Below are 70,985 nucleotides of genomic sequence, written 5' to 3' on the forward strand. Positions count from 1 at the left end.
TGAATGGTGGCACAGTGGTTAGAATGCAATACTGCCGGCTACTTCTGCTGACTGCCAGCTGCCTGCAGTTTGGCAGATTGAATCTCACCAGGCTTAAGGTTAAGAGAGGAAAAATCTACCTCTGGGCCTCTGCTGGCTCAAGTGTCCAAAAAGATAAGAATGGAGTGCAACAGTGGAAGAATTTCTCCAAATATATTCTCTGTAATTGCACTGGAACAATTTGTCCTAAAATGCTTATTATTGTTAATCCCAGCAACACTCAAGATAGGAAATCATTTAAGAATTCAGTCTCTTTATTATCTTTAATCCTATGTTGAGCTTGCCAGGTGAGGCCTCTCCTCTGTAGCTCTTTCTGCTCCTTCTGCTGCTCCAACCAGCTGAGATGGAATTGACAAGGGCCACTACTCAAAAACTGCTCTAGGAGTTTATCATTACTGCACTGGCTGACACTCTTTCCACATTCCACGCATTTATGTGGTCTCTCCTTTGTGTGGGTCCTTTGATGGGAAGTCAGCTGAGTGCTTCACCTGAAACTCTTTCCACATTCTGTGCATTTATACGGGTTTCTCCCCCTTTATGGATCCTTTTATGGTAGGTAAGGTGAAAGTTTTGGATAAAGCTCTTTCCACACTCTTCGCATTTGTATGGTTTCTCCCCGTGCTAATCATTCTATGGGAATTAAGATAACACTTCTCGCTAAAGCTCTTTTCACAATCCATGCACTTATTTGGTTTCTCCCCCGTGTGGATTTTTTTATGGGAATTAAGATAGCTGCACTGGATAAAACTCTTGATATGATCTCTCTCCTGCATGGATCCTTTTATGGTATGCAAAGGAACCGCTCATGCTGAAGCATGTTATGATATATACAGAATAGCCCTTGAAGTAACAAGGATATGCACATGGAAACGTTTATGAGAGTAGTTATGAATAATTATTCAGCCACACACAGATACACTAAATTGAGTTAAAAGTTTACTTTAAGAAATAGCACAGTCCAATAAACAGTCCAGGTCATATACGTTTAACAGTCCAAAGAATATCCAATTACAAAGTCTTCTTACTGGTTGCCTTTGTCATTTACAGTAAACAAAGATATCAAAGTATAAGCACAGCATAAATACAATAGAGAACCTTAGATAGCAACAGAATGTCAGAGAGAGCAAGCTATGATCTCTAGCTCCCTCTTATGGTAATTTGCAATATAATCAATTGGAATATAGTATAAATCAATGCAGTGATTTTGTCTTAAAGCTACAAACACACATTGTTGGTTTATATATTGCCAACCCAACTAATTGGTGTACAGATTCCTAGCAAAGCTCTTTCCACACTCCATGCACTTATATGGTTTTTCCCGTGTGGATCCTTTGATGGGATGTAAACTGACTGCTTTTCCGGAAGCTCTTCCCACACTCCGTACATGGATATGGCCTTTCCCCTGTGTGGATCATTTTGTGGGAATGAAGAGTAACCTTTTGAGTAAAGCTCTTTCCACATTCCATGCACTGATATGGCTTCTCCTGTGTGTGGATTTTTTTATGCGAATTGAGATTACAGCGCTGGCTAAAGCACTTTCCACATTCCGTGCATTTATGCGGTCTCTCCTTTGTATGGGTCCTTTGATGGGAAGTCAGCTGAATGCTCCATCTGAAGTTCTTTCCACACTCCAAACACGAGTATGGTTTCGCCCCTGTGTGGATCCGTTTATGATAGGTAAGTTGAAAGTTCTGGATAAAGCTCTTTCCACATTCTTCACATGTATACGGTTTCTCCCCCGTATGAATCATTCTATGGTAATTAAGATTACACTTCTGATTAAAGCTCTTCCCACAATCTGTGCATTTATATGGTTTCTCCCCTGTGTGAATTTTTTTATGAGAATTAAGATAGCTGCACTGGCTGAAACTCTTTCCACATTCCATGCATTCATACATTCGGTCAACTGCATGGATCCTTTTATGATATGTACAGGAACTGCTCAAGCTGAAGCCCTTTCCACAGTCCGTGCACTTGTATGGTTTTTCCCCCGTGTGGATCCTTTGATGGGAAATAAGACGAGAGCTCTTCCGGAAGCTCCTTCCACACTCCATACATGTATATGGTTTCTCTCCGGTATGAATCATTTTATGGAAATCCAGAGTAACCTTTTGGGTAAAGCTCTTTCCACACTCCGTGCATTTATATGGTTTTTCGCCTCTGTGAATCTTTTGATGGGAAGTAAGCTGAGTGGTCTTTCTGAAGCTCTTACCACATTCCATACATTTATATGGTTTCTCTCCTGTGTGAATCATCAGATGGGAATTAAGAGTAACCTTCTGCGTAAAGCTCTTTCCACACTCCATACATTTATATGGTTTCTCTCCAGTGTGAATTTTTTTATGGGAAGTAAGATATCTGCGCTTGCTGAAACTCTTTCCACATTCCATACATTTATACGGTTTCTCTCCGAAATGGATTCTTTCACTGAAAGCAAAGGAGCTGCTTTCATTTAAATGCTTTCCATTCTCGGCACACTGATATGGTTCATTTCCCATGTTTGTTTCACCACATAAAGAAAGATTAGAAGTCCAATTGTAGCCATTTTCATCCTTTTGGTATACATTCTCTTTTTTAGTGCTAATTGTGTGATGTTTGCGTAAATCTGAACCCTCTTCAAATGTTTTCGTGCTTCCCACATTTATTTTTTCATTTTGATATTTTCTGGGAAGAAAGCCTTGAATTTCAGTGGATGGGAAAGTTGAGTTACTGTTACTCTCATTTTTTGACAGATTTATTTCATGTTCTTTGGGTTCCATTGAATTTGCAAACTCTTCCCTTCTCTTCTCGTGCCTAAACATTTGGAAGGCTTCCTTGTTCTCTTGAATGCAATTTCCTTAAGAGAAAAAGAATGAATGAAAAATTGAGGCAAGGTAGAGGAAGCAAAGTAAGAATGCATATAAATTTCCAAGTGAAATTCTGCAATATATTCTCCACTATTTTGAAAGGAGTTTGTTCCACTAACCAACAAATACTCTGATCTAAGCCTTACAAATTTGGAGTTTGAGTAACAAGTTATTATACATAATAATGTCCATATGTATAACACTGCACAGTATAGAAGTGGATCATTTCTATTCATGAGCTGCTTAAACCATCAAAAATGCATTTGTTTACATAAAACAGACATTTGCACTGTTACACCATTTCACTGAATAAATTAATTCTGCTTATGGTTTGTTATGAAATCTCCGAGTTCAGTTAAGGAAGTGAGAAATTGGGGGAAATGCTGGTAATATACATTCCAGAGGTGAACAAGTAGAACCATGTGAGCAAGGATTTATAATTACTAGATCTAATTTCTTGTCTGTCTTGAAATACCTGCTATTAACTGTGGTAAAAACAATAGTTATTAGAGAAACAAGGAGGGATTTGGGGAATACAACAGCACTTAATATTGTTAATGTCATTTATATTTACTGATAATCTTCAACTTACAACCACAATTTTGTCCAGGATTTCCACATTAAATTATGTTCACAAATCCAAACATGTGACCAGATCTGTTTTTACAACCATTTTTACAGTAGTCATTAAGTGAATCACAATGAGGGCTTGCAGTTTTCCTACAGTCATTTAAAGTTGTTAAATGAAACAACACATACTGTGCAGTACTGCTGGGGAAAGTGTTAATGTTCCCTCCCCCAATAGTTTAAATTAATACTGTACCTTAATAAAAATCAGATCTATAGACAGTAACAAAAAACCTGCAATTTTCTATATCAGGCGATAAAAACATAATATTTGTACACATTTAAAGATACTGTGATACAAATATTCCTCAACTTACGACCATCTGTTCAGCAACCACTTGAAATTACGATGGTGCTCAACAGAATTACAACCAGTGCTCAAAGTTATAACCATTGCAGTGCCCCCCAAGGTCACATAACCAAAATGGGGGTGCTTTGCAGCAAACCTACTCTTATTACCATAGAGGTGCTGCAACTTACACCCAGCTGCCTGTCTCACCCTGCCTAGGCTGCCCTCACTAGTAGCACTTGGCTCCAAACTGCACCAAGCTTGGACTTGAACTAGAGACCAGAGGTCTTCAGCAGTCTTAGCTACCTGCTACCATCCCGGCCTCAACTTCAGCCCTAGCATCACCACTGCCGCTCAGAAATGCTGCCTTGTGCCAATCTCCACGGCATGTGAGCCTTGGGAAATGGGATAAATACCTCCATGGCAAAGGGCTACATGCCACTTACCTTCAGGTGACTTTCTCCTTCTATTGAGAGGCCCCCATAGTGTATCTGAGGCAGCTCCAGGTTGCACAAGGCCTTCTTTCCTAAAAACAGCTGTGGAAGAGGTTCTCACATAGCCTCTGGAAGTCGCGTGAGAACAGTGTGCTGTTGCATGACCTCTGGGTCTTCTGGAAACTACAACAGGGCATGCTCTCACGCAACCTCCAGAACCTTCGGACACGCTCTCATGTGTCGTCTGTTCTCCAGAAAGTATATGAGAACAGATTATGTTCTCATACCAGCCTCTTGGGGTTCTGGAATCCATGCAAGAATGGAACATGCTCTCACACAACTTCCAGAATCCTCACAAGAATGGGGCATAGTCCTGCACAGCCTCCAGATGTTTCAAAGGCCACAGGAGGGCACTCCCTCTTATGTAGCTTCTAAAGGCTCCAAAGGCCACATGAGAACATTCTCTGGAGCTGCTTAAGGGATAAGGCCTCATAAGCCCTGGAACTGCCTCAAATAGGCTATGAGGATCTGTTAACAGGAGAAAGATGCTCCAAGATTAGAGGTGTGCTGCAGATTCTGAGGAGCACTGGGCAACTGCATCATTTCCCAAGGCTCACATACAGGACTAAAACAGGAGAACTGGTGTGGTGAAGGCAGCTGGCTGAGACTGCTGAAGACCTCGATCTTCAGCAATTCTAAGGCCTTAGAAGTGCTGGAAGTTCTGCTGTATAGGGGTGGGAAAGGCCTGGGAGGTACAGCACAAGCCATGAATGAGCTGAGGGAAGGGCAGTGTGTGCCTGGGCCTGAAATAGAGTGCAGACCAGAGGTGGTATTCAGCAGCTTCTGATCAGTTCGGGAGAACCGCTAGCGGAAATTTTTAGTAGTTCGGAGAACCGGCAAATACCACCTCTGACTGGCCCTGCCCCTATCTATTCTCTGCCTCCGAATTCCAGCTGATCAGCTGGGTCTTCTTGTGTTGCCCTGTACAGGAGAACTGAGCTGGAAAGCAGGTTAGCGAGGTAGGGAGGGAATGTGATTTTGCAGTAACCTTCCCCCAGGAGTCGGGAGGGAATGGAGATTTTACAGTATCCCTGCCACACCCACCAAGCTGTGCCCACCAAGCCACGCCACGCCCACAGAACCACTAGTAAAAAAATTTGAATCCCACCACTGATGCAAACCTAAACCACAGCCTCCCAAACACTAAATGTTCTGCTTTATGAAGTGTGGTTGATTAATAACTGCAAAAGGGAGAGCCAGGATTGGGGGTATTGAACAAAGCGGTCACATGGTACCCCATTTAGTGACTTCAAGGAATTATGACCAAAAATTCTGCGTTCAATTAAGGTTATAAGCTAAGCATTTGTCTCTACAGTACCATACTGCAAAACAAAGATTCCAACAAAAACCTTAAAACGTTTTAAATAATCGACCACTATTAATTGAAAATAATACTAGCCACAGAAACATTTCCAATTCACCTTGGTTCTTTAAGAAGATTAGGATTGTGCTATAATGTACAATATGAGATAAGAAGAAAAACTCAGAAATGTATCTGAAATTACTATTTGTAGTGTGTGTACTGTATGTGATTGAAAATGTAAGACAGGAAACAAATGATCTTAAAATCAAAACTATGCATTTTGTAAAAAGGTAGTGTTTCATTACTGTCCTATAAATTACTCCACTAAATTTACAATGTACTGTACTTATTCCAGTATTTATTTTACTGTATTTACTGTATAATATGTACAGTACAATACTGTATTGTATTTTAAATGGAAGTATCCTTCATTTTAGGCCTCTGAGTGGTTTTCCTGGAGAATTTCCAAACGTTGGTAGGACCAGAATTAAGAAATAGACATAGCCAGTTCCAAAACTGAATTTAATTCAATATAGTACATTGTGGATATTAAATTAAAATTTTAACTAATTGTATATTTAATTTTACAGTTTTGACACACTGATACAATTCGACAGCAAGTGGCAGAGGAAGACTGCATATGGTTCAAAAGTCTCAAGTTTCAAACCTCAATCAGCTCAGGGAATAAGGAACTGGCAAACCACTTCCCTAAAGTATTGCAAAGACAACGAAATAAACTTGTCTAGGTACTATAGGACTCAAGATTGACTTAAAGTTCATTTAGAAAGATAATTTTGAATTACAGTATCATCTGAAGCCACACACAAAAAATCCTCTATAAAGTATGCAAATAAGCCACAGGTAGAGATATGAGGACTTATAAAGGATAGCCACCCCTGACATTAGAATGTCTTATACTGCACTGTATACAAGTTAGCAGAAGTTTCTTTGGTGGTATAGAGAAGTTTCTTTTCCCTTGGTAGCCTTCTTCTACACAATGGGAGCAAGGGAAGTATATTTCATCATCAAAAATTGTCTTAAAATCTTTACTGTATGCAAGAATAACTACAATACTACTGAACTGTATGTGGCATGAGAACTTAAAATGCTAGCTGTAAGCCACCTTTAGATTAGAGTTGCTACTATTGGGCTAGTTTGAGTAGGCTATTACAGGGCATCATATTTAATTTTCCCAAACCCAAGAATTGGCCCTAACAATACAAGCTTCAGCACAGAACAGAACAGAGCAATGCAGAACCCTTTTCCCCCTTCAACCATCTTTCATTCAGTAATCGCTTTCTGTTATCTTTCAAAGAACTGAACTTTTTATAGCTTTACAGTAAAAACCTTTTAATAATAATTTATATGTAACAAAAGAAAATACAAGTATTATTATTATAGACATAATATTGTATTACTGTGCAAAAATAAAGGGCAAAATCAGATTTTACAACTGTCTACTCTATAAACATAAAGTTAATCTTTTCCTATGTCTTGAGTACCGATGACGTTAGATAGGTTGGCGTAGCTGATTGACGGCTGACAACCGACAGATTTCTGTTCTTGTACATGGAGAAGATGGTACAGGTGAGAAAGGAGTAACTTTCCTAAAGAATCCAGCAAGGGTGATTTATAATTTTTTTTTCCTGTTTTTAAACTCTACGGCACACAATCTCATCAATTCCCTGTGCATTTTTTCAACCCATTGTAAATTCGGATCTCTGCTTTCTGAAAATTATAAAGCTTGGTTCCTGCGACAAGAAAAAAAAAATCAGACAATGCTTTCGGAGGTAACTTTTGGGGCTGAATTACTACATTTTCTCTTTCCCTTTCAAAATCTTCTTCCCCGTCTTCCCCCCACCCTCAATCTGTTGTCCTTCCTATTCGTCTTGCAGTTCTTTTTAATCTTCATTTGAAAGCTCTGTCTCTCAGTCTGGGCTATCAAATGTTTCAGAGTCTCTAAACCGTGGGATTTTATGAGTGACAAAATGCCCTGATTGATGTCTTGCAAATCTTCATCAAAACTTTCCCAATTGTAAGTGAAAACAAAACTTTTCATACCGTTTTTCCAAATGCCTTGTGTACATTTTGCAGTGATATCTTGCCAGGCTGCTACAACATTCATGATGCAACGGAAGTAACTGTAGGTTTCCCAAAAATCACATAGTGTTACTCCTTCATTTTCCACTTGCACTGAACTTGTTGCTGAACGCTTTATATCCAGGTGTTGCTTTGGCCTTCTTTGTGTGTAGAGATCCACTCTGGGATTTTCTTCCAAAAGACCTGTTTCATTCAGTGGTGGGTTTCAAAGTAGTTTGCCACCGGTTCGGTGGGCATGGCTTGGCGGGCATACTTTACGTGCATGCACTTTGCGTGTGCACAGAGGCTTTCCTACTCACCTCCTGCAATTCTGCACTCTCCTTGTGTCTTCAACAGCTGACGCATGGCAACCTGCTGTGCTGCGCAAAGCAGTGCGCTTCAAAAGCAGGAAATAAAGGTCAGTATGGGAGCGTGGGTAGGTGGATTGGACCAACAGCAGATCATCGGAGCAAATTGGTTCTGTCTCCACTGATCTTCGGAGCTACCAGCTTGGCAGAACCAGGCCGAACTGGTAGAATCGCACCACTGGTTTCATTCATGCCGAATTTCTGTTCAAGCAAAGAGTTGTCTTTTGCTATGATGTCATCAAGTTCATCTGGAAAGCGTTGGGCAGCTTCTTTGGTGTTTGTGGCTTCATTTGTTGGGCGCATATTGTGATAATTGACTCAATGAAACCACGTAAATCAGCTACTGCTGGAAGTGAATATCGTGGTGCACTCCCCTCCAGTCTTTCCTTCGGCACTGGGAAAATGCTGTGTGCCTTAGCTTGAATGAGAAGACTAATCAGAATCCTTTTAGATTTGATCCTTAATCCAAACCAAAAAGAGTTTTCTATTTTGTGAATGGTTTCTTGCAAGAATGATATCCATTCTAATGCTCCTTTAATCACCTGATACTTTCTTTATCCTTCAGGATAGGGGAGATGATAGCAGAGACGGTGGAATGAGCCAGTCCTTCTCCTTGCACTATAATGTTCATTTTCTTTCCCTTGTCATGTGCTTTGATGATACTCCTCTTCAAATCCAGATTAATGTTTTTCCTTTGCTTCTTGCCTCCTTGCTTGGCTGAAGAGGAACTCAATTCTTTTTGATTTGAAGACACTGCCAGCCAAACCAAGAGATAATTGCAAAGTATTCTCCTGTGAACAGAGAAAGAGAGAGGGATTGGTTCAAAATAATTTATCTTCAGTGTTAGGGTTGGGGAAGTAGTATAAGAACATGTTTTTCTTATCTGGCAAAAATTTCTTTCCCTGGACAACAGAACATGAGTGATCGCTGCTAGGAGCAACATACTGTATTTTAAATTCATTTATTCATTGCATTCAATATTTGTTTGCATAATCCATCTTTTTTCTTAACTGGTTCCCCTTTCTACTCTTCTTGATCATTTTTTTTCCTTATAGTGTACAGCATGTGCAAGACTGAATCTGATTTTTGACAATTGAAAGGAGTCAAGTGTGAAGGCTAGACTCTACATCAGTGGCCCCCATTCTTTTGGGCCACCGCGGACTGGTTCTGTGGAGAAAGGTTTATCCACAGACCGGAGGTGGTGTGGTTTTGTGTGGTACCTATATTCTGCGCATGGGGCTTCGCTTGTTTGCGCAGCCCAGTTTCTGGCATGCCATGGACCGGTCTCTGTCCACAGATCGGGGGTTGGGGACCTCTGCTGTACATACATTTGTGAGGAAAAGCCAGGGTTCAGAGGAAGGGATAAGAACCTCATGAAAATAATTAGCAAAGTTGAAAATCAGTTTACAGTAGAAACAAGATAGACAATACACAGTATTGTCTCACTAGCATTTTATCCTATGATTGAGCCCATCAGCTGCAGACTCTCTCACAAGATCCAAGCAGCCACATTTGCAATGTGTGTACTGTAATACGCATTGTGTATTAAATAAACTTACAAATTTATTTAATTTATTTTCCAATACTTTGACCTTTCTTTAAAATATAAAGTAAATAAAAATACTGTAAAAGAGGAAGAGTAATGAGAGTCTTCCAGATAACAGATAATCTGAGTTGAAAGGTACCTTATAGGTCATCTAGTCCAACCCCCCCACCCTCCCACCCAAACAGGAGATCCTACACCATTTCTGACAAATGGCAGTCCAATCTCTTCTTGAACGTCTCAAGTGATGACGCTATTCCACACATTCCCACCTATTTTCTCTGTGTTTTCCAACAGCAGCAGAGGACTTAATGCAGGGCTACTGTATTTGGGGGGAGAAAACAGTTTTTGGCTCTCTGTTGCTGTTGGAAAATCCAGAGAAAGTGGATGGGAGTGTGTGAAGACTCCAAACATTATTTTTCACTGAAAAGTACTACTACGATATTTCCAAACTATTGGAAAAGAAAGTTAATACTTTAAAACAAATGCATACAGTAAAAAAGAAACTGCTAGGCATCCAGAAATTGTCCATGGTAATCAATCACTCCAAGACAAGTATAATCTCCAACTGATTTATTAGGAACAGCTCTGGTACGTCTATTGCTATTTCCAAACTTAAGTCATTTTCAGCAGGTTTCACAAAATCCACCTTCTCTCCTCCCACTTCTTACACTTCATTAATCACGAGGACCAATTAACTGCAGCTGGAATTTTTTAATGCGACATACGAAATAACCTTGAACTTTCCAACTCCTCCACCCGCCTTGCATTCTTTATAACAATCTGAGCTGAATCTCAGAGCTGACAGAAACATCCTAGATTAGGGATCCCCAACCTGTGGGCCATGGCTCACCACTGGGCTATGAGCTAAATTGCCACTGGGACACATGAATGGCCGGCCAGTGGATGCACCTCTAGGTGCACACAGCACCACTCATGCTTGTGTCGTCGTGGGTGCTCACAGCCCCACTCATGTTAGCATCATCGCGGGTTCTCATGACCTCTCACACGAGCATTCCCATGAATGTCACAACCACACGTGCACATGCACTTGCCCCTCCCAGAAAAATCATCCCCTCTTCCACCACCACCCCGGGCCGGACCGCCAACCCCAAAAAGTTGTGGAACTCTGTCCTAGATCAACAACAAAGACTAAAACACTATAGTAGCATGATGGCGAATCTAGGGCACACATGCCACAGGTGGCACACAGAGCCATTTGTGCCGGCACGTGAGCCACAGGCAAACTTACCTCACTGTGCCTTTTTCAGCCTCCCAGAGGCTTGAGGAAAGCCTCTGCAGGTTGAAAAATGGACCCGTTTCATCACTTCCTGTATTTCTGGAAATACCAGAAGTGACGAAAGGGGCCTATTTTTCAGCCTGCAAAGGCCTTCCTCAAGCCTCTGGGAGGCTGAAAAAAGCCTCAAAGGGGCCAAAAATCAGCTGTGAGGTGCAGTGCAGGTAAGGGAAAAGCAGGGGAGATTGTGCATGCATGCACAGGGGCAGAGGGGTGCGTTCATTGCCTTCTGGGTGCTGTCACATAAGCATGTGCAAGCGCAAGCACAATTTTTGGCACGGGAGCCCAAAAAGGTTATCCATCACTGCTATAGTAGATAAAATGCTTACCATACACCAGTAATATAGTGATGATGATGTTGATATGAAGTGTTCGATCATGTCCAACTCTTAGCGATTCTGTGGGCCAAGTCTTTCCACATCGTGACATCTTCTAACTGGTTGAGTTTTTCTATGCTCTGGCGGGTGTCAGCTTTGATGATAAATAATACAGAAGCATGTGGTTGACCTGGCTGCTTTCTGCTTCTAAAGGAAGGAAAATATTGGAATTTTTTAAAAATTAAAAAGAGTAAAACCGTATAACAGTGCTATTAAATATGATTGAAAATTAGACGGGAAGAGGATGCGACATGCACGCTGCCGTACAAATCTCTAGGAAAACTGGGGGGAAAGTGAAAGCCAAACATAAGTCAATATGGAAAAAGTACTTACCTTTCTTGTAACACTTTGCTTCGCTGGTTCTGCATGCAACAGCAATGGGGGTGGAGGTGCACCTGTCTTGGATGTCGATCCCTCATGTGACCTTGGCAAGTAAAGGCATGCCAGCTGCAACGTCCGTGGATGTCACATGCTCACGTCAAGTGCGGTGGGAGAGAACCACAGACTTGCTGTTCAGTCCCTGGCTGTTTACAATCACATGAGCCTCATTATAAAAAAATCGTAAGCATGGGTGGCTTCTGGGGTACCGAAGGGCAATCACATGACTCCAGACACTTGGTGAGGGCCCCAAATAGTCACCGCTTCACTTCCAAAGTGGCTGAATCTTAGTGATACAATCATAAAGGTCTGCGCGGCTGATAATTTTAGGCATGTCATAGTTCTATTTCTGGGGCACTGTTATTAATTCAAACACGTATTAGGCAACCTGTCGTAAGTTGAGGACTACCTGTAATGCCATTTAATCAATCTCTCAACAATAAGATGATAGATCCCCTCCTTTCCCTAGCCAGGTGAGATTGTTTGGAGATTTTTTTAAAAAGAAAACTGCGTCTATCTGACCATAAAGTATTTCTTCTAAACATCTAATGACAAAGCAGGGAGCCTTACCTAAAAAGGCCACAATTCTGGTGTTTTCCAGCATAACCTCTCTGTATAGGGCTTTCTGATCAGGATTTAACCAAGACCATTCCTCCTCGGAAAAATACACAGCCACCTCCTCAAACAACACAAGAACCTACAAAAAGCAGAGAATTTTTATTTAGAAATTCTTTCATTTTCTTTCAAGAATTCACAAAGCAGAGATTTGTAGTGGGTTACAGGCAGAGGTGGCATTCAGCAGGTTCTGACCAGTTCTGGAAAACCGGTAGCAGAAATTTTGAGTAGTTCAGAGAACCGGCAAATACCATCTCTGACTGGCCCTGCCCCCATCTATTCTGCGTCTCCCAAATCCCAGCTGATTGGGTGGATCTTTTTTTGTTGTCCTGCACAGGAGAACGGAGCTGGAAAGCAGGTTAGTGGGGTGGGAAGGGAATGGGCTTTTGCAATAACTTTCCCACAGGAGTGGGAAGGGAATGGGGATTTTGCAGTATCCTTCCCCTGCCACACCCACCAAGCCATGCCCACAGAACCGGTAGAATTTTTTTTTAATCCCACCTCTGGTTATAGGGACATCTTCTTTGGGGTTAGTGTCTCCCACCCTGTTGGCATTCTAGAAAGCCTGCTTTTCCAAGTCTTCAGTTAGGATAGTCAGGGATAATCCTATCAAGATAACCTATCAGATTAGAGTTATTTGGATACACTATTCACTATTGTTATCCTGTATTGTACTCTATTTTAATTATGTTCGTTTTATTGTAGTTGGTTGGAAATGGCCAGTGTATGAAGTATCCTGAGTATGCAGGACTGCCAGGGTCCTTTTGTGAATGCAGACAATATTTTTCTGGATCAATTCACGGAGAGCCTCTGACTGATTCTCATTCTACATGTCAACTGCAGGAGGACATACTGGTGGGATCTTTTCTAACATTTTAGCTGATACATTGCAAGGACTCCCTGGGAATTAATCTTGCCCACCCCCCACCCCACCCCCCCAACAATATTACAAAAGTGTGGAAAGAGCTCGCCAAAAGGATTTGATTTGCGAGGTGCTATCAACATTCAGATAGGGGACACAATGGCTCAGTGGCTAAGACGCTGAGCTTGTCGATCAGAAAGGTTGGCAGTTCAGCGGTTAGAATCCCTAGCGCTGTGTAATGGAGTGAGCTCCCATTACTTGTCCCAGCTTCTGCCAGCCTAGCAGTTCGAAAGCATGTAAAGATGCAAGTAGAAAAATAGGGACCACTTTGGTGGGAAGGTAACGACGTTCTATGCGCCTTCGGCATTTAGTCATGCCAGCCACATGAGCACGGAGACATCTTTGGACAGCGCTGGCTCTTCAGCTTTGTAACAGATGAGCACTGCCCCCCTAAAGCCAGAAATGACTAGCACATAAGTGCAAGGGGAACCTTTACCTTTATCAACATTCAGATGACCAATTTTGGCTTCTTGTCAGACCCACATCAGTGTCGAGAGGGGAGCTAGGGTAAGCATTACTGACCAGCAAGCTGAATCCTAATTTCACGTAGCTCAGAACCAGCAACATCACACGTAGAGCATATAACAAGAGATCTCCAACCAATGTCTCTATCCTGTCTGACATTTCATTCCTACCTGAGTCAGAAGTTCAACTGGTCTTTCAACTCCACCAGAAAAAGGAGAACCACTTAGGAATGCCGACTTTTCATTCCCTACGAGATAAACATAAGTGGCATTTTTTATAAACAGAATTACTGACATTTGAGATTTGCATTCTGCAAATACAGCCCAAAGAACAATAAAGTGCCTTCTTTTTGAAGAAACTTATCTTACTGGAGGTGTTATGCCTTTGATCTTCATGGGAGATCCCTTTAAGGAGCAGCTCCTGGAAAGGATCTGGCAGATCCTTCCTTTCCTTGGAATTTTCAGAGACTGACTTCAAGTTGGAACTCTGGACTTGGTGGACCTGGAGAAACAAAGAACAGCAAATAGGAGATCTTACAAAAAAGAAGCAGATTCTGTCTACTCAATGGAATAATTTGTCTTAGGCTTTAAATTGTTAAGTGGCTATTAAGGACTGGATAGGCAGCAATGGGCTGAAACTGAACCTTGGCAAGTCCGAATGACTTTGGATTTGGGATTCTTTGATCCATAGAGAATTGCCATATTTGGCTTGGTGGGATTGCAGTGCCCCAAGTGGATTTGGTACATAATCTGGGGGTTCTCCTGGATCTGCAACTCCTGCTCCAAGAGCAGATGGCAGTCATGAGTCATGACCTGGAGCGCCTTTGTGAACTGCTGGTTACTTGTCAGTAATGTCTTTTCCTGGACCAACAAGCCCTGCTCAGTCACCAACTCTCTCTTAACTATTGCAATTCATTCTACATGGGCCGCCCTTGAAAAGTACTCTATCCAGAGGCTTCAATTTGGTTAAAAATGCAACAGCCCGCATGATTTTGTGCAAGTTTAGGTGCACAGGTATCATCTCTCTTGAAAGAGTTGTATGGGTTGCCAATTTGGTTCCAGGCTCAATTCAAGGTACTGGTTGTCATCTTTAAAGCCCTTCATGGGCTGGTGCCAGATTATTTGAAGGACTCTCTTTTACTAATTACATCTACTCAACCCACCACTCGAAAAACAGGATATGTTTTATGGATTTCATCTCTTAAGGAAGTCAGTGGAGCCTAAGGACTCCAGGGTGATACAGAATGGTTGGTATGGTTGTTGTTCCCAGGGGCATGTCGGGGTTTATTGGTGTTTTTTTTTTATTTCTTTTATTTCTGTGAGCTGCCCAGAGTCACTTTGAGTGGGATGTCATATAAATTTTCTTAAGAAATAAAATAAAATAAGCATCTCTTTAGTTAGTATATTCACAACACGGTGGTATCTCAACATATGGTCATTCTTTGAGTTTCCATCTTGCTTTTGATAAGTGAAGGTTTCTCACCTGCATCTCTCTCTGCCCCTTCTGCTCCTCTGCCTGGCTCAGGAGAAAACCTTCAGCCAGGGACATCGCCTGGGAGCTGGTCTCTGCTCCACATTCCCGGATCCAGCTTTCCATCTCTGGAGGCAGGAGAGCCACCAACAGCCCCAAGATCAAGAGATCTAGCATCTTCTCCTTTGTCTTCTTTTCTGGCTGAAGCCACTGGCGGCAAAGCTGGTGGAGATGGCTACATATTTTCCGGGGGCCCTGGTCCCACAAGGAGCAGGACAGAGCACCCATCTTCCTCCGCGTGGCTTCCTGAAAGGCATTAAGAAGGTCTTCTGTTATCCTCCATTGGGTCCCTTTCAAAGAGGGAGCGTCCATTTCCACCTGCAGTCCACACGCCGCCTCGTTTGGAAGGTGAGGCTTTAAGTCAGTGGGCACAATCTTTCCTGGCACAAGATGATCCTGGTGAGGGTCTTTTGGGGTTCTTCCTACAGGCAACTCTTGGGGGGACCTGAGCCTCAGTCCTGAACCCTCCAAAGAGGTTTCTGGCAAGGTCCCATTCTGAGCATCCTCCTCCTCCTCCAGCGGGCCTATCCAAAGAGCTCTTTTCAGGTCACCAGCCGGCCAACTCCTCTCCTTGCACACCAGGCGCAGCGCCTTCTCCAGCAGCGGGCGCAGCTCCTGCAGGGGCAGCTCGTCCCCTCGCTCGGCCCAGCCTTCCTCCTGCAGGGCCTGGATCAGAACCATCAGCAGCTTCGGCCGAGCGCGCCCTTCCTCCCGCAGCAGCGCTCGGACAGCCTCCCGAGGCCGCTTTTCCAATAGTGCCTCCAGGGCGAGCTGCACAGCGAGTGCGGCATCCCCGGGCAGGCCCGGTCCCTCCGCTCTCTCCAGCTCCGCCGTCAGTCCCAGCAGCGCCGCCTGCAGCGCCGCCACGCCGGGCTTCCTCCCGTGCCTCCGTCCCGTCGTAGCCGGGCCTGGGACCTCGGTCAGCTCTTGGATGCAGCGCAAGAGAGCCATCGGTCCCCGACAGCGCCGCATCCCGGGCCAGCAGGATTGGTGACCCTGGTAGAAGCTAATGGCCCCGCCCCTGCTGGACGCTCCTCCCCGAGGGGCGAGCCCGGGAGCTCCGCCCCCTCTGAAGAGACCGTTAGAAGAAGCGACCGTTAAAAGGGGTCCTTGAGGGACCGGACATTTAAACTAAAGGGGAAGTTAAGTTCTCTAGACTCTAGGAGGAGGAGAAATGTGAGGCAGGTTTCCAGAAGTGCCACCTAAAAAAAAGATGCTTTTCTTCTTGTAAAATAAGAGCGCTTCTTCATGAACTTCCCTGGCCCGGGACTTGCCGAAAATTTCCCTCAGCGAGTATTTTGAAGAATAAACCATTTTACTGAAAAGGCACCACAGATTTGTGGGACGGAGAGATGGTGGTCTTTGAGTGTGGGGGTCAAGGGATGATCCCTGAAGATTAAAACCCTGAAGAGAAATATTTAAAGAAGAGACCTTGAGAATATATATGAACATATACATACATCATACATGTGTATGTATATATATAAAATTACACACACACACACACACACACACACGAAGAAAGGCCCATCTCAAAATTTTACCTCAGAAATTGCACCAAATTAAACTTGAAAAGGCCCTCATTCACTGAGTGTAGAGGAATTCTTTGAAAAGGAGAAAATCAGAAGATGGCAGCTTATATGAACCTAACATTTTGATCTAATACATCAAGATCATCCATATTTTTTGAAGAACTGAAATGCTTCCTCAAGAGAGATGTATTGCCTGAGAGGCCCAAGAACCAAGTATTTGAAGCAGCTTAAATATGAAAAAAAAATATCAAAGGAACAAAAGGACAGAGGTGAAAAAAATACAAAGATTGCGGGGGCGGGGAGTCAATATTACTCATAGCTGCAAAATCAAAGATGGTGACCATGATCGTGTGATGGAAACTCCACCTGTTTTTTATGTTGCAACCTTACCTCAGCAGTTTTAGACTTGGTATTGCAGATCTGCATTTGGTTACTTATACACTTCCAAGCAAATGAAAAACTCCCCTCAAATCTACTGAGATATAGAGTTCTGTTTCTTGCACTTCTGGTGGCCTCAACCATTATTTGATGCAGTTTTAACATGTCTGGTATTATCTCTCCATCTTCTTCTGTGTCCACCTCTTGTTCTTCGGCCTTCTCTTTTTGTATATGCCTTGTATAGAATCACAAACCACTTAACTTGCTGTTTTTATATATAGTCTAAGATCTATTCCAATTCTATTATAATCTTTTTTTTATCCCTTCTGGTCACTCCGGCAGCTTTCCTCAAACATCTCATTTCCATGGTGACTAACTTTCACTGATGTTTTATTCCAAGTGTCCATGTTTGGCACTGGTAACATAAAGTGGGCATGAATATGCTTTGTATGAGATGCTTCTTTGAATGTTAATTTTTTCATCCATTTTTCCATCAGTGAATGTCATTCCTACATATTCTGATACTGTTTTATCCTTGTCCCCTCTATTATTAAATTTAAGGTATGCTTTTTATAATAGTCATCTGAATTAAAGTTTCTCATTTCCATTTTAGTTTACTGATTCCCAAGATAATCAATGTTCAATCTTGCCTTCTCATGTTTGATTACAACCACCTTACCTCGATTCACAGATTTTACCTTCTAGGTTCATATGCAATGTTGCTCTTTATAGCATTGGACTTTCCTTTCAACACCCCACCACCACCATCCAACACAACCACAGCAGAATCAGAAAATGGAAATGAAGGGCTGTTCCCCCATGTCCTACTTCCTGGGTATTCTGGACATTTTCCTGGAGGCAGTGCTGGAGGTCTGCTTTCCCCTTGCCTGAGCCATGCATGAAGGGAACAGGACAGCAGGGAACAATGGATCTAGGTTTTTCCACTTTAATGGAAACTTTTGCATTCCCACTTTTCTTCCTCAATGCAAGCCCATGACCTCTTTCTCATGACCAGACAGTCATGTCAGAACCTCTATCCTTGCAAGACATTCCCTGCAATCTCACTGCCTTCAGCAGTGCTCAAAGGGTTATCTCAAGTGAACACAGAGTCCTAGAAAGGTAAGATGTTCAGTGAAATGTGGTGTGATAAAAATGCTGATGATACTGAACAAACCAGTGGCTTTTAGTCAATTTGAGCAGCAACGTGGCTGAGCATTCTTTGAGAAAACACTTTCAAACCAATGTCAACTCTGAAACCTTTGGAGCTGGCTCCGATGGCTTTCCAAAAATTATTTATTTTATTCATTTATACTATTTGTCACATCTCATTTTCCAATGTGACTAAAATGAGAGATAATAATTAAGTCATGATCAGAAATTAATCTCAACCAATTAATCTGAACAAACCAATATCTATTTTAATGTTGTTTTAACATGTAGTTTTTGTTCTGGCTCTCATCACACTACAGAAAGGCAGAAATGGCCCTGCTGGCTGCTCGAAAGAAAGGTCTTTTGCACATGCATATAAGACATTGGAATTCTATAAATTCTTCCTGAAGCAAATTTCCACACTCCAAACATTTACTTGATTTCTCTCCAGGTGGATTCTTGGGACAAAAAATAAAAAATAAATTGTTGACTAAAATTGTTCCGTACTATCTGTTCATTCTAGTTTTCTCTAGCTTCAGTTCCACGCTGAGTCTAATTTCTCTTTGATTTTTGTTCTGCCCAAAAATAACAGCAAAAGGCAGTTCTTTTCTTGTTCTTCTGTGATCTTATCAGATCAGTAGCAATATCTGGGCCATATCTTCAGACATGAAGAATCTCTGTCAATGTTCTTTGAAAGGTATCCCTTATTTCCATTTTCTTTATTTTGATTCACTGTGATTTCCAAATCTCTCTTCTCTCATTTCATGTTTCATTATTTGCTATGTCAACACGCTTGCCTTCTTTTTGTTCTCATTCTCCTGCATATCTCTTACTTGGAACAAAAAGAAAAAACTCATTAGAAATATAAGACACAAACTACAAAGATACAATATATGAGATTAATTGTATGAGCACACCATTTCAATGAATTGAAATAGCACACAATTTCAAATTTATCCAACAATGAACAAAATGGTGGTTCTACTGGTTTTTGAAGCAAAGCTGGACATTCCAAGCATTTTCAACTCCAAATTTCTGAAAAAAGGATTTTCTCTTATTGATGTGCCACATGGCTGGACTGTAAAATGACAAAAGTTTAAAAAACAGGGCACCCATAACTGAGTGATACAAGCTCTGCCTTTATGTGCATTTCATGTGCGACTTACAAAAAAAACAAGCAGTTGTGATTGTACTTTTTTGACCATACCTTTTGGACACCCAGAGTTTTCAATCAGGGTTTCACAGTGAGGGAAGTACTTTTTCAGGAGTATACATTATGTACTCAGGAGTCAAGTAAATATAATTATATATATATAATCTAAAAATACACATTCATACCTAAATGGATCCTCATATGGGATGTAAGATTACTGCTCGTCGTAAAGCTCTTTCCACACTCCATGCATTTATATGGCCTCTCCCCTGTATGGATTCTTTTATGGGATGTAAATGACCCATTCTCACGGAACCTCTTTCCACATTCCAAGCACTTATATGGCTTCTCCCCAGTGTGGATTCTTTTATGAATAGTAAGAGAAGTGTTTTCACGGAAACTTTTTCCACACTCGAGGCATTTGTGTGGCCTTTCTCCTGTGTGGATTGTTTTATGGGAAGCAAAATGACTGCCCCGGCTGAAGCTCTTTCCACACTCCATGCATGTATACGGTTTCTCTCCAGTGTGGATCCTTTCATGAAGAGTAAGGGACCCATTATTACGGAAGCTCTTTCCACATTTCCTGCACTTATATGGTTTCTCCCCCGTGTGGATCCTTTTATGAGAGGTAAGTTGAATCTTTTGAGTAAAGCTCTTTCCACACTCTTTACATTCATATGGTTTCTCCCCTGTGTGAATCCTTACATGGGAAGTGAGTTGAATATTTTGAGTAAAACTCTTTCCACACTCCGTACATTTGTATGGTTTCTCTCCAGTGTGGATTCTTTTGTGACAAGCAAGGTTGCTGGTTGTGTTGAAGCTTTTGCCACACTCAGTGCATTTGTATGGCTTCTCCCCTGTATGGATCATTTTATGAGAAGTAAGTTGAATGTTCTGCGTAAAGCTCTTTCCACACTCCAAGCACTTATACGGCTTTTCCCCAGTGTGGATCCTTTTATGGTAGGTAAGTGAACTGCTCATGCTGAAGCTCTTTCCACATTCCATGCAGTTATATGGTTTCTCCCCTGTGTGGATCCTCTTGTGGAAAGTAAGAGAACTGCTCTCACTGAAAGTCTTCCCACATTCCATGCATTTATATGGTCTCTCTCCTGTGTGGATCCTTTGATGGGAAGTCAGCTGAGTGCTCCACCTGAAGCTTTTCCCACACTCCATGCATGTATATGGCTTTTCCCCTGTATGGATTCTCTGATGTGAAGTCAATTGAATATTTTGGGTAAAGCTCTTTCCACACTCTTCACACTTATATGGTTTCTCCCCTGTGTGAATCATTTTATGGGAATTAAGATTGACTTTCTGAGTAAAGCTCTTTCCACACTCGTCACATTTATAAGGTTTCTCTTCTGTGTGGATTTTTTTATGGGAATTGAGATTACCACGCTGGCTGAAACTCTTTCCACATTCCACACATTTATACGGTTTTTCCCCTGAGTCAGTCCTTTCACTAGGAATAAGAGAACTGCTCCCACTCAAATACTTTCCATTCTCTGTACTTTTATATGTTTTATTTCTCATTTTGGCTTCTCCACATAAAGAAATGCTAGAAGTCCAATCGTAGCTTTTTTCAACCTCTTCGCCTAGATCCTCTTCTTTAATGTGAATTGTGTAATGTTCATATAGATCTAAGCTCTCTTCAAATGTTTCCACATTTTCCACAATTGGATTACCTTTCTGATCTCCTTGAACTTCAATGGATGGGAAAGTTAAGCTCCTTTTACTCCTGTTTGACAGATTTCTTTCGTTTTCTGTTGTTTCCATTGAGCATGAAAACTCCTTTCTTCTCTCTTCATCCCTGAATGTTTGGAAGATTTCCTTGTTCTCTTGAACATTATTTCCTTAAGAGAAAAAGAATGAATGAAAATTGAGGCAAGGTAGAGGAAACAAACTAATAATTCATAGCATAGAAGGTAAGTGTAAATTTCCTAGTGAAAATCTGCCAAGGATTCTCTCCACTGTTTTGAAAGGTGTTCTGCTGACTAACATTAAATACTCTGATCAAAGCCTTACAAAAGTTGGACTTTGAGTGACAGCTTGTTATAACAATAATATGAAGAAAACTGTACAATATAATAATAGAATACTTATTTATAAGTTTCTTAAACTGTCACAAAATCCACTTATTTAAATAAAAAAGCACGTTTATACTGTTAAACATTTTACTCAATAAATGAATTTTATTTAGGGAATTCTACTCACAGCTGGAATTCAATTTAAGAAAGTGAGGAATCAGGGAGAAGAAGCTTGTAATATTTATTGCAGAGATGGAGAAGTGGGAGGATGGGAGCAAGGAGTTGTACTAACTACATCTTATTTTTTGCTTATCTTGAAATTCTTGCTATTAACTGGGAAAAGAACAAGTATATAGTGAAAAGAGGGAGGAATTTGGGGTACAGAAATAGGAGTCAACATAGTAACAACAGTTACATCTAGTGTCATTAAATGAATTTTTTAACTGTAAAATGACAGCACCCCTCCTTTTCCTAGCCAGGTAAGATCATTTTATGAACCTTTAAAAGAGAAAACATAGCTGGCTCTATTTATTCACAAAGTATTTCTTCTAAGCATCTGAGGGCAGGGCAGGGCAGGGGGCCTTACCCAAAAAGGCCACATTTCTGGAGTTCTCCAGCATGACTTCTCTGTGCAGGTCTTTCTGAACAGGATCTAGCTGAGACCATTCCTCCTCAGAGAAACACACAGCCACCTCCGCTAAAGAGACAAGAACCTGCAAACAGGCATATATCCCTATGAGCATCCAAATTTTATTTTCGAAATTCTCTCCATTTGATTCGAGAATCCCAAAGCAAAAAGATTTGCAGTGGGTTAAACAGACATCTTCTGCAGGGGTAAAAATCTGATGTGAAAAAAGCTGTCTTGTTCACAGCATTTGACTGAAATAAGATTTTTGGATGAAGCAGATTATCTGAGGAGTCTTTAAGCTTCAGTTTGTAATCATCCAGATCTGGAGATATTTCAACCTATTTGAAAAAGGGGACCTATGACCCGCATTTAAAGTTCCAATGCTCACGCCTCCACCACCACATGGTTACATGACCATACTTCAGGCCCAGAGCAGCATGGCTGCATTTACTGCCATTTGCAGCACATCCAGCAGACATGTGACCATGATTTATAATGGTTTCACCCCAAACCAGTACTTATTTCAGTTTTCGACAAAACCGCATCCATAACAAACAATGACATTTAGGATCATTGCAATTGACTTAAAAACCAGGCACATACTCCCATAGATGCAGTTATTAACTTACATCCTCCCCCCAAATGTCATAAATTCTGTCTTTGGTTTCTAGAATCCCCCAAAACTTGCAATAGGTTAAATAGGCATACTCTGCAGGATATCTATGGAGATTCTCAGTCATGGTTGTCCCCAAAGGTGCTTTTTTTCAAAAGTCAACTGGACTCCCCCACCCCTCCCCAAGACATTTGGCTTCTCATCCAAGAAGTTGGGTGAATAACTGAGCTGAAGAACTTTCTTGGATGAGAAGTGAAACATCTTCAAGGAAAGAAAAAAAATCAAAGTCCAGTCACCTTTTGTCCAGGTACCTTTGGGACATGCTCTGCAGGGTTAAAAACTTGATGTAAAAAAAAAAAGCAGGGTTCACAGCATTTGACCAATGTAGTAACAGTTGTGGACAGAGCACATTATCTGAGGAAACAGATTAGATCTGCTTAGGTCCATAGCCACTCAGATCTGGAGATATTTCATGTCTGATCTTGGATAAGGTAGCACATCTCTTTTCAAGATTGGTGCACAACCTGAGGTGACTTCCTCCATGACCAGAAAGGACTTTGTAAAAACTTTGTATGCTATTTGCATCCTTTCCTAGACTGGGAGGATCTTCAGTCACTCATGCACTTTTCTTGAGGCTGCTCTTCAAGACTATCTGGAAGCTTTAACTGGTTCAAAATGCAGAACTGGTTCTTGGTATGATTCAGAACTGCTTTATCTGGGGTGGGTGGGGGTAATAAATTTGAATTGAATTATTGTAACCTATAAAGCACTTTATACCAAAGGTCCCAGATATTTAGGGAACACCTGTCTCCCTTTGTATAAGCCATCTGGTTCAATTTTAACCATTAAAATAGCGCAAGCTACAATTAAATAGTGTTATTTATTGGTCTCTCAGAAGCATTGGTTGGAAATGGTCACCGAATCAAATAAACCATGCTTGCACAACTTTTATGGCCCTTCAGTGAATGAACCAAAGTATCTTTCTAGATCAATTCATAGATAGACATATCACCGGTTTGCGTCTTGCCAGCCAGTTGCAGAACCATGCATTGCTGGGATCTTCTTAACATGTTAGCCAATGGACTGAGGGGTCTCTTGAGGGATCAGTCCTGCTCCCTCATATACACACACTTTCCCAAGAGTGTACAGAGGGCTCATTGAAAGATCAGATTTGTGAAGTCCATTCAATATTTGGATGACACTCAATCCAATTTTGACTTGTCAGAGTCAAAAGCAATTTTGAGAGGAGAGTTAAGCATTACTGAAGCTGAGCCCCCATTTTATATTGCTATAAACAATATACAGTATTATATACAGAGCCTATAACAAGAGACCGCATAATACAAGTTGTCCTCAACTTACAACAGTTCATTTAGTGACCATTCAAAGTTATAATGGCACTGAAAAAAAACGGACTTATGACGGTTTATCACACTTATGATTGTTGCTGCATCCCCATAGTCACATGATCAAAATTCAGCTGCTTGGCAACTGGTTCATATTTATGACGATTGCAGAGGCTCTGGGTCATGTGATCAGCTTTTGCGACTTTCTGACAAGCAAACTCAATGGGGAATGCAGATTCACTGAACAACCATGTTACTAACTTAACAAATGTAATGATTCACTTAGCTGTGAGGAAAAAAGTCATAAAATGAGGCCACCTCACTTACCAAATATTTCACTAAGCAACATAAATTTTGGGCTCAATTGTGATCGTAAGTTGAGGATTATCTGTAACCTATCTTCCCTGACATTTCTTCTCCTACCCCTAGATGAACTGGGCAGCACACAAATCCAGTAAGTAAAAATAAAATAAACAATACCTGAGTTAGAGGTTCAACTGTTTTTTCAACCCCATCAGAAAAAGGAGAAGAACCTATGAATGCGGACTTTCCATTCTCTGTGAGTAAAAATGTCAAAAGCAGAATTTTAAGAAACATCATTACTAACAAAGGGATGCAAAGGAGATCCAAGTACAACAGCTTTCTCCCCAAAGAATGCTCTCTTACCGTAGAAGGTGTCTTGACTTTGATCTTTGTGGAAGATCCCACTGAAGACCAACTCCCGGGAAGGATCTGGAAAATCCCTCCTTTCCTCGGCGTTCACAGAGATGGACTTCAAGTCAGGCCTCTGGAAATGAAGTGCCTGGAGAAGCAAAGAAGTGCAATTAACAGAATTTACGGAAGAAAGTAAAAGCAGATTCTCGCAGTCTGCTCAATGGAACAATTTGCCGTAAACATCTTTCCTTAGCATCTTCAAAACATTATTAGGTAAAACTGTTAAGAATCCTAACCTACGGTTATTCTTTGAGTCCCCCTTTAAGCTTACCAGCTGAAGGTATCTCACCTGAACTTCTACCTTTTCCTTCTTTTCCTCCCTCTGGCTCAGGAGGAAAGCTTCAGCCAGGGCCACCGCCTGAGAAGTGGTCTCTGCTCCACACTCCCGGATCCAGCTCTCCATCTCTGAGGGCAGAATAGCCAGGAATTGCTCCAGGATCACTAGATCCAGCATCTGCCCCTTTGTGTTCTTTTCGGGCTGAAGCCACTGGCGGCAAAGCTGGTGGAGGTGGCTGCACGCTTTCCGGGGGCCCTGGTCCCACAAGCTGGATGGCAGCACGCCCATCTTCCTGCTGGTTGTTTCCCAGAGAACATTCAGAAGGTCTTCCGTTTTCCTCCCGGGAGCATCCTTCAAAAAGGGAGCATCCATCTCCATCTGAAGTCCGCATGCAGCCTCGTTTGGAAGGTGAGGCTTTAGGTCAGCGGGCACAATCTTTCCTGGCGCAAGATGATCCTGGTGAGGGTCTTTTGGGGAGCTCTCTACGGGCAACTCTTGGGGGGACCTGCGCCCCAGTCCTGACCCCTCCAAAGAGACTTCTGGCAAGGTCCCATTCTGAGCATCCTCCTCCTCCTCCTCCAGCGGGCCTATCCAAAGAGGCTTTTTCAGGTCACCAGCCGGCCAACTCCGCTCCTTGCACACCAGGCCCAACGCTTTCTCCAGCAGCGGGCGCAGCTCCTGCAGGGGCAGCTCGTCCCCTCGCTCGGCCCAGCCTTCCTCCTGCAGGGCCTGGATCAGAGCCAGCAGCAGCTTCGGCCGGGCGCGCCCTTCTTCCCGCTGCAGCGCTCGGACAGCCTCCCGAGGCCGCTTTTCCAGTAGCGCCTCCAGGGCGAGCTGCAGAGCGAGCGCGGCATCCCCGGGCAGGCCCGGTCCCTCCTCTGCCTCCAGCTCCGCCGCCAGTCCCAGCAGAGCCGCCCGCAGCGACGCCCCGCCGGGCTTCCTCCCGCGCCTCCTTCCCGTCGTAGCCGGGGCCGGCCCCGCGTCCTCGGCCAGCGCTTGGATGCCGCGCAAGAGAGCCATCTCCAGCCGCAGCAGTCCCTGTAGTCGCTCCTGCTCAGCTTCCGATAGCGCCGCGTCCCGGGCTAGCAGAGCCTCCCGGCCACGCCGGGCTTGGCTCAGCTGCGCGCAGAAGCGCTCCAGGTCCGGCGGCTCGTCCAGCTTCACCGCCCAGCGCCAGCGGGCCTGGACCGGCTCGGAGACGCGCGCCGCCAGCAGCGTCTCGGCTTCAGCCAGCCTGCGCGCCAGCTGCTCCGGGGAGATGTCCGGCGCCGCCATCGCCCGTCTGACCCCGACCCCTGCGCCCCCCTCCCGTACCGCCGTCCAACCCCTTCGATGGGATGTCCGCAGCTTGATGGCAACTGCTGGCCCCGCCCTCCCTCAGAGGACCCTCCTCCCCAGAGGCGGGGCTTCGCCGCCCGCGCCTTTTCCCTGACTCCGCGAAGGGGGATTCACTTTTATACGTCCTTCAACCGGGCGCCCACGGACGCCGCTTGCTGAACATAGGCAACTCATAGCACTTCAGACCTGAAGCAGCTCTTCACTTCTCCTGCTTGGGCGGGGGAGGGGGGGGCGGTTTGCACTAAATGACCTACAAGGTCCTTTACAACTCCGTTAATCTCTCTATATAAAAGCAAAATACCCCTCATGCATCATCATAAAATCTCCAGAACCATAAAGCCTACAAACTTGAAATTTGGCACCTATGTTCCTCTTGGCTACCAGGGGCTCACTAAGAAAGGATTTTTTGAAATGACCCATCAGAGCATTAGTATTTCGTATATTATTATTATTATTAACACACTCTGATGCTAAGGAGTTCTATTCCCCCTCCCCACCTGAAAAGAAACCTGTTCCAAATGCAAAACACAAGCAGAGACGAATTTCGGTTTCAGTTTCACAGCACCAAGCAGCTTTAGTACAGAACAGTTGAGCTAAGGCGTGCCCAGGCTCCTTTCTGTCTCCTTGCTCACAGCAAATATTGTTTCCGTTTCCAAACAGCACTCAACTGTCTCAACACACTAACAGGATACTAGCCAGATGAATACCGATGGATGCTTGTAGGCAGGGACACATTTTTTCCCCTTATTTTCCTCCCCAAACACTAAGCCCGATCACATAGTTTCGTAGGGAAGCATGGGTATAAGAGCTAGTCTGTTAATAACATACAGGACAATTCTGTGTTTGCTTGGGAGTAAGTCCCATTATGTTCAAGCTTCTTGGATGAGAAGTCAAACATCTTCAGACAAAAACAAGGAAGTCCGTTTGCTTCTTGAAAAAAAGCATCTTTTTGGACAATCATGACCAGGATGACTGAGAATCTCCATAGATGCACAGCACTTAGATTTATATACCACCCCATGGTGCTTTATATTTAATACACAAATATTTCCAAGGACATTGTATTAGAAAAGCTTTGTTCTTGGTATGGGCACAAATTAAGGAAAACACTATTTGAAAACACCTGCCTCCATGATAGATGCATTGATACATCCAAACTTGATTGATATGGGAAAAATTATAAGATACTAGCAGGGTATACTTGTGCTTCACTGGGAAACAATGTGATCAGGCAAGTTTTTGGGGGAGAAAAATAAGGAAGAAAAAAATTGTGCCTCTTCCTATTCGTCCATCGGTATTCATCTGGCTAGCATCCTGTCGGTGTGTAGAGTTCAGGGCTGTTTAGAAACTGAAACAGTATCTGCTGTGTGAGCAAGGAGACAGCAAGGAGCTTCGGCGTGGCTTAGCTCAACTGTTCTGTACTAAAGCTGCTTGGTGCTGTGAAACTGAAACAAACTCCTCTCCTCCTGTTTTGCATTTGGAGCAGATTTCTTTTCAGGTGGGGAGGGGGAGTAGTATCAAACATACAAAGTACTAATGCTCTGATGGTCATTTCGAAAAATCATTTCTTAGTGAGCACCTAGAAGCCAAGACGAACATATATGCCAAATTTCAAGTTTGTAGGCTTTACAGTTCTGGAGATTTTGTGATGATGTGTGAGTGGTATTTTGCTTTTATATATATAGATAAAGGTATCTTGAATGAGAAAGGGGAACTGAAAAACAAACAGGAATTGAATAGAGAAGGGATAGATTTAGCATGGTGGCTGCACAAGAAGAGTTCTCCACTCCTCTACTCGTTGTAGAATACCTTATGCCACCAGACTTGAAATTCTAGAACTAGAAAACCTTGAATTACGCCGTCTTCGGTCTGATTTAAGCATGGTATATAAAATCATACATTGCAATGTCCTACCTGTCAATGAATACTTCAGCTTCAACCATAATAACACAAGAGCACACAACAGATACAAACTCAAGGTTAATCGCACCAAGCTTGATTGCAGGAAATACGACTTCAGCAACAGAGTGATCTATGTCTGGAATACTCTACCCGACTCTGTAGTTTCTTCTCCAAACCCCAAAAACTTTAACCTTAGACTGTCTACTATTGATCTCACCCCTTTCCTAAGAGGTCTCTAGGGGGCGTGCATAAGCGCACCAACGTGCCTACCGTCCCTGTCCTATTGTTTCTTTTATTTTTCTTTTATTTTTCTTATATGTACCCATTTCATGTATTCATAACTATGTATACACTTATACTTATTATCTTGTAAACAATTGACAAATCAAATAAAATAAAAAAAAAATTTACAAATACAATTAAGATATTTTAAAAAGATGCTAAAATATATGTTTTTTATAAAGACCCAACAGAATTGGACCAGATCCTAACAGGAAATGAAGAGAAATTAATTTTTAAAAATTATACCTATTTGCTGAGTATTAGAATGGAAGAAGAGCAAGTAAAGGAAAAAATGATTGTGTGGGCTAAAAATTTTGGTTACTCTATAGCATTGATGGTGAATCTTTTAGAGACCTGGTGCCCAAACTGCAACCCAAAACCCACTTATTTATCGCAAAGTGCCAACATGGCAATTTAACCTGATTGTTGAGGTTTTAGTTTAGAAAAAACAACTCATAAGATTAACATCTTTTGTCTTTAAAAAAACACGGTCACAGAACTTTCAATGATACAAAAAACTTTTTATTGAAAGGTACATTTGCATTTGGCATGCTTTTGATTAATGTGACTTTTGCTGTTGTATGCATGCTAATAATTTTTCTAACCTTGGCTCATACTTTGTAAGTTTGAGAGCAACATATGCAGCACTCAGGTCATCTGTTAGTTTGCTTCTGCTGTCAGGTTTGACATAATTCAAAGCTAAAAACACCTGCTCACAGGCATAAGATGATCCAAACAATGTAAGGAAAGCAATCCCAAGTACTTTCATTGACTTAAAATTATTTGGCAGAGAATTCCACACTTTAAGGATTTCATTTTCACAATTAACTGTGTCAGAATTAACTATGCTGTCCTTTGTCATCCTTTCCATCTTCTCAAGGGTTTCACGCAGGTCACAGAATTTATTTTTCCACATGGAGTTTTCTTGAAATTCCAATAGCTCCATTTCCAGATTTTCTAAATCTAACCAGCGTAAGCAGGAAAGATCAAGTTCTTCAAATTTGGCTTTATCTGGAGAAGTAAGAAAATATAGGGTTGTCTCCATCTTACGGAACTGTAAAAATCTGTTATTAAAGTTCACCTTTGCAGCTGCTACAATGCTAGAAAATTCCTTGTAGATTTTCTGATGGCTTGTAGGATTGTCTGCAAATGTTGAAGCATTTTCTAAATGCATTTTTAGATTTGGAAAATATTTCAGCTGCCCACTTTTAAGGTCTCTTTCAAAAACCTGCAGTTTTCTCTCAAATGTTTTAATATCACAAAATGTCATTTCTGCTGTTTTTCCTACACCTTGTAGTTGTTTGTACAGTACATTGAAGTGTGCTGTAAAATCTGTAAAAAACATGAGGTTGGTAAGCCAGGCCATATCAGTGAGCTGTGGATATTTCTGCCCTTTATCATTCATAAACAGCCTAATTTCATCCAAGCAGGCTACAAATCTCTCCAGGACTCGTCCTCTGCTCAGCCATCGGACGTTACTGTACATAAGTAAACAATTATACTGCGCCTGGACCTCCTCAAGAAGTGCTTTAAACTGTTCAAAATTCAGTGCACGAGCCATGATGTAATTCACCATTTTTGTGACATCTTTGAGGACATCATCAAATTTTTTGCTGCTTTCCCTGGCACAAAGAGCTTCTTGATGTATAATACAATGGAACTGAACGACTTGATGTTTTATTTCTTTAACAAAGAACTGTGTAAAACCAGAGGTTGCCCCCACCATAGAAGGTGACCCATCACTACTAATTGAAACCACTTTTTCTGGTCTTATGTCTTGTGACAAAAAAGCCTCCATCACAGCATTGTAGATATCTATCCCTTGTGTTCCTTCGGACAAAGACACCAGTTTCACCAGCTCTTCTCTGATGATGTCACCAACAGCATAACGCAAAATAATGGCTAGCCTTGCATGATTATTTATATCTGTGCTTTCATCCAAGCACATGGAATAACAGGCTGCCTTTTTTAAGTCACTGGTTAGCTGCTGACTAACATCACTTGCCATGCGCTGGACTCGATCTTTAACAGTATTTCTGCTCAGTGGCATCTCAGAGATGTGTTGAATAATTTTATTCCTGTTTGGGAAATCATGAAAAAGAGAACTACACTCAGACAACATGGCCGTTTTGATAGTATCTCCATCTGAGAGGGGCTTACCATGTTTTGCTATGCACAGTGAAATTTGAAAACTGGCAGCTGTCAGATGATTTGTTCTAGAAAGATAGTTGGAAACACTAAGAGACTGGGAATGATATTTCCTCCATTTCTCTTCAAGAAACTCTTTTCTTTCAGTTGCAGCAAGTTCAGCAACATTTTTGTGTTTGGTGTTAAAGTGCCGTCTGACACTTGATGTGCGACATACAACACTTTCATTACACAAAGTACATAATGCTTTCCCATTGTGTTCAATCATTCCAAATGACTCTGTCCAGGCCTCTCGGAATGATCTTCCACTATCTGTTCTTGCCTTTTTTGCTGCACTCACTTTTGGGTGTTCAAGACTTGGAGTCTACAAAAACACAAAAAAAAAATTTAAAAAATGAAGCATCCAATACAAATCTATCCCTGTACTAAAAATAGTTAACACTATTAGTTAGTAAAGTAATACCTAGCAGTCAGCATGGGTTTGTTAAAAACAGATCATGCCAAACCAATCTTATTTCATTCTTCAACAGAGTGACTAAATTAGTAGACCAGAAAAATACTGTGGACATAAGATATTTATATTTCAGCAAGGCATTCGATAAAGTACACTACAACCTACTTCTTAGTAAGCTAGAAAAAAGTGGAATAGATAGCACCACCACTAGATGGATTCGCAACTGGCTGGCAAGCCGTACTCAACGAGTAGTCCTTACTGGGTCTAAGTCTACATGGAGGGAAATAAGCAGTGGGGTGCCACAAGGTTCCGTCTTATGCCCAGTACTCCTGAATATCTTCATTAACGACTTAGATGAGGGAACAGAAGGGGAACTTACCAAATTTGCAGATACTAAGCTGGCAGGAATAGCTAACACTCAAGAAGATAGGCTCAAGAGCCAGATAGATCTTGATAGACTAGAACATTGGGCCATATCTAACAAAATGAAATTCAATGTAGAGAAAAGTAAAGTCCTACACTTGGGCAAGAAAAACCAAAAGTACACATATAGACTGGGTGAAACCAGGCTCAATAGCAGTAACTGTGAGAGGGATCTTGGAGTCTTAGTGGACAACCAGCTAAATATGAGCAAGCAGTGTGCAGCAGCCGCCAAAAAGCTAATGCAATCCTAAATTGTATTACCAGAGGGATTCAGTCAAGATCAAGGGAAGTACTAATACCACTCTACAAAGCCTTAGACCACATCTAGAGTACTGCATCCAGTTTTGGTCACCACATTATAAAAAAGATGTTGAGACTCTAGAAATAGTACAGAGAAGAGCAACCAGGATGATTAGGGGACTGGAGGCTAACACATACAACAAACGGTTGCAGGAACTGGGCTTGGCTAGTCTAGTAAAGAGAAGGACCAGGGGAGACATGAAAGCAGTCTTCCAATATTTGAGGGGCTGCCACAGAGAGGAAGGGGTCAAACTATTTTCTAAAGTGCCTGTAGGCCAGACAAGGAATAATGGATGGAAATTGACCAAGGAGAGATTTAACCTGGAAACAAGGAGAAACTTTCTGACAGTGAGAACAATCAATCAATGGAACAGCTTGCCCTCGGAAGTTGTGGGAGCGCCATCAGTTGAGACTTTCAAGAAGAGATTGGACTGCCATTTGTCAGAAATGGTGCAGGGTCTCCCGCTTGGGCGGGGGGTTGGACTAGATGACCTACAAGGTCCCTTCCAACTCTGATTACCTGCAAAAAGTTATCTGTAGCTGACACTAACAAAATGAATATTCCCTGAATCAACAATCTATGGCAGTGATTCTCAGCTGGGATTCCTTTTGAATTTGCTGACAACCAGCCCAAGGGGGCAATGTTCCACTGACCACCAGCTTTTGGCCTGCTCTGAAAAAGGCATCTGAGTGCATTTTCTACCTTTGATTCACTTCCACTGTACATGCGTTGGACCTACTTATTGGGAATTTGCATAAATAAGATGAAGTGGAGGTATAAGCAACAAGGCAGGGTTAGCGACACATGCAGGGAGAAGGAGGGTAAGGGAAGGTTTCTCGGTGCAGGAGCATCGCTCAGAAAAGCAGCCAGAGCAAGGCACGGCAGGAAGCCTTGTGCAAAAATACATGGGCCAGGAAGACATGTTGGCAATGGGAGGATGGTGAGGCTCGGCTGCTTTTTGGGCTTGGCTCTCACACAGCCCTCCCCAGGGAGCAAAGCCTTGGATGGATCGTCCCGAAGATCTCGAGCGGCTCCAGAGTTTCCACGCACCTCTGCCAGCCCGAGTGTGGTCTGGGCGAGCAGCAACAGCAAGTAAGCGAGGGGGAGGGAGTCACACAGTCCCTGTACTCACAGCAACTTCGGCGACGGTAGGCAAGCAGGCGAGGTCCGGGAGCAGCTGGGCCTGATCGGTGACGGCAGGAGCAGCTGGGCCCGATCGGTGATGGCAGGCAAGCGGTTGAGGTCTGGGAGCAGTGGGCGAAGTCCGGGAGCAGCAGGGGAGATCTGGAAGCAGCTGGGCCTGGGCCACGTGGTCTGGGCGATCCACGACAGCAAAGCGGGCAAAGTCCGGGAGCAGCTGGGCCCGATCAGCGATGGCAGGAGCAGCTGGGCTTGATAGGCGATGGCAGGAACAGCTGGACCCGATTGGTGATGGCAGGCAAGCGGGCAAAGTCTGGGAGCAGCGGCCGAGGTCCAGGAGCAGCGGCCGAGGTCCAGAAGCTGCTAAGCCCAGGCCATGTGGTCCAGATGATCGTTGATGGCAGTCAAGCGGTCCATTGTTGTTCCCCCATTTTGTAAATGGGAAGTCTGCTGTCGGCCAGAAAGCAGCTTGGTGCGGTGATACGTGCCCACAGAGCGGACTCTGTGTGCCACTTCTGGCATGAGTGGCATAGGTTCGCCACCACTGCTCTATAGAATTGGATAAATGGCAAAAATTGTGGGATAGAAACTATAAATTAATAATGTCTACTGCATATAAAGAAAGCTTACATAAAATGTTTTATAGATGGCACTTCCCACCAGCTAGATTAGCTAAAATGTTCAAAGATATGTCCACTGAATGTTGGAAGTGTAGCCAGATTCCAGGCTCGTACTACCATATGTGGTGGACGTGCCCAAAGGCAAAAATATATTTGACAAAAATACATACTTGGATAGAAATAATGATAAAGGAACATATACATTTTAAACCAGAAATATTCTTGTTGGGCATCATACCAGAAAAATATGATAAAGGGAATATGTACTTAATATTACATGTGTTAACAGCGGCCAGAATTGTATTTGCCCAATATTGGAAGGGTGAGGAGATCCCTACAGAAGAGAAGATAATAAAAAAAGATATTAGAATGTGCAGAAATGAATAGATTAACGCTTGAAATTCAGGAGAAGGAAGACACTGAATATTTTGAAATATGGGATTCGTTTTATTTAAGGATAAACAATAGACACAGAAGTTAGAGCCTTTAAAACCACAAGAGAAGGATTAGTTTTATTATTTATCTATTATTTATTTATTACTAGATGACCTACAAGGTCCCTTCCAACTCTGATTATCGTTATGAGGGCTGATTGCTGTACATTGTTATTAACTTTGATTAGTATTAATTAAATAAAATTAATATGTATTAATTTTATGATAAGAAAGCATTATTACAGGACTATTACTGAAGAATATTATTACCAACAGGATGAAGATTGCTCAAAGTAATTATAACCAGACAACACGCTGCTCATATGGATATTGAAAATTTTGCTCTTATAGTAAAACTAAAAAACTGCAAAAAAATAAATAAATTTGAGTCTGTTGTCAAATACATGACCATGAAGATATAAATCACATGACCATGAGGATGCTCTGGGACAGTGTGAAAAAGGGTCATAAATCACATTTTTCAGTGCCATTGTAACTTTGGTCAGTAAATGAACTAAGTCGAGGATTACCTTTAAAACTACACAGCATGAAAGTGGCCCACTTCTATTTTATGAGCTTCTTAATCTATTTGTTGAAATAAAGGGGCACATCTGCTCCGTTGTATTCAATAAATGTGTTTTACTTATGGAATTCTACTCACAGATGGAGTTCCATTTAAGGAAATAAGGAATTGGTAAAGAAGCTTATAGTATTTATTGTAGAGGTGGAAAAGGGGGAGAACGGGAACAAGCAGCTATATGCTAAATGGTCTAATTTGTTGTGTGACCTGAAGCACCTATTAACCGGCAGTCCTCAACTTACAACCATTTGTTTAGTGACCATCTGAAGTTACAACAGCACTGAAAAGTGATGAATAGAATAGAATAGAGTAGAGTAGAGTAGAGTACAGTAGAGTAGAATAGAATAGAATAGAATAGAATAGAACAGAATAACTTTGTCACTTTGAATGTACACTAATTGGCATACATTAAAAATGAAATTTCATTGCATACAGTTCTTAAAGGGTCACCACCTCCAATATTATACTACATATGACAAGATAAACAAACAAATACAAAATTATGCATATACCCATATATATTACACAGAGAAACTATAATCTGGTTTGGATGTATACCGTATTTTTCAGACACACTTCTCGCCCTCCCCCAAAATGGGTAGAAATGTCTGTGCGTCTTATAGAGCGAATATGAGACTGTTTTTGGCCTCCTGAAACCTCTGCGCATCCCGTTTTTGGCCTCCCCGCCCTCCCCAGAAACTGTCTGCAGGCCAAAAACAGGATGCTCGGAAGGACAAAAACCTTTTTTCTTGTTTGCCTCCTCTAAAACTAGGTGCGTCGTATGGTCTGGTGCACCTTATAGCGTGAAAAATACAGTACATGTTTATGGTGAGAACAAATCTTGTGAGTTTACCAAACGGGATGGCATAGGGAACAAAGCTGTTATGGAATCTGGTAGTCCTGCTAGAAATACATGGAAACCTCCTCCCAGAGGGGAGCAACAGAAACAGACCATAAAGTAGGTGTGTGGGGTCTCTAACGATGCTCTAAGCACAAAGCGCTTATAAGCAGTATCCTGAATAATGGGAAGCGAGTTTCCTATAATTTTCTCGACTGTCCTCACTACTCTCTGTATGAACTTTCTATCTGAGGCACTGCTGCCACCAAACTAAACAGTGTGTTAAAATGCTCTCAGTTGTGCCTCTGTAAAAAGTGGTCAGGACAAAAGGAGAAAGACGTGCTCTCCTCATCCGACGCAGGAAATGCAGACGCTGGTTTGCACGCTTCACTAAGTATGATGTCTGGAGAGACCAGCTCAGATTGTTAGTTATCTGCACCCCCAAATACTTAATACTGTCAATCACCGCTACAGCTACATCCTTGATGCTGACTTGTGACTGTTTTTCACACAACTATTACAGCATCCCTGTGATCGCATGTATTTATGACGGATGCAATGTCTGAGGGTCACGGGATCCCCTTTTGTGACTTTCTGACAAGAAAAGTCAATGGGGAAGCCAGGTTCACTTAACAACCAGCTTTACTAACTTAACTGCAGTGATTCACTTAGCAACTGTGGCAAGAAAGGTCATAAAATGAGGCAAAATTCATTTAATAACAGACTTGCTTAGAAATGGAAGTTTTAGGCTCAATTGTCATCAAAGTCTACCTGGAGTTTAAGGTCCAAACAAGGAGGGATTTGCAGCAGTCGGTGTAATAAACAACATTTACATATAGTGCCATTAAATCAATGTGAGGTTGTTTGTTAACTTTAAAAAGAAAGTTTTTTATGGCTCTATCTATCCGTAAAAAAATTCTTCCAAGCATCAAAAGACAGGACAGGCGACCTTACCCAAAAAGGCCACATTTCTGGAGTTCTCCAGCATGACATCTCTGTACAGGTCTTTCTGAACAGGATCTAGCCAAGACCATTCATCCTCGGAGAAACACACAGCCACCTCCTTTAGAGAGACAAGAACCTGCCAAAAGAAAAAAGAAAACAGCACACCACTATGAGCAAACCAATTGCATTTGCAAATTCTCCCCTTCGGTTCAAGAATCCCAAAGCAAAGATTTGCAGTGGGTTAAACAGGAATCTTCTGCGGGGTTAAAAAAAAAATCTGATGTGAAAAAAAAAACTGACAGAGCTCACAGTATTTGACTGAAGTAACATCGGTAGAAGCAGCAAATTATCTGGGGAAATGGATTCTGTAGATCTGTTTCAGTCAGGCTTCCGTTCACAATCATCCAGATCTGGAGAAATTTATGGGTAGGCTTTGACTTACAACCAACTACTTGAACAGGGATGGGCTTCAAAAATTTTAGCCAAAGATTCTCTGCCCGGTTGCTGAGTGGGGGTGGCTATGGTGGGCGTGGCCTACTCATCCTTCTGCACCGCCGGGGGGGGGTGCATTTTCACCCTCCCCGAGGCTCCGGAGGCTTTTCTTGAGCCTCCAGAAGGACGAAAACAGTCTCCTTGGGCTCCAGAGGCTCTCTGGAAGCTTCCGGAAGGCCAGTTTTTTGCCCACTCTGAGCCTACACCCATGCACTGCACTTACCTGCATCCAAAACAGGCCACATCGGGACTTCTGGGAGGGATGGAGTGGGCAAGCCAGCCAGGAGTGGGATTTGGGGATTCTCAGAACTGCACAGAATCTTAGGGGCTCTCCGGAACCCCTGGATATGACATCATTTATCTCCAGTTTACAACACAATCCTTTCAACAGTTCCAAGAAGGCTCCACACCCATTTGTGACCCTGACGACGCAGATAAACCTCCAGTGGCCTCAACAACTCTTTAAAACATGAGTGTCAAATTCGTGGCCTGAGAGCCACGCACTGGCCACGCCCACCCCTAGTTTAGCGAAGGAGGGAAAAATTCATGTTACGTCACATGACAGGAGTTTGACACTCCTGCTGTAAAAGAATGCAACTGACCGGCTGTCTGCAAGGAATATAAATGCCTCTGTTTCCCCACAATCCAGTCAGAGCTGAAGAAACTTCTTGGATGAGAACTAAAACGTCTTCAAAGAAAAACTAGAAAGTCCAGTTGCCTCTTGAAAAAGCACCTTTGGGACAACCGAGGTCTGGATGACTGAGAAACTCCATAATCAGTGATGGCTAACCTTTTAGGGCTCCTGTGCCAAAAATTGTGCGCGCACTCGCACGCTCGCATGTCAACACCCAGAAGGCAATGTGCACCCCCCCCACACGTCCCCTATGCATGCACGTGCAATCCACCCCCACCGCCCCCTTACCTGCACTGCGTCTCATAGCTGACTTTCAGCCTGTTTGAGGCCTTTTCAGCCTCCCAAAGGCTTGAGGAAGGCTTCTGCAGGCTTCTGCAAGCTTTGCTGGCCCAAAACTAGCCCCATTTCATCACTTCCGGTTTTTCCGAAAATACAGGAAGTGACAAAACAGGGCTAGTTTTCAGCCTGCAAAGCATGCAGAAGCCTGCAGAAGCCTTCCTCAAGCCTTTGGGAGCCCGAAAAATCCAGCCAAAATCGGCTGTGAGGCACGCACATGCGCAGTAAGTTTGCCTGCAGCTCACGTGCCACCACAAATGGCTCTGCGTGCCACAGGTTCGCCATCACGGCCATAAACATTTGGGCTCAATTGTGATTGTAAGTTGAGGACTACCTACTATTTCCGTTTTTGGCAAAACCACACTCACAGCGAACAATGGGTCCACCCTTAAGACCTCCACATTCATTTAAAAACTGTGCATTGGCTTAAAAAGAAAACATCGCGCCACCAGTGTGGTTACATGCCTGACTTGTTTTACAATTGTTATGGCTACAATGGGCAGACTCTATTACAGTCTTAACTTGAGGACTTCTCTAACGCAAGAATTTCAGTGTCCTTCTGTAAAGTCAAATGAAATAACTTACCTACATGATGGCAAACCTATGGCACGCATGCCAGAAGTGGCACGTAGAGCCATCTCCGCCAGCATACAAGCCGTTGCCCCAGAGCAGATCCACTATGCAGGTGCACACGCTGCCCACCACCAGCTGATCATCAGGTAACTGCCGTGCATGTGCGGGGGGGGGCATGCAGATGTGCTTGCATGCAGAGTAATGCGATGCGCATGGGGGGTTTCCATGCGCATGCACAGAGACATGTGGCACGTGAACAGGTTTGCACACGCATGCATAGAGATGCACAGCGCATGCAGGGGGGTCGTGCGTGCATGCACAGGGGGCATGGGGAGGCCCAAGTGCATTGCCTTATGGGTGATGGCACGTGTGGACGGAAAGATTAGCCATCACTGCCTTACCTCAACGTCCCAAAGGTGTTTTTTCAAGAGGCAACTGGACTTTCTGGTCATAGAATTTATAAAGAAGGCACAACTCACACAACACAACAAGAACAAAGAACAACAAAAAGGCAATTTTTTTTACCCTACCGCTTAGACAGGTAAAAACATGCAAAACAGAAAAAACAACCCAGATGATGAGGGACAAAACTGTCTGACAAAAGAGCTTACCCAAACAGAAAATAACACTTTGGCCAAAGGATTGAATTTTTCAGTAACACCAGAACAGCTACCAATTGTAGATCTCCTCACAGCCACAGAGTCAGCCATCAGGAACAATAAACTAGCAGAACCAGAAGCAGAACAATTACGGGTGAGGGTAGATGCAACCCTCGCCAGTGGCAAAACACCTGCTTCCAATCTCACAATTCAAGAAAGGAAAGCAGTAACATCTCTAGGAAGAGAACCAAACATCACCCTCCTGCCAGCTGATAAAGGAAATGCAGTCATCCTGAACATAGATGACTACAAAGCCTAAAGGTAAAGATAAGGGTTCCCCTCGCACATATGTGCTAGTTGCTTCCAGCTCTAGGGGGCGGTGCTCATCTCCATTACAAAGCCGAAGAGCCAGCGCTGTCCAAAGACGTCTCCATGGTCATGTGGCCGGCATGACTAAACGCCGAAGGCGCACAAAATGCTGTTACCTTCCCACCAAAGTGGTCCCTATTTTTCTACTTGCATTTTTTTACATGCTTTCGAACTGCTAGGTTGGCAGAAGCTGGGACAAGTAACGGGAGCTCACTCCGTTACACGGTGCTAGGGATTCGAACCGCCAAGCTGCCAACCTTTCTGATCGACAAGCTCAGTGTTTTAGCCACTGAGCCACTGTGTCCCCTAACGAAGGCTAGGACAGGTGAACCATCTTCTAAAGGACACAGCTACGTATGAGACTCTGAAAAAAAAAAGATTCTACCAACACTTCCAAGAAAAAGGCCATTGATTTCTTGCAACACTTCCAGAAAGTCCACTTGCCTCTTGAAAAAGCACCTCTGGGACAACCTGGATGACTAAGAATCTCCATAGACATCTTTTCTCACAGCTAAGTCTGTCACCGCTTCTAATCTGGACAGTTGCAGCAGAATGCACTGGTGGAACCTTCTCAATCCCAGCACCTTCGGAAGAGTGCAGGGGCAGCTCATAAAAGACTTTGATTTTTGGGGTACCATCAACATTCAGATGACCCTGAGCTCAATATCATACGTAGAGTCCATTGAAAGAGACCTCCAACTGATATTTGTATCTTAACTGACATTTCTCCCCCTACCTGAGTCCGGGGTTCAACTGGCTCTTCAACTTCTCTAGACACAGAAGAACCTATGAATGCAGATTTTCCATTCCCTGTGAGGTAAAAGCGACATAAGCAGAATTTGTAGAAACATAGTTATTAAGATATGGGCTAGTATTACACAAAACAGGGCCCAGAGAATCAGGAGAAAAAAATGCCTTCTTTCCAAGGAATCTTCTCTCACCTGAGAAGGTACCCTGACTTGGATCTTCATGGAAGTTCCCACGGAAGAACAGGTCCCCGGAATAACCTGGCCAATCCTTTCTTTCCTCCCGATTCTCAGAGATGGACTTCAAGTTTAGTCCTTGGAACTATAGACCAGGAAAAGCAAAATAAAAATAAAAAGTACAAATAAGAGAATTTATGAAAAAGAAGCGTATTCTTACAGCCAGCTCAAAAATATGAGCCAGCGGTGTGTGGCAGCAGCCAAAAAACCTAATACAATCCTCGGTTGTATAAATGAAGGCACAGAATCAAAATCACATGAATTATAAGTACCGCTTTATAAAGCCTTAGTAAGGCCACATCTGGAATACGGCTTCCGGTTTTGGCTACCACATTACAAAGAAGATGCTGAGCCTTTGGAAAAAGTTCAAAGAAGAGCAACTAGGGTGGTTAAAGGCCTGGAGACTAAAGCATATGAAAAAACGATTGCAAGATAATTTTACATATCTTAATAGCGGCCAGGATAACTTTCGCACAAATGTGGAAAATCCCCAACACCCCCAGTGAGGAATTAGTCCAACAAAAATAGAATGTGCTGAAATGAACATGCTCACGTTAAAAATGAAACAGAAAGAAGATTCCTGGTATTATTCAATCTGGCACAAATGGTATAAATGGATAGCAAACAAATATAAGAAATAAGAAGTGAAGATTAACTGTAAGAGACCTTAAAACAGTGATTTGTAAATATGTAAAATATATAGGAATATAAGATAGAATTAATTATTGACAAAGATAATAGTTATTGATAGGTGTATTAAATGTATTAAGACTTGTAAGATAACATTTGTAGATGTCAAAATGCTGTTGAAAACATGATTATGATTTGAGTTGTACTGGTGGAAAACGCAATAAAAGTCTATTTAAAAAGAATTTATGAAAAGAAGCATATTCTTACTGCCAGCTCAAAAATATGAGCCAGCGGTCTATGGCTGCAGCCAAAAAAACTAATACAATCCTTGGTTGTATAAATGGAGGCATAGAATCAACATAAAAAGTATTAGTGCCGCTTTATAAAGCCTTAATAAGGCCACATCTGGAATACGGCATCCAATTTTGGTCACCACATTACAAAAAAGATGCTGAGCCTATGGAAAAAGTGCAAAGAAGAGCAATTAAGACGATTAAAGGCCTGGAGACTAAAGCATATGAAAAACGATTGCAAAGTTTGGATAGATAGATAGATAGATAGATAGATAGATAGATAGATAGATAGATAGATAGAATTTGTCTTGGTGCAAATGCTCTCAGCATACCAGGCATGATATTCCCCTCTGAAAAAAAAATCGGGGCCGGCCAAATGAGACCCCCTGCCGCGTGCCAAGAAATCGCACACACAACACCAACGCTACACACCCTTCCTTTCCAGCCGGTCAGGTGTGGATCAGCTCCGGAGCTGGGCAGCCGTTTCCCTGGTGGTGGGGCCAAGGCTGCTGCCCGGGGAGCGCCCGCTGCTTTCCCTCACCAGGACCGGGCGGTGGCGTGTTGCACAGAGGCTGGTCTGCGGCTGCCCGGCTCCCTTTTCCTGCTGCTCAGCGGCCTCCGCTCGCCACCGCCCGGGCTCTGCTCAGGTATCCGGCTGGGGCTGTCAGGAGTTGCTATCGCCGGCGCGGCTCCGCACGGCTCCAGTCCCGCGTTGCCTCAGGAAGGGAAAGGCAAAACCGGGAGCCGCTGCTGCCGTTGCAAAGCACCGCCGCGACTCTTCCTTTTTGCCTTTCCCTTCCTGAGGCAACGCGGGACTGGAGCTGCGCTAGTGGTAGCAACTCCTGACTCGGGGTCTCCAAGGGGAGGGGAAGGAGGAGAAGAAGGGGGGTGGAAAGGGGGGGGGCGATTCCCCCAAAAATCGGAATTCCGATTTTAATCGGAAGAATATCATGTCTGGCATACATAAAAAGAAAAAATATATTCGTGAAGAATCATAAGGTACAACACAATAGTCATAGAGTACAAATAAGCAATCAAGTCATACTAGGAAACTGTCAATATAATAAGGGTTTGTCTAGTCTAGAGAAAAGAAGGACTAGAGGGGACATGATAGCAGTATTTGAGAGGTCAAATACAAAGAGAAGGGGGTCAACTAATTTACCAAAGCACCTGAAGGCAGGACAAGAAACAATGGATGGAAACTAATCGAGGAGAGAAGCAACCTGGAATTAAGGAAAGAAACTTCCTAACAGTGAGGACAATTAACCAGCGGAACAGCTTTTCACCAGAAACTGTGGGTGCTTCAACACTGGAGGTTTTAAGAAGAGACTGGACAGTCACTTTTCTGAAATGGTATAGGATTTCCTGCTTCAGCAGGGGGTTGGACTAGAAGACCTCCAAGGTCCCTTCCAGCTCTATTCTGTTTGACTGAGAGTTCAACATCTCCTAAGTATCTTCACAACACTGTTAAGGACCCCTGTAAAAATTGAAACAAATGGTTATTCCTTGAGATCCCTTTCGGGTCTCTCACCTGCGCCTCTCCCTGCTCCTTCTCTTCCTCCGCCTGGCTCAGGAGAAACCCTTCGGCCAAGGCCACCGCCTGGGAGCTGGTCTCTGCTCCACACTCCCGCACCCAGTTCTCCATCTCTGGGGGCAGGAGAGCCAGGAACTGCTCCAGGATCACCAGGTCCAACATCTGCCCCTTGGTGTGTTTTTCCGGCTGCAACCACTGGCGGCAAAGCTGGTGGAGATGGCTGCACATCTTCCGGGGTCCCTGGTCCCACAAGCTGGATGGCGGAGCACCCATCTTCCTCCCGGTCGTTTTCCGCAGGGCATCCCGAAAACCCTTCACGTTCCTCCATGGAGCATCATTCATAAAGGGGAGGTCCGTCTCTGCCTGCTCCTTTGGATGAGGGAAAAAGAGAAGTCGGTGGATACAGGTAGTTGTTGACTGACAAGAGTTCGTTTAGTGACGGTTCAAAGTTACGACGGCACCAGGGGCGGGCTGCTACAGGTTCACACGGGTTCAGGCAATCCTCCAGCTCAGGGGTCGCCAACCTTTTGAACCTCAGGGACCACCAAACTCATTATTTTAAATCCCGCGGACCACTAATGTGAATTTTGACTGACGTGGCTTGGTGATGTTGGTGGGAGGGAGATAGAGATCTGATCTAACCTCTCTTCTCTCTCTCTCTCTCTCTCACACACACACACACACACAGAGAGAGAGAGAGAGAGAGAGATCCCTCATACACCCACACCTCCTCCAAGGCAGCCACATTCCTAGCCTGCTTTTGACTCCGTTCTCAGAGGGAGCAGGGGGAAGAGAGATCCGATCTAACCTCCAGGGCTGGTGATTTTCTTTCTATTTCTCTCTCTCTCTCTCTCCCTCCCTCACACACCCCTACCAAGGCAGCCACATTCCTAGCCTGCTTTTGAGCTCCGTTCTCAGGTTTCATGCAAGGAAAGCAGCAGAAGTCTTCCTTTCTCTCCCCCCAAGTTCTGCCAGAAATGAGTCTTCGCCGGTGCAGCCTCTTGGAACAGGATGTCTTGCAGGGTCCCAAAAACTCATTTCTGGCGGAGTTCGGGAGAGAGAAAGACTTTTGCTGCTTTCCTTGCGTGCAGCCAAAAGCAGAAGAAAGAAATGGAAGAAGCAACCCTGTGGCCAGGCAAGTTTCCCCCCCCCTCCCTCTACCCTCACTACCCTGTGCTGTTCTCAATGCAAGGGTTGTGTTAGGGTTAGGGTGAGCGTGAGGGTGAGGGTTTGGTTTAGGGTTAGGGTTAGGATTAGGGTGAGGGTTAAGGTTAGGGTTCGGGTTAGGGTTAGGGCTAGGGTTACGTTTAGGGTTAGGGTTAAGGTGAGGGTGAGGTTAGGGTTAGCGTTAGGGTGAGGGTGTGGTTTAGGGTGAGGGTTAGGGTTAGGGTTAAAGTAAGGGTGAGGGTTAGGGTGAGGGTGTGGGTGTGGTTTAGGGTTAGGGTGAGGGTGCGGGTTAAAGTAAGGGTCAGGGTGAGGGTTAGCGTTAGGGTTAGGGTGTGGGTGTGGTTTAGAGTTAGGGTGCGGGTTAGGGTTAAAGTAAGGGTGAGGGTTAGGGTTAGGGTGAGGGTGAGTGTGCGGGTGGGGTGTGGTTTAGGGTTAGGGTGAGGGTGCGGGTTAGGGTTAAGGTTAAGGTTAAGGTTAAGGTTAGGGTGAGGGTGTGGTTTCGGGTTAGAGTTAGGGTGAGGGTGAGGGTGCGGGCCATGTGTGTTCCCGCGGGCCATGTGGGCAGCACAGCCTTGTGTGTCCCCCACAGCCTGGATTAATTGCTTTGGGGGGTGACATTTCTCTGCGGACCACCAAAATTTTCTCGCAGACCACCACTAGGCCCACTGGTTGGCAACCACTAGCCAAGGTTCTGCCTAGTTTGGGGAACCTGTAAATCCCACCCTTTCACCGCACCCCTCTCACCCTACCCCACCCCTCCCAGGAGTCTCCATGTGGCCTATTTTGGATGCCAGGTAAGTGCAGGGCCTGCGCAGAGGCTCGGGGAGAGCGAAAAACGGGCCTCCCAGAAGTTCTGGAAGTTCAGAAAATGGGGCTCATTTCTAGCCTTCGGAGAGCCTCTGAAGCCCGGAGGCTTGAGGAAAGCCTCTGGAGCCTGAGGAGGGCAAAAATGTCCCCCTGCCATGGTGCAGGAGACCGACTAGGCCACGTCGACCATAGCTACGCCCACCCAGCAATCAGGAAGAGAACCGGTTGCTGAAGTTTTAGAAGGCCACCCAGGACAGCAGTGAAAAATGTGACCAACTGTTTTACAGAGTTAGGACCTTTGCAGCCTTTCCCCCAGGATCATGTGATCAAAATTCAGATGGCTCACCAACCAGTTCATGCATACCACCGACCGTTGCAGCCTGACTGAGTCATGTATGATCGATCACCTTTTGCAAACCCCGACAAGCAACGTCAACGGGTTGGAATGACTCTCCACTTAACAAGCGTGTTACCAACTTATCAACCGTGGGGATTCACTTAACCACCATGGCAAGAAGTGTTGTTAAGGGGGGCAAACTCCCTTCAGGAATGACTCATTTAATGACATGAATATTGGGCTCATGAGCTGAGGACTACCTGTGCAATGATTCGCTTCCCAAGGGAGGGCCAGAAAGGTGTAGTACAATGGGACAAAACTCTCTCCACACACATTGTGCACTTAACCAAAACTCACTCAACAAACGCTTCACTTAACGACAGAAACCTGGGTCGTAAGTGGCGGGAGGGGGAAAGGGCTACCTGGGCAGTCTTTCCTGATTCAAGAGGCTCCCGATGAAGCTGTGCCGCCTCCTCCTGGGGGATTTTTGGCAAGGTCCCCTCGGGAGCTTCCTCCAGATGCGCAGCAACCGGCCAGCTCCGCTCCTTGCACACCAGGCGCAGCGCCTTCTCCAGCATCGGACGCAGCTCCCGCAGGGGCAGCTCGTCTCCTCGCTCGGCCCAGCCTCCCTCCCGCAGGGCTTGGATCAGGCTTCGCACCCGCCACCCCGGCCGGCCTCGCCTTTCCTCCCGCAGCATCCACTCCAGCGCCCAGAGCGCTTCCCGCGGCCGCTTCTCCAGCAGCGCCTCCAGGGCGAGCTGCAGGGCGACCGCGGCGTCCCCGGGCAAAGCGGATCCTTCCTCCTCCTCCTCCAGCCCCGCCGCCACGTTCAGCAGCGCCTCTCGCAGCCCCGCCGCCGGATCCGCGCCTTTGCCCAGCGCTTGGATGCCGCGCAGAAGAGCCACCTCCAGCCTCAGCAAGCCCTGAAGCCGCTCCTGCTCGGCTTGGGAGAGGACCGCGTCCCCGGCTAGCAGAGCCTCCCGGCCTCGCCGGGCTTGCTTGAGCTCCGCGCGAAAGCCCCGCTCCAGATCCGGCGGCTCTCCCGGGTTCCCCGCCCAGCCCCAGCTGGCCCGGATCGGTTCCGACACGTGCGCCGCCAGCAGCGCTTCCGCTTCGGCGAGCCTCCGCGTCAGCTCCTCCGGGGAGAAGCCCGTCGGTGCCATCGCGAGCCCCGCTCCGCTTCTTTACTGTAGGAGCAGGTGGGAACCCCGCCCTCTTTTGCTGGCCCCTCCTCCCCAGAGGCGGAGCTTCGTGAGCGCCGCCCCTTTCCGTCTTTTCTCCCCCCTTCCCCCGCGAGGCGGGAATCCCTTTCTCGGGCCCTTCAACCGGGCGCCCGCGGACGCCGCTTCGTGAAAAAAGCGTTGACGTGGCTCGGCCTTTTCTGCGCCCAGATGGGAATAAATATTTAAAGAAGAGACCTCAAGGAGAGAGAATACCTATTTAAAGAAGCACCCTTTTCAAAATGTTAGCGAATAATACCAAACGTAAGGCTGCAAAGAGCTAATTTTAGGGAGTTAAAAGATAGCAGCTTTTTTAAAAAAATATATAGTTTATTAGTTTTTACAATCAAAACCAACCAACACTACATACACAAATAAACGAAAGAAAGGGAAAGAAGAAAGGAAATAGAAGAAAGGAAAATTTGGAGAAAAAAGAGAGAAAAAAGGAAAGTTAAAAGCATTCTTATTTTTGTGTATATGACGTAAATCAAGGTTATGGAAAAAGATCTTGCAAACTGTAAAGATAGCAGCTTTGATAAACCTAATTATTTTGACCATAAGGAGAAGCCTCCATGGTATTGGAGCTTTAGGGTAGATTAAGAATGTAAAAGGATCAAGACTATAACATCATGGGATTGTTCAAATAGCGAAAGTCCCCTTTAAATCCTAGGTGAATCGTTCCAGAAGTGGCTCAGTCAAGAGAAGATGCGCTCCAAAATGGAGGTTTTTAAGAAGAGATTGTCTGAAATGGTATAGGGCAGTGGGTGGCTAACCTTTTTCGGCTCCCGTGCCAATAATTATGCGCACACTCGCTTGTGCGCGCTTGCATGCCAACACCCAGAAAGCAATGTGTGCTGCGTGCAACCCCCCTCATGCACCACGCATCTTCTCACACGATTCCCCCTCACGTGCTGTGCGTCTGCGCATGTGTGCATGGTTCCCCCTTTGCCGCTGCGCATCTGCACATGCGTGCATGATTCATATGTGGTGCATCTGCACATGCGATTCCCCCTTTGCGTGCTGAGCATCTGCGCATGCGTGCAATTCCCCTCGTGCATAGCACGTCCCTGTACATGCACGCGCGTCTCCTGTGCATTCCCCCTTCCGCATGCGTGCCAGATACCCAACAATCAGCTGTTGGGGGGGAGAGTACATGCACGCATGCGCAGTGTAGCTCTTCCGGGCGACCTATCGCATGCCGGCGGGAAAATGACTCTGCATGTCATTTCCGGCACGCATGGCATAGGTTCACCAACCCTATGGGGTCTCCTGCTTGAGTAGGGGGTTGGACTAGACCTCCAAGGTTCCTCCCAACTGTCATTCTGTTATATTTGGGGTGCCTGAACTGATAGTGTGGGTTGTGGCCTTGGGGTTATATCAGCTCACCTGCTGCTTGCTGCCATAGAAAAGCGGGGAAGTGATCCGTGAAGAATTTTTCATTGCAGCTTTGCAACTCCAGCCTGGATTTTATCTCTCCAAGGCCATTTCTGTTAGCTCTGCTATGCAGCAGCCTCTGGTTGCCTAGCTACAAGGGAGTTGGGCTGTAGTTTGTTTCAAGTTGCTGTTTTCACCCACTTTGCCTCAGAGCTTGCCTGGTATTTCTGGCTTTTCTAGTAAATTTCCTAGCAAAAATTTCCTAGTAGCTTAACTTTATGAAGCCAAGGGTTTGTCTATCCGAAAGTTTGGCAGTCACCCCTCTCCTAGAAGAATGAAATATTCTAGGAACTATTAAAAAGGCAGAATGTTTCCCCTAAAAGAGAAATAGAAATCTTTAAGGGATACAGAAACTCAGGCTCAGCAGCTATTTTGGTGCCAGCATATCTATAAGACAAAACACTGGGCCATCTTATCTACAAGAAAAAAAGACCTTCAGCTCCGAGGTACCTTTACTCAAGATTCAAACCAGGACAAAGCCGTTAACCCATAATATCTAACAAAATGAAATTGAATGTAGAGAAATGTAAAGTCCTACACTTAGGCAAGAAAAACCAAAAGTACATATATAGACTGGGTGAAACCAGGCTTAATAGCAGTAACTCTGAGAGGAATCTTGGAGTCTTAGTGGACCATCAGCTAAATAGGAGCCAGCAGTGTGCAGCAGCCGCCGCCAAAAAAGCTAATGCAATCCTAAATTGCATTAATAGAGGGATGCAATCAAGATCAAGTGAGGTACCAATACCACTCTATAAAGCCTTAGTAAGACCACACCTAGAGTACTGCATCCAGTTTTGGTCACCACATTGTAAAAAAGATGTTGAGGCTCTAGAAAAAGTACAGAGGAGAGCAACCAGGATGATTAGGGGACTGGAGACTAAAACATATGAGATGGTTGCAGGAACTGGGCTTGGCTAGTCTAGTGAAGAAAAGGACCAGGGAAGACAGGATAGCAGGGTTCCAATATTTGAGGGGCTGCCCCAGAGAGGAAGGGGTCAAGCTATTTTCCAAAGCACCTGTAGGCCAGACAAGGAACAATGGATGGAAACTGAAAGAGGAGAGATTTAACCTGGAAATAAGGAGAAATTTTCTGACAGTGAGAACAATCAACCAATGGAACAGAAGTTGCCTTCGGAAGTTTTGGGAGCTTCATCACTGGAGGCTTTCAAGAAGAGATTGGACTGCCATTTGTCAGAAATGATATAGGGTCTCCTGCTTGGGCGGGAGGTTGGACTAGATGGCCTGCAAGGTCCCTTCCAACTCTGTTAAACCTGTTAATAGGAATTGCCCAAAGTTAGCTAAGACCCCGCATAACCCCCTGAGAGTCTTACAGCCAACAGGCTATAATGGGGACAGAAAGCTCCAGTTCAAAGCCCAAGAGAGGGTATAAATATGTATCTCTCTCCACTCCATGTGGTCATCTACCCAGAATCACACGAGCTTGGTGGGTCTGCTTCCCCATTAAACCACCTTTCCACGCAGCCTCCATATTTCCAGTGCCTTTCTCCCCACTTAGAACTGAACCCAGATGGACATGTCTTCCAACACTAGGAAATGGTCACAGGCAGTCCTGACACAGTGCCCATTGGGGAGCTGCCTAATCATTTATTGCAGCAGACAAGAACGGGAGGCAACAGTGGAGAAGTTCCTCCCAATATATTGTCTGGCAGGGAACTAGAACTGAAACCGTTTCCCTTCAACATCTGTTATGATTAAACCCAATAATTCAAGATCGGAAGCCCTTTTAAGAATTCACAACAGTTCCTTTATTATTTAAACATTTGAAGTTTGCCAAAGGGCCTCCCACTTGCCGCCTGTCCTGTCCTCCTCCTCGTTCAGGAGGAAGGCTTTTGTCCAAGGCCAGGATCTGAGAACGGTTCCAGGTACACCAGATTCAGTATCTGAAAAATTGGTTTGTCTTTCTGGATTCAGCGACCGATGGCAAAGATGGCGTGGGCAGGTGGGAAAAAAATCTCCTGGTTTCGTGGATTTTTTTGACAGAATTTCTTTCCACATTCCGAGGACTTACACGGCTTCTCCCCAATGTGGATCATTTGGGGGGAGACTGAAGTCAGGGGTCTCCAACCCCAGTTCGCAGCACACTAACAGGCTGTGGCTGTTCAGAACTGAATGGGAGGGAACAGCAGGCTGGCATATATGCATACACAACTCAATTTGTGTGGGTAGTTTGCCAGCGGCGCACACGGAGCTCAACTTGCACACAAGTGGCGGGTCTATGCACAGCTCGACTTGCGCAAGTGACAGGCCAGCACAGGTCACCCCACAACTCGACTTGCACAAGATAGCACGGGCCAGTTCCCCTCTCTCTCTCACACACACACACAGACACAGGGCCTTCGAACTGTAAAAGTTGGGGACCGCTTAGTTAAGGGACCCACTTTTAATGGAATGCCTTTCCACACTTCTTGCATTTGTGAGTTTTCTCCCCAGTGTGGATCCTTTTATGGGATTTCAGGTTACCCTTCTGAGTAAAGCTCTTTCCACACTCGGTGCACTTATGTGGCTTTTCTTCTGTGTGGATTTTTTTGTGGGAATTCAGGTTACTGCACTGGTTGAAGCACTTTCCGCATTCCGCGCATCTGTAGGGTTTCTCCCCGGTGTGTATCCTCTTGTGGGAGGTGAGCTGAAAGTTGTGGGTAAAATTCTTTCCACACTCGGGACATTTGTACGGTTTCTCTCCTGTGTGATTCATTCTATGGGAATTAAGGTTGGCCTTGTGGTTAAAGCTCTTTCCACAATCTGCGCACTTAAATGGTTTCTGCCCCGTGTGGATTATTTTATGGGAAGTAAGATACCTGCGCTGGCTGAACGTCTTCCCACAATCCATGCATTTATATGGCTTTTCCCCTGGATTGATCCTTTCCCTGGGAGCAAAAGAACTGCTCTCACGGAAAGGTTTCCCGTTCTGTTCATTTGATTTATTTCCGACGTTGGTTTTTCCACATTCAGAAAGGGTAGTAGTCCTATTGCTGCAATTTTCTTCATCCTCTTGGGACGAAGTCTCTTTTTTAGTGAGAATTGTATATGTTTCATGTAAATCTAAGTCTTCTTCAGAGGTTTCCGTGTTTTCCGCTTTTATGTTTTCTTTTGGTTCTCCTTTGGGAAGAATCTCTTGAATTTCAGGAGAGGGCAAATTTGAGCTGTTCTTGCTGTCATTTCCTGACAGATTTCTTTCAGGCTCTTTTGTTTCCGTTGGATTTGCAAAGTCCGCTCTCCTCTCTACATCTCCGAAGGTTTGGGAGGCTTCCTTGTTCTCTTGAACGTGATTTCCTTCAGAGAAAACGAATGCAGGAAAATTGAGGCAAGCAAAAATAAAGAGGAGGCAAGTTAAGAATTCATAGCACAGGAAATAAAAATGTTCTAGTATAATTCTGTCAAGGGTTCTGCATTATTTGGAAAGGTGTTCTGCTGATTAATGTTAAGTAGTCTGGTCTAAGCCAGTGATCTCCAACCTTTCTGGCTTGGCGGCCCAGTATGAATGGCGGTGGAAGAGGGGATGGTTCTGAGCAAATAGCAGGCACGTGTGTGAGCTCGTATATGCATACACTTCTCCTGAGTGGAGCTGCGTGTCAGCTTTGGAAGCCATATTTTACTCAGAAGCTTCCAAGCTGCCCCATCTTAGTGCCTGGGAATTTGGGAGGGGAGAATTTCATGAAGAGGTGGAAGATTAGACATAACAACATTCTTCTCATAAAGTCAAGGACAAGTTACCCTGCACCTGCAAAGGAGTGGTTGTGTCAACTCATTAAATATTTCTATGGTCTTTTTAGAGTTGCCAACAGAGAGAGAGTTGGAGCAGTGCAGCAAAACCAAAATTTATGCATTCCATAAAATATTTTCAAAGATATTAACTAGGTGACTGAAGTTTCTGCCACATAAAATTCTAACTGATGACTCTTAGCTATGGATGTGTCTCATTGGAGAATATGAATTATGATATACCCAGGAGGTGGGGGGAAAGCTAGGTTCAAGGGTGACAATGAATTATGTGTCTCAGTGTCAGCTACACCCAGGCAGTGCCGGCATCTTAACTCCCAATAAATCCTTTTGAAGTTTGGCTCGAGACTCATGATTTAAATGGGGGTAACTGCCGGAATCCTGACAGGTTGGAGGAGAGTCTCCAGTTGGGACGACGGTTGATTGGGCCAGGTCTGGTGGGTGCAGGAGATGGGTTTTGAAATTTCAATTGGGAAAGGAAAACCTGGAACCCTCCGATTCGGCTTTCCCCAGATGTGCCAGTATCATTAATAAATTCTTACTTGGATCAACTTTGTTTCTGAGTGCTGAATGAAATGGGGAGTTTCATTGGAACACTGACACTGCGAGTGCAATTGCCCACCCATCACGTAAGTGGAGTTGCGTGCGCATGCATGTTCTCCCGCCACTTGTGCAGCCCGTTCCCAAACGGGCTATAGCCCGGTAGTGGGCCGCAGCCCACCAGGGATTGGGGGACCCTGATCTAAGCCGTATAAAATTTGGACTTTCAGGGAAACAGGTGATTATAATGTTCATATGAATAAAACCCCACAGGATAAAAGCGAATTACTTCAGTTTTATGACCTTCTTAAACAATCCCCGCCCCCAAAAAATCCACCTGCTTCAATAAATGAGTATATGTATTTATGTATATGTTCATTTATTGAGTTATTTTTGCAAATAACTCAAAGCGGCCAACACATCCAACAGAATGTCCTCCTCCTCCTCTTTTCCCCACAACCACCCTGTGAGGTGAGTTGGGCGAAGAGGGTGTGACTGGCCCAAGGTCATTTGCACCGTTACACGATTTTGTTCAATAAATGAATTCTATTCGTTTGTTTGTTTATGGAATTTAAATTCATTTATTTAAGCAATTTATATTGCCGCCTATTTGGAAATGGCGACTCAAGGCGGCTTACGGAATATAAAACATCATATAAAAACAATAAAACTAATAAAAAAAAGAAATCTATAATAAGTTAATAAAATCATCCCCCACCCTGGCAATAGTAGTTAATGGGCTCTGGGTTCCCCAGGCCCACTGGCAGAACCAGCTCTTCAGAGCCTTCTGGAAGAATATTAGAGTGGCTGCTGTGGGTTCGCATAGGTTCGGGCGATCCTGTAGCTGGGTTCTGTGCAGTTCGGCGAAACCACGAATCCCACCCCTGGCTGCCTCCCGCCCCCCTTTTACAGGAGTCCCCATGCAGCCCGGTTTGGATGCCAGTTAAGTGCAGGGCCTGTGTGGATGCTCAGGGAGGGAGACAAACGGGCCTCCTGGAAGTTCCTGAAGTCCAGAAACGGGGCCATTTCCATCCTCCAGAGGGCCTCCAAAGCCCAGGAGAGGCCATTTTTGCCCTCCCAGAGGCTCGAGGAAAGCCTTCGGAGCCTGGGGAAGGCAAAAACATCCACCGACCCCTGCTGTGGTGCAGGAGGCCGACCAGGCCACGCCCACCCAGCAACCAGGTAGAGAACTGGTCGCTAAACTTTTTGAAGCCCACCCCTGGGCCGTTCTAATCTCTGGAGAGATGGTGTTCCATAATTCCACTTATGGATTCTTATCAAGTCACGGCTGGAATTCAGCTTTAAGGAAGTGAGGAATCGGGGAAAAGAAGTTTGTAGTATTTATTCTGGGGGATGGACAAGGGAGATGACGGCAGCCAGGAGCTGCGCTAACTAGCTCTACAGATAGTCCTGGACGTATGACCGCAATTGAGCCCCAAATTTGTGTTGCTAAGTGAGAAATGTGTTGAGTTCTGCCCCATTTTGTGACAGTTCTTGCCACAGGGACTAAGCGAATCCTTGCAGTTGTTAAATTAGTAGCACGGTTGTTAAGTGAGTCGAAAAAAGGGAGCATGTGACACGGCAGCCGTCCTAAAGAGGAACCACTTGTCAAGCATCCAAACGTAAATCGCATGACCACCACGAGATGGTGCAATGTTCCTGAGTGTGATTACTGGTTCTAAGTCCCTTTTGTTCAGTACCACTGTAACACTAAATAAACTGTCGTAAGCCGAAGACTACCTGCAATTTTGTTGCTTGTCTTGAAACACCAGCCATTATCTGGAGAAAAGTTAACAGTTGAGAGTAGAAACAGGGAGGGATTTGAGCAGTCAACATAATAACATTGATTATCTGGTGCCATTTAATCAATCTCTCACCAAGAAGATAAAAAAACCAGCGCTGCATTTTCCCAACCATTTCTTCTAATCATCAGAACAAAGAGCGGGGATCCTTACTCAGAAAGGCTAAATTTCTGGAGTTCTCCAGCATAATTTCTCGGTACAGAGATTTTTGATCAGGATCTAGCTGAGACCATTCCTCCTTGGAAAAATGCACGGCCACCTCTTCGAAAGAGACGAGAACCTGTGTAAAAATAGAAGAGTCCATTTTATTTGCCAGTTCTCGCCTTTCGGCTCAACGATACGTAACACAGACATTTGCAAAGGGTTAGGTCAGTTCACCTATCTCAATTTCATGTCAACATTTCTGCAGGAAGCACACTACATGAGAAAGGGGGTAATAATCATGACAAAAGGCTAGGAGACTAAAAACTATGAAGAACGGTTGCAGGAATTAAAGATGGATACTCTACAGCAGTTGTCCCCAACCTTTTTGTACCAGGGACCAGTTTCATGCAGAAACACTTTTCAAGGACCGGAGGGGGGACACTTTTTCAAGAAGGGGGAGGGGAGGAGTCTGAGTTTGGTGGTTTGCTTGCAGACGTTTCATTACCTGACTAGATAACATCTGATGTTGTTACCTAGTCGGGTAATAAAACGTCTGCCAGCAAACCACCAAGTTCAGGGAGGCTCAGGACAAGTCCCTGCAGGATGGCTGAGAAGCCCCGCCTCTCAGCCCTGCCTCCCTCAGCCTCATCCCTCAGGTGTCTCCCTCCCTCCCTCCCTCCCTCAGCCTCATCCCTCAGGGGTCTCCCTCCCTCCCTCAGCCTCATCCCTCAGGGGTCTCCCTCCCTCCCTCAGCCTCATCCCTCAGGGGTCTCCCTCCCTCCCTCAGCCTCATCCCTCAGGGGTCTCCCTTCCTCCCTCAGCCTCATCCCTCAGGTGTCTGCCTCGTTCCTCTCTGTCGCTCTCTCTCTCCTCCACCAGCCCAGGAAGAAACTGCTTCAAAGAAGCCGGCAGGGTGGCTTTTCCTGTCGGCGCAGCTCCTCCAAAGCGCCTGTTCACCCCCACCCCGCCGCCCGCGGTTCAATCTAGTGCTCCGTTCTGCCTGCCTGCCTGCCTGCCTGCCTTCGTTTCTGGTTGTTTCGGAGCAGCTTCGGCTGAGTAAAAGAGGCGAATAGTTATTATTCTCAGCCAAAGCTACTCCAAAAGAACCAGAAACGAAGGCAGGCAGGCAGGCAGAACGGAGCACTGGATTGAACCACGGGTGGCAGGGTGGGGGTGAACTGGAGGAGCTGCGCTGACAGGAAAAGCCACCCTGCCGGCTTCTTTGAAGCAGTTTCTTCGTGGGCTGGTGGAGGAGCGAGAGAGCGATTGAGAGAGGAACGAGGCGGGAGGAAACCGAAGCCGCTGAGCAGGACGGGCTTTGGTTGCTTCCTCCCTCCCCTTCTTTCATTTGTGTCCTTGATCCCTGATCCCAGCAGCATTCACCAAAGGCGAAGAAAGCCGCCATTTTTATTTTATTTTTATTTTCTTTGCGGCCCGGTATCAAATGATCCACGGACCGGTGGTTGGGGACCCCTGCTCTACAGAAAAGAAGGATTGGGGGGACATAATAGCAACACTCCAATATTTGAGGGATTGCCACCAAGAAGAGAGGGTCAACTTATTTTCCAAAGCATGAAGTGGTACTAATGCTTCATGTGATTTTGATTCTATGCCTTTCTTTATATAACTAGTTTATGTTACCATCAGGGAGGCGTTATGGGTGTCTTAAAATGAGGACTAATAGACTTAAGAAACAGTTTCTTTTCCAGGGCAATAATTGTCTTGAATCAAAAAATGCATATGTGATTTAGTCCTATGTATATAGTGGCATTTTTAAACTATCTAACTTACTATATGTTTTAGACTAGGTTTTAAGACTAGGTTTTCAATTATTATTTTAATTATTTTAATTTTTAGTGTAGTGATTGTGATGTGGTGTTTGGGACACTGTGCTGGAGTAGCTTTCAAATTTCATTGTATTTGTAGAATGCAATGACAATAAAGGTATTCTATTTTATTCTATTCTATTTTGGCTGCCGCCGCACACTGCTGACTCATGTTTAAGTGATCATCCATCAAGACTCCGAGGTCCCTCTCACAGTTACTGTTTTTGAGCCAGCTTTCACCTAATGTGTGCTTGTACGTTTGCTTTTCACAAAAAAAATTACGAGTAGTCCCATCGCTGGTTTTCATTCTACTTGACAGATACAGGACAACATGCTGGTGTGATTATCTTTAATGTTTTAGTTGATACACCGCAAAATCTCCTGAGGGATTGAACCTGCCCACTCCTTCTTAACAACTTTACAAAGTGAGTGAACCCATGAAAAAGATTTTAATTTGTGAAGTGCTATCAACATTCGGATGACAGACGAATTTCGGCTCCTTGTCCAAACAACAGTTTAACAAAGGAGCTATACCGTCACAATTAGTATAAAGATAGAAATTAGAAATGGGGAGAAGATCACCTTTTTGATTTGGGAATTATTCTATTAGTGGGTAGAAAATAGTAGAAGTTAGAAATCTGGATATGTAAACATAGATGTCTAATGGAATAATGAACACCGAATAAGCAAAGCTTAAGATTATTTGGTGGTTAATTGGCTATAATTGTGCTGTCTACTTGAAGTTTATAGATGTTTGATATTATTAATGGATTACAAATAAAATTGAACAGAGGGTCTAATCAATGTAAAATTCGTAACAAGGATAAGTGAAGATGAAGAGATATTGAGAATAGTTATAACTATTGTGTGTATAAGACATTATCGGTATTCAATAGAGAATGTAGAGATTGTACCCAGATGGTATAGAGATATAGATTCTCCACCACATGTAGATTCATAGATCCTAGATTCATAGATACACCAATTTGTAGATTCTCTACCATATGTAAATTCATACATTCTCTACCTTACATTGAGTATATGAAAATATACTCCAACTGATCTATCATCCATGACATTTTGGCTCCTACCTGAGTTGGATGTTCAACTGCTTTTTCATCTCCAGCAGAGAAAGGAGAAGAATCTATCAGTGCCGGATCTCCTGCAAGATAAAAGTGAGATACATTTTTCAGAAACGTAGTAATTACGTTATTTGTAAGCATTACTCAAAAGAGGGCCCAGAGAATGAGCGGGGGGAGGAAATGTCTCTTTCTGAGGAAACTTCTCTTACTGGTGGAGGTGGCCTGACTTTGATCTTCATGGAAGATCTCCCTGAAGAGCAGATCCCGGGAAGACTCTGGTGGATCCCTCCTTTCCTGCAGATTCTCAGTAACGGACTTCAAGTCAGCCCTCTGGAACGGAAAGCCCTGAAAAAGCAAAGAAATACAAATAATGGAACCTACAAAAAGGAAGCAGATGCTCATTGGAACAACTGGCCTTGAACGTCTCCTTTCCTTAGTATCTTCCTAATGCTACAGGTAATCCTCAACTTACAACCACTCATTTAGTGACCATTCAAAGTTACAACATTGAATAAAGTAACTTCTGACCATAAACGAGCCACGGTGGTGCAGCGGTCAGAGTGCAGCACTGCAGGCTACTTCTGCTGCCTGCAATTTGGCAGTTTGAATCTCACCAGACTCAGACTTTCCATCCTTCCAGTCAGTAAAATGAGGACCTAGATTGTTGGGGGCAATAGGCTGACTCTGTAAACCACTTAGAGAGGGATGTACAAGCACCGTGAAGCGGTGCGATTGCTATTTTTCACAGTTATGACCTTAGCAGTATCCAAGAAGAAATGGAATATTATAGGATTTGGAATTTATTTTATAAATGGTTGAAAAATAAAGTAAGAAATCAAATGATATTGTTATGATATATAATAATGAACAGGTTGTAATATGAATGTACACTTAGCAAAAATGTATACAAATATCAATAGTTGCACAAGATGTATGTACCCAGTCGACACACTGTGTAACTGAAAGATGGATTTGGGGTTGTTGTTTTTTTTTGAAAAAACCTTTCTGATCGACAAGCTCAGCATCTTCACCACTTCGCTGCCGTGTCGCCCCCTGTAAGAATCCCAACACATGATTATTCTTTGACACCCTATTTTTAAGTTTACCAAGGGTAAGTGTCTCACCTGAGCCTCTCCCTGCTCCTTCTCCTCCTCCGCCTGGCTCAGGAGAAATCCTTCGGCCAAGGCCACTGCCTGGCAGCTGGTCTCGGCTCCACACTCCCGGATCCAGCTCTCCATCTCAGGGGGCAAGAAGGACAAGAACTGGTCCAGGATCACCAGGTCCTGCATCTGCACCTTCGTGTTCATTTCCGGCTTTAGCCACTGGCGGCAAAGCTGGTGGAGACGGCTGCACATCTTCCGAGGGCCTTGTCTCCACAAGGAGGAGGACAGAGCCCTCATCTTCCTCCGGGTGACGACCCGCAGGACACGCCGAAGCTCCTCCATTTTCTTCCACGGGGCACCTTTCTTCAAGCGGATGTCCGTCTCTGCCTGCTGTCCGGAGGCCGCCTCCTTTGGGTAGGGTCTCCTTTGGACAGACCTGAAGTTGGGGGCAACCGTCTTTTCCGACTCCAGAAGCTCCTGGTCGGCGCCCGTTGCGACGTCCTTCTTCCTCCATGTGACGATGTCCTTCAAACCGGAGGTGTCCATCTCTGTCTGCAGGCGCCCACCTGTCTCCTTTGCAAAGGGAGACCTGCAGTCTGTGGTCGGCATCTTCCTTGGCCTAAGATGCTCCTGGGAGCGGTCTTTGGGGAAGGTCTCCGCAGACACTTCTTGGGGGGCCCTGTGTTCTAGTCCTACCTCGGTCAGGGGGACTTTTGGGACAGTCCCATTCAGAGTATCTCCTTCTTCTTCTTCCTCCTCCTCCTTCACTACCACCATCTCCAACGATCCTTGGGCTTTGGGGCTGGCCCCATCCGCGGTTACTTCTTCCTCCTCCTCTTCCTCCTTCACTACCACCATTTCCAGGGGTCCTGGGACTTTGGGCAGGGTCGTCCCACCGGGAGTCACTTCCTCCTCCTTCACTACCACCATCTCCGGGGACCCTGCCCACTCGGCGTTCACCAGCTCCGCCGACCGCCAGCTCCGCAGCTCCTTGCGCACCAGGCGCAGCGCCTTCTCCAGCAGCGGCCGCAGCTCCCGCAGAGGCAGCTCGGCCCCGCGCTCGGCCCAGCCTTCCTCCTGCAGAACCTGGAGCAAAGCTAGCAGCCGCTTCGGCCGGCCGCGCCCTCCTTCCCGCAGCAACAGCGGCTCCAGCGCCCGGATCGCCTCGCCGGGTCTCTTCTCCAGCAGCGCCTCCAGGGCCAGCTGCAGAGCCAACGCGGCGTCCCAGGGCAGGCTCTGCCGCTTGGCTACGTCCAGCTCGGCCGCCAGCCCCAGCAGAGCCGCCCGGAGCGAGGACACGCGGGGCTTCCACCCTTGCCTCCGCCTCGAGGTCCGCGGGGCCGGGTCCGCGGCCAGGGTTCTGCCTTCGACCAGCGTCTGGATGGCGCGCAGGAGCGCCATCTCCAACCGCAGCAACCCTTGCAGCCGTTCCTGCTCGGGCTCCGATAGCGACGCGTCCCTGTCTAGCAGAGCCTCCCGGCCGCGCCGGGCCTCCCTGAGCTGCGTGCAGAAGCGCTCCAGGTCCGGCGGCCCGTCCAGCTTCACCGCCCAGCGCCAGCGGGCCTGGACCTGCGGGGACACGTGCGCCACCAGCAGAGCCTCGGCTTTGGCCAGCTGGCGCGCCAGCCGCTCCGGGGAGAAGCCCTGCGCCTCCATTGCCTCGCGACGCCCTCCTGGCTCCCGGCCGCTCACTTAGCAAAGGGCGGCGTCCTCACCCCCCCCCCACCCACCCCCACTTACCGCCCTCTGCCGACTCACCCTCCTCCGGAAAAGGCGGGGCTCCGTGTGGGCCCCGCCCCTCCTGGTAATGCTGGGAAATCTCCTTTGTAGGCCCTTCAACCCGGCGCCCAGGGGCGCCGCCTGGATAAGGAATACAGGAGAGCCGAGTCGAGTACAGTAGAAATAGGAATAGAGTAAATAGAGTACAGTAAAGTAGGAATAGAAATATGTAGAGTTGAGTTGAGTAGAGTAGAAATAGAGTAGAGTAGAAATAGAAATAGAGTTGAGTAGAGTAGAGTAAAGTAGAAATAGAAATAAGTTGAGTTGAGTAGAGTAGAGTAGAAATAGAGTAGAGTAGAAATAGAAATAGAGTTGAATAGAGTAGAAATAGAAATAATAGAAATAGAAATAAATAGGGTAGAGTGCAGTAGAAATAGAGTAGAGTAGGAATAGTATAGAATAGAATAGCAGAGTTGGAAGGGACCTGGGAGGTCTTCTAGTCCGACCCCCTGCTTAGGCAGGAAACCCTATACCATTTCAGACAAATCGTCATCCAACAACTTAAAAACTACCAGTGTTGGAGCATTCAAAATTTCTGGAGTCAAGTTGTTCCACTGATTAATTTTTCTAACTGTCAGGAAATTTCTCCTTAGTTCTAAGTTGCTTCTCTCCTAGATTGGTTTCCGTACTGAGTAGAAATAGAAATAGAGGAGACCAGAGTAGAAAATAGAATAGAATAGAATAGAATAGAATAGAATAGAATAGAATAGAATAGAATAGAATAGAATAGAATAAGAAATAAATAGAATAAGAAGAGAAGAGAAAGCTGGAAGGGTTCTGGAGGTCTTTTTGTCCAGCCCTGTGCTCGAGCAAGAGACATGGCCATTTCAGACAAGTAGCTGTCCAGTCTTTTCTTTAAAAACCCAATTATGAAGAACCCACAATTTCTAGATGCAAGCTGTTCCACTGGTTAATTGTCCTCACTGTTTGGAAGTTTCTCCTTAATTCCGGGTTGCTTCCCTCCTTGATTAGTTTCCATTCATTGCTTCTTGTCCTGGTCTCTGGTTGCTTTGGAAAATAATTTGACCCCCTCTTTTTTGTGGCAGCCCCTCAAACGTTGGAACCCTGCTATCAGCGTATCAGTGCTATCGCCTAGAACACTGCTATCTAGGCACAAAAGAGAGTCTCCTTCGCACTTCTGCGCCTAGATTAGCAGTAGGGGAACACCTCCCACCCGCCTTGCTTCCATCTTTTGAGCATCCCAGAATTCCTGAGCCAGCACCGTGGACTTCATCTCCCAGAATTTCAGTGCTGGCTCAAGAATTCTGGGAGTTGAAAGTCTACAAATCATCAAAGGGCCATGGTGAGAGGGATTTTTGTAAGAGTTAGCACAGCGGTGTTCAAACTTGGCAACCTTAAGACTTGTGGACTACAACTCCCAGAATGCTGGCTGGGGAATTCTGGGAGTTGAAGTCCACAAGTCTTAAAGTTGCCAAATTTGAAGATCCCCAAGTTAGCAAGAGGGGAACTAATAGATTTGTTAATATTTGTTGAAGAAAAAGTCGGTAGTCATATCTCATAGCTTTAGGGGGTTTTTTCTTCCATCTTCTTTCTATAGATTTGTACACAGATTTACAGATTTGGAAGGGACCGTGTAGGTCATCTAGTCCAACCCCCTGTCCAAGCAGAAAAGCCTAGACCATTTCTGACAAATGGCAGTCCAATCTCTTCTTGAAACCCTCCAGTGATAAAGCCTCCCAAGCCAAGCTGTTCCATTGGTTGATTATTATCACTATCAGAAAATTTCTCTTTATTTCCAGGTTAAATCTCTCCTTGATCAGTTTCCATCCATATTCCTTGTCTGGCCTTTGAGTGCTTTAGAAAATAGCTTGAATCCTTCCTCTCTGTGGCAGCCCCTCAGATATTGGAAGACTGCTATAACGTCTCCCCTGGTCCTTCTCTTCACTAGAGTGGCCAGGCCCAGTTCCTGCAACTGTTCATCATATATTTTAGTCTCCAGTCCCCTCATCATCCTGGTTGCTCTTCTCTGCACTTTTTCTGAAGTCTCAACATTTTTATAGCGTGGTGACCCAAACTGGATGCTAATTCTTGGAAGAAAAAAATAGGTTGATTACTTCATGGAATAAAAGGCCTTTGACACCCATTTGAAAAAAATTCAGATATGAGGACAGATCCTTACTGAGAGAAGCCACATTCCTAGAATTCTCCAGCGTGACTTCTCTGTGAAGGTTTTTTTGGTCAGAATCCAATAGAGCCCACTGCTCCTCGGAGAAATTCATGGCCACCTCCTTGAAGGACATCACAGCCTGAAGGTAGACAACATTGTTGTGATTAACCAGAATATTCTAGAAAGTTTTGAAGGATCTTTTCCTTGACTTGCTCAAGTAGTCTTTGACTTATTCATTCAGTGACTGTTCAAAGTTACGATTTATTTATTTTTTATTTATTTTGAGTTGTCAATTGCTTACAAGATAATAGATATAAGTGAAAACACAGTTATGAATACATGGATACATATAAGAAAAATAAAAGAAACAATAGGATAGGGATGGTAGGCACGTTGGTGCGCTTATGCATGCCCCCTACAGACCTCTTAGGAAAGGGGTGAGGTCAATAGTTTAAGGTTAAAGTTTTTGGGGTTTGGGGAAGAAACCACAGAGTCAGGTAGAGTATTCTAGACATTGACTACTCTGTTGCTGAAGTCGTATTTCCTGCAACCAAGTTTGGTGCGGTTAACCTTGAGTTTGTATCTATTGTGTGCTCTTGTGTTGTTATGGTTAAAGCTGAAGTATTCATTGACAGGTAAGTCATTGCAATGTATGATTTTATATACCATACTTACATCTCACCGAAGATGGCGCAATTCAAGGTTTTCTAGGTCTAGAATTTCAAGTCTGGTGGCATAAGGTATTCTGCAACAAGTAGAAGAGTGGAGAACTCTTCTTGTTAAATATTTCTGGACTTTCTCACCTGTGCTAATATAAGATACGTAATGTGGTTTCCAGACTGATGAGCTGTATGCAAGTACTGGTCTAGCAAATGATGGCCAAGGGTGGGCTCAGTGGTGGGATTCAAATATTTTTACCACCGGTTCAGTGGGCGCGGCTTGGTGGGCACGCTTTACGTGTGTGCACACACTTTGTGTGTGCGTGCGCACCGAACGTACACTTTGCTTAGGCATAGAGGTGTTCTAACACACCTCCTGCAAGCCTGCACGATCCTGCACGATTGCTTCAGCAACTGCCGCGCGGCACTCTTCTGTGCCGCGCAAAGCAGCTGTGCTTCAAATTCAGAGGATAATGTTGAGTATGGGAGCCAGGACAAGCAGGTGGGCCCAACAGCAGAGTGGTGGAGAGAACCGTTTCGATCTCCGCTGCTCATCACTGCTACCGGCTCAGCAGAACGGGGCCAAACTGGTAGAATATCACCACTGGGTGGGCTTCAAAAATTTCAGCAATTGGTTCCCTGCCTGGTTGCTGGGTGGGTGTGGGCGTAGCCATGGTGGTGTCGCCTAGTTGGCCTCCTGCACCATGGTGGAGCGGGGGAGGATTTTCACCTTCCCCAGGCTCCGGAGGCATTCCTTGAGCCTCTGGGAGGGCGAAAACTGCCTCCCCTGGGCTCTGGAGACCCAAAACATGCCTATATCCGGACTTCCAGAACTTAGGGAGGCCCCTATTTCCCCCTCCCCGAGCCTCTGCACAGGCCCTGCACTTACCGTGCATCCAAAACGGGCCGTGTGGAGACTCCTGGGAGGGGCAGGGTGGGGTGGGTGGGGCCAGCAGGGGTGGGATTTGGCGGTTTGCCGAACCAGCCATAATGTTAGCTACAGGTCCACCCGAACCCAGGTGAACCCGTAGCAGCCCACCCTGATGATGGCACTGAAAAAAGTAACTTAGAACCCATTTTTGCTTGTCCTCTGCTGCCTAGGGAAGTGGACAGCCTGTGCCACCATCCAGTGGTCCTCTGGGTGGCCAGTGAGGGATGGCGAAGCTTCTCTTGAGCAGGGGTTGCCAACCTCAGGGACCACCAAACTCATAATTTTAAATCCCACGGACAACCCACAAAAAGTCAGAAGGAAAATTCCCCACCCCGTTTTCCTACCGATTGATCGTTCTTTATTTGGGATTGCAGGATACTGCCTTTATCTCTGTTCTCAGTGGGGGAGAGAGAGAGAGAGACTTTTGGCTTCATGAAAAGGAAAGCAGCAGAAGTTTCTCTTTCTCTACCCCAAATTCTGCCAGAAATGAGTCTTTGTGAGACCTGTCATGCTGGTACAGCCTCTTGGAGTAGGATACCTTGCAGGGTCCCAAAGACTTATTTCTGACAGAGTTTGGGGCACAGAAAGAAAGACTTTTGTTGCTTTCCTTGCATGCAGCCAAAAGCAGAAAAAGAAAGAAGTGAAAAGAAGCAGCCCAGTGACCAGGCCAAGCATGTGGGGTGAGTGGAGCAAGTCCTCCCCCTCCACCCTTTCCCTCCTCCCCTCACAACCTCATATTGTTCGCAATGCAAGTGATGCAAGCCTTGTGTTCCCAGGGGGCCATGTGGGTGGAGCAGCCTTGTTCTCAGCTGTTCGTCCGACATTAGGGCAAACATAGACCACTCACTCTTGTAGATGTTTGAAGAGTTTACTCGCCTCTCGTGCCCAAAACAGTGGGTAACAACAAGCAAAAATTGTATTAAAGTCGGCTCTGGTTTGCATCGCAAGTTAGAGTAGTATTTATACATGCCTTTCATCTAATTCCTTAATACACATAACTACCTTCTGGCCGCTGCTGCTGCCTAACATTCAGAAGTTCATAATTAAGTATGGTAACTTTCTTTCAGTCTCATCTCGGCAATGCGGTAACTTGTCTTCAGTCCCGTATCGACGATTCCATTTACCCTCACATTTGTACCCTGTCCCGTTCCAGCCCCATCGCCTAACTACACCACCCCCCATGATTTCGTCCACAGCTGACAGAGAGACGCTGACAGTTGCTACAGATACGGTGACACAGAATCGATCATGCAAGTCCATTCGTCTTGGTTGTCTCGGCTCCATCTCATTCATCAATGGAGTTGTGACACTTGTGTTCCCACGCAGCCTGGATTAATTGCTTTGGGGGTGATGCTTTGGGGGTGACATTTCTCTGCGGACCAGCAAAATTTTCTCACGGACCACCAGTGGTCCCCAGCCCACTGGTTGGCAACCACTGCTCTGGGGGACAAGAATTGTGTTCTCTGTGGTCTTGCCTTCATCCGCTGGAAACCACAGGCACCCCCAACACAAGTGACGTTGAGCTGCCACGCTCACCCTGACCACGTCCCACCACATCCCGAAGGTCAAACAAAACCTTGATATGGCACTCAATTAAATTGAGTTTGACACCCCTGGACTAGAAGACATCCAAGGTCCCATATAGCTTTGTTCTTCTGTTAATAGCAAGAGCACTTATATACTGCTTCACGGTGCTTTACAGCCCTGTCTAAGAGGTTTACAGAGTTAGCTCTGGTTCCTCATTTTACTGACCATGGAAGGATGGAAGGCTGAGTCAACCTTGAGCCAGTGAGATTCGAACTGTTGGCAGAATTAGCCTGCAATGCTGCATTCTAACCATTGTGCCATCATGGCTAAGTACAAGAGGTAGCATTTGGTTCTGTGTGGTCTTGGGCATGTTGTAGATTGTGATCTACCTTTGCAGCATGATGAATTCAGTTGGTCTTTAGGATGCTCAGTGTTCTGACCCAAACCTTTTTCCAATAAAACAAACATGAACCAAAGGGAACAGAAACCTTTTAATGATTCTTACGAATCCCCAGTTAAAAGACTGCTGCAAACTAATTAACTTTGATAAGCACAAGCCTCGCCAAAACTGTGCAAGGCTGCCAAGAATAACAGATAAGAAATATTTCACAACACAAGAGTCTTCAAATATTAACTTAGGATACTGTAATGTCCACGAGGCTGAGTTTCAAAAAAAATCTTTGCTTCCTGCAAAGAACGTTCGCTTCACAGCTGGCTTTTATCTTCTTGAAGGAGGGGCCATTACCTTGTAGCCTTACTCCTGAGTCGCCTGTGCTGCGGCAGCTGCTCTTTCCTGCGAGCAACTCTGCGCGCATGCGCACTTGGCACAGCTCCTCGGGAAACTCCTCATTGCTGCTGCTAGCCCCCACAATCTCTGAAGGTAGCAGTCCACTCCCTAATGCTCCTGGCCCCTTATCGATGTCCTCGCTCTCCTCAGCCGTCTGCACCTGCTGCCGGCTAACTACGACACCCAGCAAGCTAAATCTCAGTTATCTCTGTTTCATTTATACTCATAATCCTCCTGCCCCTTAACTGGTAATAGCTCTGAATGCAGTCACACATCACACATGTCCTATTTCAATTGCAGCAATGAGATTATGGTTCCTTGGTGTGTTCTGCACTGAACTAGAGGTCTCCAAAGGTTGACAGCATGTATTATTTGCTGAGCCTTCTCCTACCTGAACTGCAAGCGGAGTTGCTGTTTCGTTTTCACCAGGAAAAAGAGATGTTTCAAGAAGTACCACCAACATTGTACTCTCCTCTGTGAGGAACATAAAGGGGATAGAAACAGAGGGTTTTTTTTAAAAAAATGTATATAATTTCTAGGGAGTGTCTCTATCACATCTAACCCATCTAGATTAGAGCACAGTGGCTCAAGTGATTGGAGGATTGGGCCAGAGGATGGCAAGCCTGTATGTGCTGTCCTGACAGTTTATAATTAATGGGGAATTGGCATAGTTAGTTAGGAATTGGGAGCTGTCCCCTGAAGGGAATGCTTCATGGTAAATGTAGTTAATGCATCCTGGGAAATGTAGTCCATGGCATGTGGTCACATCTGTAATTCTGATTGGTCACTGAATTGACCCTTGGTTGGTTGTGGGAGGTTCCTGCACTCTTGCCTGGACCCCAGCAGCATGCTGGTGTCTCATCCCCTTGCTCCTTCATCATGGGATGAAAGATCACTCTTCTTTTACACTATGAAGTCAGCTATGCAAAGATTTGGACATTGAGATGAATCTCAACGTAACCGTGAGTTATATTTGAGGATGCCTGATGAACCAATAAAGAAGCTTTGTATGGATGCCTTTGTAGAGTTTAATCTGTCTGCCTTATATTCAGCTACTAATTAAAGGGCAGAACTCTGTGTTTGAGACCTGGCAGCTGCCATAGGATAGGGCTGAGTTCTCAACCTTCACTCCAACTCCAGAGTACGTAGCAAGTACAGCAGATTACCCAGGCTACAGTTCTCCAAAGTCTTTCCCTTTGAATAAACCTGTTTGTTCAGAAAAGATGTGACCACAAGCCCAATTTTTTTTGGGGGGGGGGGGGAGCCCACAAACAAGGGAGGGCTTTTCCAGAGCAGCCCCTCCCCTCCAAGCAGAGATTCCCTCGAAGGAAGGGGATCCCCTTAAAAAGAGATAGGGAATCCTCTTCAGTCTGCAAACAGACTGCAAATAGCAATGCTACAACTCAGCGCAGATGCTCCGGATATCAACTACGTAGCACTTGCAAAAGATCAGCACCCCCGTCTCTCCCCACTCCTGTCTCTGTGATTGGACACCCAACGAATTTGTCTTGGTGCATATGTTCTCAGTGTACATAAAAAGAAAGATACATTCGTCAAGAATCATAATGTACAAGACTTAATATAGTCATAGGGTACAATAAGCAATCAAATCATATTAGGAAACAGTCAATATAAATCATAAGGATACAAACAACAAAGTTACAGTCATACAGTCACAAGTGGGAGGGGATGGGTGATGAGAGGATTAATAGTGATAGTATAGTTGCACAGTGTTAAGGGAATCATTTCTTTAGCAAAGTGATGGCATTCGGGAAAAACTGTTCTTGCGTCTAGTTCTTGTGTGTAGTGCTCTATAGCATTATTTTGAGCATTAGAGTTGAAACAGTTTATGTCCAGGATTTGAGGGGTCTGTAAATATTTTCATAGCCCTCTTTTTCACTCATGCAGTATACAGGTCCTCAAAGGAAGGCAGGTTGCTTTTTCTGCAGTGCTAATTATACTCTGAAGTCTGTGTCTATCTTGTTGGGTTGCAGAACCAAACCAGACAGTTATAGAGGTGCAGATGATCCTCAATAATTCCTCTGTAGAACTGTATCAGCAGCTCCTTGGGTAGTTTGAGCTTTCTGAGTTGGTGCAGAAAGAACGTTCTTCGTTGTGCTTTTTTGATGCCATTTTTGATGTTAGTTGTTCATTTTAGGTCCTGAGATATGGTGGAACCTAGAAATTTGACGGTCTCTACTGTTGATACTGGGTTGTCTATTATTGTTAAGAGGTGGTAGTATGGGAGGGTTTCTCCTAAAGTCTACCAACATTTCTATGATTTTGAGTGTGTTCAGTTCCAGATTGTTCCGGTTGCACCACGAGGCTAGTTGTTCAACCTCCCGTCTGTATGCAGATTCACTGTTGTCTTGAATGAGACCAATCACTGTTGTATCATCTGCAAAGTTCAGAAGTTTAACAGATGGATCATTTGAGATGCAGTCATTGCTGTATAGGGAGAAGTGGAGAGAGCATACAGTCTTGGGGGGGCGGGCTGTGCGAAGTGTACAGGTATCTGTCTAGCTTAGCTTGCTACTTCCTGTTAGGAACCTTATGATCCACTTACAGGTATGTTCAGGTACTGCTAGCTGGTTTAGTTTAGTTAGAAGAATGTCTGGAATGATGGTATTGAATGCTGAGTTGAAATCTACAAAGAGGACCCTTGCGTAGGTATTTGGAGATTAAAGATGTTGTAGGATGTAGTGCAGAGCCATATTAATAGCACCATCTGTCAATCTATTTGCTTGGTATGCAAATTGCAGGGGGTCTAGCAGCATATCCAAGATGATTTTCAGGTGTGACAGCACTAGCCTTTCAAAGGTTTTCATAACTATAGACGTTAGAGCAACTGGTCTGTAGTCATTCAGCTCCTTGATGGAAGATTGCTTCACCACTGGGATGATAGTAGAGCGTTTGACGCAAGAAAGAACATAGCACATCTCTAGTGATTTATTAAGGATTTGGGTGAAGATTGGGGCCAATTGATCAGCACAAACCTTTAAACGGGAGGGTGTTATCTTGTCTGGGGCCCGGTGCTTTTCCTGGCTTTTGTCTGTGAAATAGATCTTGCAATTTTTTTTTTTTCTGTGATCAACAGAGGTTTTGAACCTAATGGGTTGGGGTCAGTTGTGGGAGGTTTGGCTGTTGTTGGTGAATCCTCCAACCTATCTAGTGCTTTTTTTGTTAAGTAAGAGGTTTTAAAACAAAGATGAGTATCAGTGGAAATTAAGGTTATCATTTGGCCTGAAAGTGATCTGTGGATGCCAATATCTAAGTGGTGCAGATTCCCTAATCATTTCAAGTAACTCCCTCTGATGAGTATATCCACTAGACTAGAGCAGAGTTGCAGGCAGAAATGCAATTAGTCCTAAATCCCTTACTATTGTTTCAGCTTTTCTTCCTTTGCTTACTATTGTCAAAATCTACCTTTCCACCCTGCTTCACGTTATGTAATGCAAGTAATAAGTGACAAAGAAAACCATAAGGAGAACAGGGTTAGTGATGCTGAATTAGAACATGCAACTCGTAGGCTGTTTGTCCTAATTTTGTGCTGATCTTTCCTTGCCTTCCCTCGTGTTGCCCATCTCTGGACTACACAATCTTATCAATATCTTTTTTTATGTGAGGTCTCCAGAACTGGACACAGTATTCCAAATGGTATCTCACTAAAGCCCTATGTAGAGGGATAGGACCTCCTTTTTGCTGATGGTGATACATCTGGTGATGCCTCTCAGAATTTTGTTTGCCTTCACATGTACCTGGCCACAATGTTTACTTATTTTGCAGTTATCATTGTTTCAGTGCCATGGCAACTACTTTCACATAGTCGGGTAAAAAAAGGGAAGAGAAAGCAGTGGTAGGGAAATGTGGGTATATATTAAGTTCCCATAGGTAGGCAGCCTATTGGCCAACCCAGGCAGTCCCTGATTTACAATAATTTATCAAGTAACCATTCAAAGTTACAATGGCAATGAATGATGGTTCTGACTGCCTCCCTCCCTACCACCTTTCCTCCCAAATTAAGAACTACTTCAAAAAATTACTTCTGTCCTTCCTGATGAAAGACACAGAAATTTGAATGGGAACTTTCTCTGGGATGTCAAGATACCAAAAATAATCAATGAAGGAAAATATGTGTAGTACCCAGTTGAAATGAAGGGTTCTTGGTGTTCTCTGAGCTTGGTTGTGTTGTTGCAGACATTTCATTAGCCAAACTAGGGGAACATCATCAGTGCACCAACCAACCTCAGAGGGCACCAAGGATCCTTCAGTCCAACTTGCGTCCACTGTGTCAAATTATGATCTGAGTCTACCAGGATGAATGGAGAAGGAGGAACCTTTTTCGGTCAAAAACCTCTCATGTGATAGAATAGTGAGAGATGTCAAAGTAGTATTTGTGGAAAAAACTTCAGGGTGAACAATTTGTCTTTCAAACAAGGGACCAGAATGAGCAGAAGCTGAAACAAATGCATGGGCGAAAGATATTTTTCAAGCATTAGGGCCACATTTTTGTCTTTTTATGATGTGTCATAACATTAAGGTATCTTAAAATTATCAGTCATGTAGCTACATGCTAAACATGCATAAAATTCTCTTCGTTGCATTAAAAATTAACTCACTAAAGTGTTTGGATGGCCTTGGAGAATAGGGGGGCATATTTCAGCTGCTGCTCAGTTGAACCTGTTTTTTCAAATATCCTTATTAAATATTGTGTCCAACTGGAGAAAAAAAAGAAATACAGAAAGAAAAAACAGACACATCCATTTTAAAAAATGGGTTTTTAACCACTTTTCCATCCTTTTACATCAGGCTTGTCCAACCTGCGGCCCAAGGGCCGCATGCGGCCCAGGTCACCTTGTAATGCGGCCCAGTGCCCACCCCAACCTTTGTGCCAGAGCCAGTGAGGAGGAGAAGCAGGTGCGAGGCAGGGCGAGGCGAGCGCCAGGCCAAGCAGCAACAGAAAAAGCAGGCGCCGTCAGAGCGCCACCTCCTGCTGTTACCACCGCCATCGCCGCCGCTTCTGCCCCCTCCGCTTCTGCCCCCGCTGCCATTTCTGTCCCTGCCGTCGCTGCCGCTTCTGCCCCTGCCACCACTGCTGCTTCTGCCCCCGCCGCCACTGCCCCCACCGCTGCTTCTG

General features: G+C 44.7%; 3 protein-coding genes across 4 annotated transcripts; all 3 read right to left on the reverse strand.

The window, feature by feature from the left end:
* Positions 1-965: 965 nt before the first annotated feature.
* Positions 966-16,623, reverse strand: LOC148126634 (uncharacterized). Its single transcript, XM_087927764.1, is given in 6 exon segments — positions 966-1,355; positions 1,357-2,875; positions 12,211-12,337; positions 13,813-13,889; positions 14,011-14,143; positions 15,125-16,623. Coding segments are annotated over 6 exon segments (2,937 nt in total). The 5' UTR covers positions 16,145-16,623; the 3' UTR covers positions 966-1,294.
* A 2,321-nt stretch (positions 16,624-18,944) lies between these two features.
* LOC113451801 (uncharacterized) lies at positions 18,945-46,321 on the reverse strand. Its single transcript, XM_087923052.1, has 13 exons — positions 45,571-46,321; positions 42,835-43,206; positions 40,339-40,465; positions 40,134-40,207; positions 36,404-36,530; positions 32,970-33,526; positions 29,075-31,023; positions 25,002-26,361; positions 24,665-24,800; positions 24,479-24,555; positions 21,998-22,124; positions 19,570-21,237; positions 18,945-19,063 (listed from the first exon to the last, which is right to left on the reverse strand). Exons 1-13 carry the CDS (start codon positions 46,309-46,311, stop codon positions 19,011-19,013), a joined length of 7,368 nt encoding a protein of 2,455 aa, XP_087779178.1. The 5' UTR covers positions 46,312-46,321; the 3' UTR covers positions 18,945-19,010.
* Positions 46,322-49,544: 3,223 nt separating this feature from the next.
* On the reverse strand, positions 49,545-59,806 carry LOC113451799 (uncharacterized). 2 transcript variants are annotated; one of them, XM_087927765.1, is made up of 5 exons: positions 58,059-59,806; positions 57,144-57,279; positions 56,944-57,011; positions 54,036-54,162; positions 49,545-51,093 (listed from the first exon to the last, which is right to left on the reverse strand). In XM_087927765.1, the coding sequence occupies exons 1-5, from the start codon at positions 59,691-59,693 to the stop codon at positions 50,204-50,206; spliced, it is 2,856 nt and encodes a 951-aa protein (XP_087783891.1). In that variant the 5' UTR covers positions 59,694-59,806; the 3' UTR covers positions 49,545-50,203. The 2 variants fall into 2 exon arrangements, with proteins under 2 accessions (XP_087783891.1, XP_026578974.2); XM_026723189.2 differs by having other exon boundaries at positions 56,944-57,014.
* Positions 59,807-70,985: the final 11,179 nt, after the last annotated feature.

This window comes from Pseudonaja textilis, chromosome 2 (genome assembly GCF_049901715.1).
Source record: "Pseudonaja textilis isolate UNSWEBS1 chromosome 2, rPseTex1.2, whole genome shotgun sequence".
Taxonomy (NCBI): Eukaryota; Metazoa; Chordata; class Lepidosauria; order Squamata; family Elapidae; genus Pseudonaja; species Pseudonaja textilis.

Coding starts and splice junctions, on each gene's coding strand:
- LOC113451799 (XM_026723189.2), bottom strand. CDS start 59,693: ATGGAGGCGCAGGGCTTCTCCCCGGAGCGGCTGGCGCGCCAGCTGGCC. Junction 57,280..58,058: donor AGGAGCAGGGAGAGGCTCAG/GTGAGACACTTA, acceptor TTGCTTTTTCAG/GGCTTTCCGTTCCAGAGGGC. Junction 54,163..56,943: donor CAGTTGAACATCCAACTCAG/GTAGGAGCCAAA, acceptor ATTTTTACACAG/GTTCTCGTCTCTTTCGAAGA.
- LOC113451801 (XM_087923052.1), bottom strand. CDS start 46,311: ATGGCACCGACGGGCTTCTCCCCGGAGGAGCTGACGCGGAGGCTCGCC. Junction 43,207..45,570: donor AATCAGGAAAGACTGCCCAG/GTAGCCCTTTCC, acceptor CCTCATCCAAAG/GAGCAGGCAGAGACGGACCT. Junction 21,238..21,997: donor CAGAAATGTGGCCTTTTTGG/GTAAGGCCCCCT, acceptor TTTTCTCTTAAG/GAAATAATGTTCAAGAGAAC.